Here is a 72,089-nt window from a genome sequence, read left to right on the forward strand (position 1 = left end):
TGCTTTTGGATTTGGTATTCAAAGGACAGAAAAGCAACAGCAAAACAACTCAGAGAGTAACACAGACTACTCCAGGAAAATGATTTAAGGGAAAAAATAATTCACATGTAAATGTTCTGGATAAAACATCTGTCTGGGGAGTCTGGGATCTGACTCATCCTGCTGTCACATTCCTGGATGTCCCTTGCATCTCTAGGAAGAAGGAAGGGAAATAAATAAAGTTAATCTCTTGCCTAGCTAGTAGCTGTATCTCTTTACCAGCTTAGCACTTCTGGGCTGCATATCCATGTAGGAACGCCAGTTGTACTTCTTTTTATGTGTATTGACTTAGTGAAGTGCAAACATGTTAAAAAGTTCACTTTCTCCTTTATACGAGTCTATAAAAAAGCTCTTAAAAACGGACTCATAGTGTTTCAATGAGACAAATGAGTGATCAGCTGAGACCCAGCAGTGCTTTCCAATGGATTAGGTGCTTGTGTGAGAAATTCTAGGATGCTAATCAGCCTGGAGAATTTTCATGCCTCCAGCACTATGTAATGACACAAAATATTGCAGTGCCTCCAAGTTATAATGGGACAGGCAAGGGGGATGCAGTCATAGGTATCATTCCTGATATTTGATTCCAGCTAGAAGGAGGCTTTCAGAAGTCTCTAGGCAGCAGAGATTTCTTATGCATTTATGGACACTGGGGTAAAACTAAACATATCCACACTAGCCTGGAATTTTTTCTAGCAGCTATTTGGACACAGTAATGTACAAAAATAATTATAAACACATGCACAAGTAGATCAGTGTGTATATTCTGTGCCTGCCTTTTGGAGGAATCACACATTAACATATTTTCTGCATTTTGCAAATGCACTGCAAAATTGCAGCTCAATAAATGGAACTTTATATGTTTGTCTAAACTGATGACACCAGTATAAAATAAAGATATTTTCCAGTTGGGATTTAGGAAGCTGTAAGACATGACAGAAGTGTTCATAATTAGACATTTCAGCACAAATTTGAATTCTCATGGAGTTGATCCAAAACCAGTTCTCCAGCAAAGCATGTCTCTGTTTAAACACTTACTGTGGAAGGGATCGATCCCGCTGCCAGAGCAGTAAAACACAGATTTGCTGTGATAGCACAGAAGTGGGTCACAGTTTACCAGAAGGAATCACTTACTGTACAGAGCTGTTAGACTTTATTTCTGTACATTTGGAATTTCTGAGTTATGTCCTGTCACAGCTGCAGGCGTGCAAGTGCTGTGTTTATATTCTGTGTTAGTCACTGAGAAAATAAAGAAGAAAAAAAGAGGGTATTTCTTCAGCATGAGGGTGCTGAGGCCCTGGCACAGGGTCCCCAGAGAAGCTGTGGCTGCCCCATCCCGGGCAGTGTTCAAGGCCAGGCTGGGCAGGGATTGGAGCAGCCTGGTCTGGTGGAAGGGGTCCCTGCCCATGGCAGGCTGTGGAATGGGATATCTTTAAGGTCCTTTCCAACCCAAGCCATTCTATGATTTATTCCTTTCTAGGTGTGGTATTGTTATTTTGGGAGATAAAGAGTAAAACTGAGGCTTTTCCAAACAGCCCTCAGGATGGTTGGCTCTTTACAGGCTTCACTGCATTAAAGGATGCACCTGAGTTGGTGCTGAAATGGTTAATTAATAGCACAGGGCTGGGAAATCAGCTTTCTGCCTGGCACAACTGCTTCAGGAATCCTGCCAGGAGCCAGTAGCTGAAAGCCTCACTAAAACCAACAGGACAACACTATTAAATGCCTGGAGTCTTAAATGATTTGTGGTTTGTCAGGGTGACACGCTTGTGGTCTTCATGAAGTGCAACCTGAGAGACATCCCTGCTATGGAGAGAAATGTGTAAATAATGCAGCTTGTGAGTGTTCATGTTGTCATTACAAGAACAAAATTTTATCTGCATAATTACAAAATTATATTCTGGTAGGGATTCTTATTTAAGCCTGTTACATGCTCCAGTAAAGCAGAAAATCCCTTCCTGAGCACCGTTAATAATGGAGCATTAAGAATACACTGTTTTCTTTTCTTGCTTTATATACATCTATTTATTTTTAAAACAACTGTTTTCTGGTGCTTTCTAGGATTTCTTTCCTGGGTGCTGGAGGGAGCATTTCCCTGGAGCTGGCTGCAAGAAGGAATGTCTGTGCAGCCATATCTGGTAATGTTCCTGTGCTTACTGGGACCAGCCCTTTCATCCACAGTCTGCAGCAGGGCCTGGCACAGGGAATTTAGATGAGCAGTGCAGTGGGCAAGGTTTGTCAGCTCTGAGGAAAGTGCATGGCCCAGGAGAGGTTGATCATATTCATGGATTTCTTTCTGTAAAGATTAAACTGAACTTATTATGGAAAAATTAATGATATTTAGTGGTGGGCCTGGCAGTGTTAGGTTAATGGTTGGACTTGATCATCTTACTTTTTTTTCAAACTTATAATATTCTGTGGTTCTGTAAGATGCCAGAGGACTAAAATATCTCTCATTTTCCACCCTAACAATCTTATTAGCAGAATTCAGCAAAGTGAACATGTCCTGAGGGATGCCCCAAGCATTAACTCACACCTGGGCAGTTCCACCTTCAGGATGGAGGGCACTGGGAATCCTTCCTGGGGGCTGTGGGGGCTTTTCAGGACGTGCTGTTATGCAGGGTCCTTGCAGCTGCTGGGGAGTGGCTCCTCAGGAGGCCCCACCAGCCATTTCTGATGCTCAGAGAGCCAGCCCTGCCCTCTCCACACCTGGGCAATAAAGGTGCTTCATCATCCTGCACAGTCCTGTGATTGGGAAATATTAAATAATGGGTTTGGGAAATATTAAATAATGTTCTTTGAAAAGAAAAGGGAAGGAAAGGAGTGGGAACCCCTCAAAGGGAAGCAGGTGAGGAGGGAGGGAGGAGCAGAGAGGGTAACTCCTGGCAGTGAAGCCTTCCTGGGGGCAGCCCCACACTCTGGGCAGAACCTGCCTGGCCTGCTCCTTCCACTGGTCCTGCTTGTGCACAACAGGACAAACAGCCAATGATGATAAGAAAAGGTCACTATCAATCAGGTTTTGCTTGTTGAGTCACTGGGAATTTGTGTCTGGAAGGGCTGAGGAGCCTCCTCTGTTCAGTGCTGCCTGCAGCTGAGAGGGGCTGGCTGGACAGGGAACAGGGAGCGTGCTGCCATGGCTCAGCAGGATAACCCAGACCTGCTCCATGGATGTATCACCCAGGAAATGCAGAAATGAGCTGGGATTGCCAGCTGTGTTAAGGCACAGCAGTAAATTAAACAGTGGTAAAAGGAACCAGGGTTGACCCCTTCCTGGGTGCTTGCAGGACTGGAAGTGTAACACCAGTGTTAGTGACTTTGTTATGGACGTGTGCATGCTTGGATTCCAGGCCAGTGGCTGCACCGAGCAAACATTGGTGTGGGTGGGAGCAGGGAAAACATCTATTTTCTTGTGACAGTACAAAGGATGACTAATTACACCAGGAACAGCTGCAGTGCACTTGAAACTACAGAAGATCAGCTGATCCCTACCATGCTTCCCCAGCCAACTGGCAACACCTGATCCCTGCCAGGTAAAAACCAGGCTCTGTGCTTTGTCCAACTCATTAGAGCTCCACTTGGAGAGAAGTGAGCAAGAAACAAGCTTTGCTTCACTGCTTAATGTTGCTCAAAAAGAAAAAAAAATACCTGGAATAAATATTTCAGTCCAAAGCAATATTTACTTGGGTGCTTAAAACTTTGTAAAATGCCCCGAAGGTCACAAGACATTCATCCTGCTGTGTATTTCTCTTTAAGAAGGTGCTTGTAAGTACTACTGGAGCACATGTGTGATGAGGGGTTGCCATGGCAAACAGGTTTTGGCACTATTTAAGAGAGAGTTTTATTGCACAGCAGAATAAATAAGCATGTTAAAGCCACATACAGTAACTTGTTGGCACATACATTAATGCTCCCAAGGGCTGCAATAACTTAAGCACCCTCCCTTTAAACATTTTTCAGTGTTTTTTCTTTTTTATTGACTACATGCATTTAGTATTAGGGCTAGGAATGTCCCATTTCCACCCTCTTTTGAAGTGAGTAATTGAGGCAAAAAAAGAGGACTGTCTAATAAATCATAAAGGGGCATTGTGCACAGACAAGAGGGGCAATTTTCCCATTCCTAGCATACATGAGGATAAGCCAGTGTGAGACCTGTCTGTGAGCTAAATCCTGACTTTCTCCCTCTAGACACAGGAGTAGATTGGCGTGTTTATATTTCTGATGGAGCCTGAATAATCAGGAATAGTTTCACACTGTTTTCTGAGTTTCTGTCGTGCCAACCCAGTCTGCTCCCACATCACAGCAGCAAACTCATTACTTTGGCTTTACTCTTTTAGGAACCACCTGCTCTGCTCCCAGTTTGGCTCCCAGTTCCCACCAGTGAGGAAGGCTCATTGCTCCCAGTGCTGAGGAAGTGCTGCAGGGAGGCAAGAGGCAAATCTGTGCCTGTGAGAGGGCTCAGGTTTGCGGTGCTCTTAAAGGTGAGCATAAATTACATTTATAATGAAAGCTCTGGTTTAAGAAGAGTTATTAGTGCATTAGTCCGGGCTTTATTAGCTCGGAGGGCTGGCAGCCATGCCGGAGGTGTGACACTGGCTCCCTCTTCTGTGGGAACCAGAAACTTTTCTGGGTTGGAGAACTTCGGAGCCGCCAAAGGCAGATGAAGCCCCCAAACCTCCCCCATCCCTCCCACCTCGGGACGTTGCTATAAATCACATTATTGCAGATGTGATCAGCTGTGAGGCTGGGCACGGCTGCCTCCTCCCCTGGGGAGGGAAGGATGGCCAGGGAGCTGCTGGGAGCTGTGCCTTGTTCAAAACTGGGAGCTTGGTGACTGTGATGGACCCAATTCCCCCTCGCTTATTGGGGAAGAGGGGCAGAAATTACATCTCGCCCTAAAAGGAGAGTGCAGGCAGTGCTGACTCCCATTATACTCAGAGGAAAAATCTGGATTACATATTCCCTATGGTTTTAGGATGACAGCTGTAACATATTTTACTCTTTTTGCCTCCTGCCTCATCACCAAGATTACTAGAGACCCTTCAGTAAGTCTTGGACTGATCATCAGAGCCACTTGTTTCTCAGGGCCAGGCTGGATGGGGCTCTGAACAACCCGGTCTAGAGAAAGGTGTCCCTGCCCATGGCAGGGGGTTGGAACCAGGTGATCTTCCAAGTCCCTTCCAACAGAAACCATTCTGTGATTCTCCTCTATGATTCTAAACTTTCCTGTGCACTCAGCAATTGCTGAAGCATGCTCAAGCCTCGGGAAACAGGGGAGGAAAAAAGAGAGTTCATTATTGTATGAAAGGTACATGTTTGTAATATTGCATACTGATGGGTGCATTATGAATTGCAATTTGCTGAATAGGAGGATTCCTGCGGGAGGGACAGTGCACAACGAAAAAAGAAAGGCAAAGGGAGGGAGGTGATTTTTATGCCTGTAAAGGTGTCTCCTGGGCGTACCCAGAGTGGAAGATATAGCATTTCCTTCTAGCTGTTTGGATTTGTTTGCAATTAAAGTCTAGTGGAGCTGTCAGGGGCTGTTGACAAATATATTATAACCAACTTAGGTTAAGCGAGTTACTTAAAATTAATCCATCCCTGCACAACACTCCTGTTTCCCTTCACAAGAATGTGCCAGGAGGAAGGAGTGCAATCCTGACCACATTGGGAGAACCTCCTCAAGGTGGAAATTTGCAAATAGGGCTACTGTAGTATGTAATGAGAAGCTGCAGGGCTTTCAATTATCCCACATAGTCTGTCTCTTTGCAACTTGACTGACAGCTAATTATGCTGGTGCCATTTTTTTGGCAGTGGAATTTAATCTCCCAGATGGAAAGCAAATCAATCTGCCCATTGCTGCAGCTGAGGCATACTTTGACTCAACTTTAATTTATTCTCCTAAGCCTAAGAAGGTTAGTCATTTCAAGGTACAAAAATATCAAATTTCTTCCGTTAACCAGGCTGGTGAAAAAGTGGGGAAGAGTTGGGATTTTATGGGCTGTGCTGTGAAATGTCGTCGCTCCTTCCTTTGTATTAGGAAACAGCAGCATCATCTCCCCTTGATTCCTGCTTGTGGAATCTAACAAGGAAGAAGCATTTATGAGCAGGTTGCTAGTGATAATGGTTAAACATGAATTGTGGAGGCATTAAGTGGGATTCTATGGAGGAGCAAACTAAATCTCTGAAGAACTTGACACAAAAAAGGATCGGTGGCAATTTTCAAGCGCTTTAGCCAGTGTGCAATAGCCTGGCTCCCTTTGGGTTTCATGCCAGGGATATAAATACAATCCTCCTACTTACCTGCACTCTTCAGGCCTATCAATTATGCTGCTCCTTCTGAGTTGCAGTTACAACTTGAGGTATTACTGTCCTCTGTAAAACCAGCACAGAGCAGAGTGTGTGACTGGTTAGCACAGGCTGCAGACCTCATCTTTGAGAACCAGCACCTGCAGCTCCTGCCAGTGCTGTTTCTCAGGCTAGAAACCCCGATTTTAGCTAGGATCAAGGGGAAGGGAGCTCACAAAAACTTGGTGCTAATGAATGTTGGAAACCTAGAGCCTTATTTTTCTGTAAACTTTTGCCTCTCTGGTTGTTTCAGTCTGAGTATGGTTCTGATGTCTTATCTGTGTGTAATTGTTTTCCCTTTTGGACTGCTTTCACTGAATTCTCTGGAGATGTTTAAGGCCAGATTGGGCTCGGCAACCTGGTCTAGTGCAAAGTGTCCCTCCCCAGCACAGAGAGTTGGAAAGAGATGATCTTTAAGGTCCCTCTTAGGACCTTAGTCCCATCCTAGGACTCTGATTCTACTCTGGTTTTTGGATTTTATACAAACAGGAAGGTTTCTGATTCCTCTTCTTACTGAAAAAAGCATTTCTAAAAGTGCTTTGCTTACACCTAATGACTTCAGTTCCGGTCTTCCTCACATTTTTACAGAACTACAGTCACTTCAGTGACTTCCTTAGTACGCTTGGTGGCTGAAGGATTGCACAATCCTACCTAGCTATTAACACCTATCTTTTTGTATTTCCATATTATCCTTATGATTATGTTGTATGAGTATGATACTGCTCCCAATGGACTCTTAAATTGCATTTCCCAGTTGTGATAAAATCTTGTACATGGAAGCATTTTTGGTGACAAATCTCTGGGATTGTTGTCCCATTGGTGCATTTGTTTACCCTGCTGCACACCACTTCTCCAATATTATGGTTATGAGGGCTTCAGTTATTAATCTAAAACTATTTTTTTAATCCATGATTCATTAAACAATTAGAACAATTATTTGTTCTCAGCTATGCTGTAAGTTTAAGTGCTGATGATAAAGTGTAGTGTCAGACCTGAAATCTCTGAGTCAAGCACATGGAAGCAATGCAGTCCCACCTATTCTTTGCCTGATTGCCTGAAAATAGGGAGCAGTGGGATCTCCAGGATGCAACAGGGATCAGGACAGGCAAAGTCTCTGCCATGTGTCCGTACCTCCTGTCAGGGCATCCTTGCTCAGCCACCTGACTTCTACTGACATGAATTGAAAATGCTATTGGCCACAAAATGCTTTAAACTCTTTTACCTTTTTACTTTGAAAGTATTGGAAAGTTAGAGAATGTCTATTTTAACTGATGTGCTCAGGTAAAACACAGAATGAACTTACAAGTAAGAGAAGAAGCTGTAAAGGCACCTCACTGACACTTTTTCCATGTGTTGTCTTCCCAAAGTGTGATTTTTATTTTGGATTGTTTTTTTTTTTGGCAAGTGAAGCTTGCGTGTTTAGCTCCAACAAGCAAAATGCCACAGAGATTCCCAAAGTAAAGTCCTGGCCCCAGTGCACATGTTAGCAGGAATTTCTCCTCTTGTTTTCCTTGTTATGAATGTAACCTGATATGTTACTTTTTAGGTTCTTGAATAGGTGCCATAATCTACTCAGGCTGCCTGAGGTCAAGACTGTTCTGGGATCTCTGGCTCTCCTGATAGAGCCTGCTGGATTTTGGGACCTTGGAGCAGCACTCCTTGGGCTGTGGGAGAGGTGGGTGAACACAGATGGCTCTGGGCTCTTGGAGGAGGAAGAAGAAGAGGATGCTCTGGTGTTTGTATGGAGAGAGAATATGGCAATGCCCCACATGAGACCAGCTCCAACACTGCAAATGATTCTGGTTTTGCTTTTTCCTTACAAAGGCACCAAAATCCCAGCAAATAAAGATGGCACATCACAGGTGAGCCCAATGAAGTCAGCCAAGCTTCTTATGGAGCCCACACCTAAATAAGGAGCTGAGATGTGGGAACAGAAGAAGCAAGTCCATGTGATTTTAATTACAATTTGGTTTCCTTTAGGATTTTCTAGTTGAAAGGCAAAAGTTGGCCCTCATGGCCTGGTGCAGTGTGAGTGAGATCTGTTAAATGCCACTGGAGGTTGTACTTTCAACCACCTAGAAAATAAATTGGATAAACACTTTAGTTGACATTAAAACCTTCAGAGTTTAAAATAGTGAGATCTTATACAGTATAGTAAATTCTACACTGCTACCAGCTCAGGATTTTTGTTATCTGAATGGTCAGTGTGATGTGTGCTCTCCTGTGTTAAAAATCCCCTCCTGTACTGAAAAAAATCAAGGCCCATTTCACTCCCAAGTTAGCTGCTCATGAGAGTTTTTTGATATTTTTCAATTCTTTTAGTGACATCTAGTGAATCTTGGGGAAAGTGCAAGTTCAGCTGAACTCCGGGGATCGATCCAACTGCAGTAGCAGATGCTTCACAATTAAATGCCCACAGTATTGCACCTTATTTCATTTACTGTCCCTTAAGCTGCTGTCTAAGAAATGCACAAAGTGCATTTTGGCCATTAAAAATTTTAAAGTTTGAGCTCATATTCTGATCAAACACTTTATGCATTTGAAGCACAAAAATAATTTACTCTGTTCCTTTTAACTTTGGGTATGTATTTAATATAACTTTTATTTTATATTTTTAATTTTCCCTTCTGTTATTGGTGCCATTGCTCCTCTACACTTGAAGGCTTCTACAAAAAACACCCCAAGCTTTTGCAGGAGTTCAAGCTACACATTTTCAATATTTGGTATTTCTGAACTTATTGAAAAGTCAGATTTGGTCTGCTTGTTGTTCTGGGCCAATCCAGACTGGATGTGAAATACTCTTTCATCAGCAAATGAAGTTTTCAACAGAGATGGAAAACGTATGCCTCCTACCTAGAAATCAGCTAAAAACTTCAAAGGAAGAGCTGCCTCCCTCAGAGCAGCATCCACATGCAATAGCTTTTAACAGTGTAACTTCTTTTTCTCAAAGTACAAACCCAAGTGGCTTCCATAAAGTGTATGTTGGTATGGATTTCAGCTGTGCAAAGGACAGGGCCACCACTACAAACAGGGCTCATAAATATTTGGAAAAAATACAAAGTAGCTTCAAACAGGCCAGCATTAGATGACTGGAAAGAGTTCAAAAAATCTTGTGCCTTGCTTGATCTAAAAGGCTTCAGCCTCCCAAACTAAAAAGGCAATTAGAGCAGATTCTGAACGGGATCTGAAGTAGCAACTGGGAAGGGTGAACACTGTCTGGAAAAATCCCAGGTGTGAGTGTCACTGAGCACACTGGGAAGATGCCCAACATATCCAAACAAGCTTCCAGGTCACTGATTCTGGTTTGCTCTCATCCCTCTCACAGCTAACTTTTCAGAACTTAAAAAATAAAGATTTAAAGGAAAAATCAATCCAAGTACACCAAAAGCAACAGTTCAAACATTTTACTAAATCAATTCACACAGTTTCAAAATTGTAAATATAATTAAGGACAACAGGGTTTCTGTATTTTTTTCTTCCAGAATCATTAAGACAATAAACAAACACAAATTAGGTTTATAGCATCTGTTCTTTTAAAAAATGAAAGGAACGCCACTTGATGTATTGATAAAGCACCACAACACAGTTACAAAATAGGGTTGGCCTGTTTCTTTCACAAGTAAAAGACTACATACTCCTAACAGCTTCCTGCTTCAATTCATACTTCATTAAAATAAAACTATAAAATCTTCTAGATTACACTAACTTCAGACAATGCCTGGTATAACAGTGCATTAACAGCAGTAATGCCAACTATCAGTGCCAACATAAAACAGTTTAGAGAGGAAAAACAAAACAAACAAAAAAATCCAAAATAAAACAACAAAACCCCCACCTTTATTTTTCCTAGATGAGCAAAATTTAAAATAAGGGATGCTCTGCCTCACAATGATTTAAGGATTTGGGGATGCTGATGGGTGGAAGAGGGGGCTGGTACTGTAGCTTTCTAGGCTTAGTTGGCATCTAGCTTGGCCATTTCCTGCACGTATATCCCTATACTCTCGCTGTCGAAGAGCACGAAGTACACCGTCTTGATTGAAGAGGACATTGTAGACACAAAATAGCTGGAGATGGCTTTCAGGATCAGCTGAGCAGCTGTTTGCTTTGGGAAGCCATTTCTAGAAGGAGAGAGAGAGAAAAAAAAAAAAAGAAAATCAAGACTTGCTGAACCAACTTTTGATGGTTTAACCTCCCAGGGAAGGCTCCAGCTTTTCTCCAACACCTCACAGCAAATAAAGCTGCAAAGCCAGTGTTTACAGTGTGAATTAGAAGTTGTTGATTTAGGCAAGACTTAAAATGCTTAAACAGAAGAGAAGCATTCCTAAAATATGAATACAGAGTCTACTACACACACTGTTGGGTTGAACCTCATGATACCTGATGGGTCAATTATTCTTATTTAACAGGTAAGTAAACCAAGAGCCTGCTGTGTTCCAGAAAGCAGTGTATGTGTTGGAGCTGCAAAATTAAACATGTCCTGAAAGTAAAGCAACTGTTAAAGAAAAGTAAAAAGGGACAGAGAACTTGATATAGAATATGAAACATAAAAAACACCCAAAGTACAATATGGTCTTACCACTACTAAAGGTAACTAAGCACAGGATTTTACAGGACCTAACCTGACAACCTTTCTTAAAACTTCTTCACATTTTTATGTAGGAATCTTTGTCTGAAAGATTCATCTATTCTTAAAACAAGTCAAGCACAAGTAGAATGGTATGAACAAAACTATCACCTGAACTTTATGATCTGAATTTTATACATCAAGGCAAACTCCTGGAATTACAGCTGGTAACTGCTTGGAACCTGACCTGAACTTTGTTGCTGTGTTACTCCTGAAGTACTGCTACTCACCCAGACCATGGCTTTACCCTGCCAAATCCTGAGCCCTCCCCCAGCCTCGTGATGTGCACTCCATAGTCAGTCTGAAGGTGATGGGACATGACCACTCTCTTAGGGGTAGCACCCAAAAGGAACCTGAAAGAGCCTGTTGAACATCACCTGGTTCCTTGATGTGCACTTACAGATACCTGGTAGTTAATACTCCCCATTATGAAGTGTGCACTATTAATACTACAAATAATTTACAGATTACACAGATGGATGAGTTTCTCAGCATTTCCTGAGCAGTTCAAGGAAGCTGGGCTAAATCCACCTCTGGCACTAACAGGTGAACATTTCTCAGCACTCGCTCACTGAAGCACCACACTGGTAGTAAAATGCTGCTGTAATCTCTCTCTTATTTCGTGCTGCAACACACCAAATGTGAAGGGCAACTGCCTGTGTCCTGGCCCACTTGCTGCACATTGCCTTATCAAAAAAACGTTCTCAGAGAGCGATTCTATGCCAGTCCTGCCTGTAATGTGATATTATATGTGCTGTCTTGAAGATAATGTTTGTGGTATCTCAAAAACGGTAGCATGAAATAGCTCACACTGTTTTTTCTTTTTTGAAAATGCCTGATTTTTTCTTCTATTGAAAAGGAGAAAAAAAAAAAGGAAAAAGCATTGCGAGGAAAGCCAGTACTATTCCAAAGCCAAATGAGCTGGTCAGGGATAATCAGCTGTGTGGGAAGCTAATCATCTGAGAGCAGTTTTGACACAGGAGCTGCTTAGGAGTGAGCAGCTTCCACACCTGGGTACTTGCAGGTTACTTTTGAGAGCTGCATCCTGGCATACAGTGCAGAAATCTCCCAGGAACTTTGCTCCTGAACTGTCATGCAGGGCAGCATCAAACCAGGGACACACACAGCTTCTGAACTGTTCTCAGGGGCCTCTGAAGTCACACAAATTCCAAGTGTTCTGGCAGGGTGGTCACACCAGGGCACATGAAAGAAGAGTGGCCTGGTGAAAGGAAGGCACAGTGCCAGGCAAGCTGATAACAATCTATTGCTCAGGACACCTCTCCCAAAAGAAACAAGAGAGAGCAGAAAAATCAGCAGGAAGGTGCTGGCCTGATGGCCATGTGTGGGCTGCAAGAAACAGAAGCCTGATGCATTGATCTATGAGTCTGAGTTAAATTCTTGTGAAAAGGCAGTTTGGGACTTTAGCCAAACCAGTGTCAATTCAGATCAAAGTCAGAGCATCAGAATGAAATCCCTTCTCAGAGGATGAGTTCATGTTCAATCCCTAACTCTCCTTTCCCTTTTCTCCTGCTGGCCCTACCAGACTGAACTCCAGGCTACCTCTGAACAGAACCCAAGTTGTGCTTTCCATAAGTTGGCTGTAGCTGAGCATCTGGCCCAATGAATGCTACAAGTATGCTATTTTATTTCCCCTCGTGATTTATTTGAACTGCCCTCATGTAATCCCATTCCTCAACTATAAAAGAGAATGAAACTGTTTATGTGGGTTTATTGGGTGATGTCTGCTTGACAGATGCCTGTACTAGAACAGCTGCATACATGTGGTGTCTTTGGCATTTGTTATCTTTTAAAGCTTTACTTTTTTCTTTTTTAATGCTTTTGACTTCATAAAAACAAGTAGAGAGTATTGTCAGAATATATTATGTTCTCTCCAAAATTAACTTACACTTGGAGTATCTCTAATTAAGGGAAAAAAAAAGGAAAAATACATAACCTCATATATTACTCAAGGCCTTTTGATTCCTCTCCATGTTTTAAAAGCACCACTTTAACTGGCTCAAGTAAGAATGACATGTATATGCCAAGGGGAGGACTTGCCCCAGATCCTGCCTGTCAGTAACAGTAACCAAATTTCAGAACAGAATATGAATCCTGAGGATTGTTTAAGACTTCATCATCTTCCAGTACCAATCATCTACTTCACAACAAGGGCTGGGAATGGTTCTTTGCTGGGAGCTATCCAGAAAAGACAGGGCTGTGTGAAAGATACTTTACAAGGTCCCACTTTTACATAACCAATTCCACAGACACTCTGCACTCTCCACATTATTCCATGGAGGAACAGAGTTTCTCTCAGAGAGTGATTCAGAGCTTCTCTTTGTACTGACCAGCCTGTGACCCTGACAGCTAATCTAGTAAGTTAATATGAACCCCCTGCTGTATTTCTCTACTGTTCTGCAAAGTTTGCTCAAGTTATCTCCTTAAAATGATACCTATGCAAATTAACCTTAGCTAGAGAGTTCTATGATGCAAGTTGCTTAAATTTAGCATCCTCATGAAACTTTTATTTCTTGTCATTCACCCAAAACCTCAAACACTGTTTTCTGCCTTAGCCCACAGAATATGCAAGAATTAATTTAGTGTTGCAACACAGCACAATGGGAAGAATATTCTTGTTGTACACCAGCCAACTTCTTTTGTGGCAAACTCAAGAGGGTCAGTTGCTCAGGGTTAAGAGACACAACTGTGTAATTCAGCCTAGATTTGGCCCTTGGCCTTCCTACTGAGCCATCAATGAGGGCCAGGTGTTCCCAACCTCCCTCTGCACCCCAAACCCAGGAGCCTCAGACTAAAGGTGCAGTCAGTCTGGACTGAGACTCTGAGACTCTTAAGAACATGATCTGACTTTCAAAGGCACTGAGCACACAGAGCCAGAGGACCTGAACTTTAGACTGAGGCTTTCAAAGACCTTGGCAAGGGTTTTTAAGGTCCTTTTTTTTAATGAAATAGTCCCATGATGTAAACTCTATGGAATTCAGCTTATGGATTTTGGATAAAAGCTTGAAGTGACTTTGCAAATCCTGAGAATCAAGGCACTTTAGGTTTGCTGCTTAAACAAACACTAAGCCATGTCTTCAGGCCATTGTAAGACAGGTAAGTTTCATTATGCACTAAAATCAGGCAAAAGAGACCCCTTGTCTTCATGTTCTTTTCCACATCTCCAATTTATATGAATGAATTGATTGTCTGAAAGAAGTCTTTTAACATTCTCTTGAAAGTTCATTTTATGCTCTTTATCCCATTTGCATGCTTTAAGATTTGCAGGGATCACTATGAGATCTGCCAACACTCAACTGGTACTCAGGAAAACACTGCAGGCTCCAAGCACTGCCTGAACAAACCTAGAAGAAACTCTTCTTTTAGGGAACTGATTCAAACAAGGAAGAAAAAAGCCAGCATTGTAGCAATGTGTTTTGTACATGGGAAGGGACTGGAATACCAGATGGCACTTAGAGAATGGGACCTATTTGGCATCAGGTTTGCCTGACAATCTTACCTGCCACTGCCAATGGAAGGAAATGCAATTGATTTCAGCTTCTTTTCATCAGCCAGAGCCAGGCAGTTCTTCACTGTCTTCTCCAGCAGCTCCTCACATTTGTCTGAGCCCCAGCCTGGGCTATTACAGTGGATCACAAATTTTGCAGGCAGTCCATGGCCAGCACTGACAACAGCTAGGAAGAATTGAAAATGAAACATAATTACCTTCCTCTCTTTAGGATTAAAGAAAGGAGTGTACATGTGATTACAACAGCAAACAATCAACAGACATTCCCTTAGCCCTTGAGAATGTTTTAGATTATAAATCACAAATCACACAGCCTTAAAATATAACATGATTACAGAGATTTTGTGTTTTTCATTTCCAGCTGCATTTTGCTGTGATAATTTATAAATCATAGCTAGGATCAAGCTTATTTGAGAGAGAGCAAGAATTCGTGGCTGACATCAAAGGAAGCACATTTATACTTAGGATTGGGTAAGGAGAAGGGCAGTATCTGATGGAACCCAAACCCAGACAAGGGATGGTCTTGCTTTGGTTGGGTTTACTGCAGAGATAGAGTAAATACCAGGATGCTGGACAGGCACAAGGAGTTACACTCTGGTGACCTTCAGCTACTCCTGCTAAATGTACAGAGTGTTCAGCTGGCTTCTGATCATACCCCAGCCCAAAGTGGAGCAGTTCAGAGCTCCTAGTGCTCTGCAAACCCCAAAGGAAGGAGGGAAAAGAGGTGAATTAAGATTCTGGCATTATTTCCAGCTTTGTCTCTGAATAACTATAATGAAGACATTTTGTGTGATTTCAAGACTTCGGGCCTGGCCTTATTTTAGCTTTTCTGTGTATGGGTCATACAAGATCACTTGAACAATGCTGGGCTTAGTTTCCCTCTTTCATCACATTCTTGACAGAGAGGGGTGTAGAGGATGCATTTACAGATTTGCCATGTTTGATTCACATTGTTTGTGTAACAACAGGCCAAGCCTTGTATGTACAAAGAAATGAAAAAGAATTTTACTATGCTAATCATATCTTATCACCACAATATTACCATGAACATGTGGGGACTAAGAAGATGCAGCAGACCCTGCCTACAAACTGCTGACAGGCAGGGATTCTCCAGATGAGAGGCCTCAGTCTCTGCAGGAGAACACACTCTGGGTTCACCACTCCCCATCACAGAGCAACAACAGACTGTGCTCTGCCTGCCAGAAGCCAGGGGAGGAGGATCTCTGTCACTTCCGAACTCACTGGGCTGTGGTTGCAAATAAAAAGTTGTAACTTTGGTTTGTATAAAAAAAAAAAAAGGTGGGGGGAAGCAAGCCACTCTAATCACAAGCTGAGGGAAGAAAAACATCTATCTGAAATCTCACAAGAACATACAGTGAGCCTTCACAGAGAGTCAGCCCCTAAAATACCCCACAAAAGTGTTGGTATAAAATGGTAACTTATGGCTTCACAAAACCATAATAAAAATACCAGCAAGTTTAAAAAAAAAAATTGAGAAATCAGGTTTACAGAGACGCTTATAGAAAACCTCTATTCGATTCTGGAATGTTTATGAGGCATTTTGCTATTTAAGTATAGTAGAGGTAACTCTTGGCACATGATCATCACATGTGGATACTATCTCATGGCTCCTGCAGGAAAGAGAAAATCGACTTTGTCATATGGATCCTGACCAGGGGGTGACCAGAACATTTTGAAGGACAATGGTAGCACAAGCATTTATGTTCTTATGACTTTGCAGAGTCCCAACATGTTGAATAGCCTCAGTGTTAGGCAATGTTAATTTGTCATAATGTGCAACTAAAATGTTGGCAGATTCAGAATGCATCATAAATCCAAGAAAAATCTATTAAAAGCAGCTGACATATCTCTAGTCAGATGTGAAATGTGGATATCATCCTCACCCTGAGAGAATAAAATACTGTATTGATACACATGACCAACTTCAATATTTCTCAGGGAGTGTTTTCCAGGGTAGTCATTAATTAACTCATTAGGATTCTGATGAGGACAACTGTTCATTACCAAGAGCAGCTGTCCTTTACTTCAAATGCAAATGCACTGAAATGGGAAGTAAGAACGATAAAGCCAACTACGGACTTAGCCTGTGTCATGTTCCAGGTAAGCATTCTGGTTATGGGGAGATTAAAGGGATGCCAATAGAATGGAGAAATCTGAACCCTGGCTACATTTAGGATTGAAAAATTGATGTATTAGCTCTGTTCTAGAGTCCTTCAACAAGTCCCTAACAGCGAGTTTTTCCCAGTGCAGTGCAGAGCTGCCCTGGAGTAAGACTGGAGCAACCCCCAGATCTGAGGATGCACTAACAGCTGAGAAAAAGAAACTTTTCTTTTCAACTTCCCACCTATTTGGAGCAGTTTGGTCTGGGCTGGTAAGCAATCTTGTACAGAAGTTAGTAAAAAGAAAAAAGTGAGTAATTGATTCTGCATATTTTCGCAGAGCAAAAATTCCAAGAAAAACTTATTAAAATTTTTAAAAAGCAAGGGAGAAACCCCCAAAGTATTAAGCTCCAGAAGTAAACAGTTGTAATTTTTCCTGTCAGAGCTGAATTCTTACATCTCCCCTTCGGCTGTAGTTAGGATTCGTTTACAAAACTGTGCACACTGTATTTATTTTTATAGCATAAACACAGATGGCAGAATCAGCCTTCTATATGAACAACATGGATCAGCAATTTCACAGATGGTGTAAAATTATATATTGCCATTATCAAACTTTATTACTCACATAGTAGATTTTTCTCTGAGATTACATAAATTTTGATAACTAGGCATCAAAAAGTCATAAGCTTTTATAGTGATGATTTTGGCACTGATTGAACTAAGTACCCAAGCAGATGCTGAACTTTAGGCACATGCTTAAGTTCAGTGAAAGTCAGCGGCATTTCAGCAAAGCAGATGTTTAACAGAGTTGGACTCAAAAATAAGCATCTCATTAATTGCTTTTCTGAACTGTGCCCTTAATGATCAACGCTGAGTGTGCATGCACATACCTGTGAACAGCCTGGCTCTACTGTAACACTACAGCACTGCCCATTTCCCAGGTGCTTAGGTAAGGGTTACTTAAGATGCAGTGTGTGCAGTTTAACTGTGGAGAATACAAACACACAGCCCTTGGGAGCTGCCTGCAGACAGCAGAGCCCAGCAGTGCTGCAGGGGGAGCTGGGCTGGCTGAGCTCCCACAGGGCTCTGGGTGGGGGTCCCGAAGCGCAGCCTCACCTCCGGCTATGTCCAGCGGCCCGTTCTTTTTGCGGAGCTCAATGACGGCTTCCACAAACTCCTTGCCACCTTTCTTTTCCAAAGTGCTCCCTGAACAGAGAATTGTTAGTTTACTCCTCTGATTTCAGCAGACACGTGACTCATCGTTCGCTTTTGTTACATCACTCTAGAGTTTTCTGCCCAAACATTTTTTGGGGACTGCAAAGTAAGATCTAAACCTTTTGGGACTTGAGAATTAGCTAGTCATTAACAACAACAACAACAACAACAGAAAGAACAAAAAGACAACCCTAACAACCCAAAAACCTCACACTGGTATCCCTTGCTAACATTCTCAAACTTGAATTTACTGTCAAGAAACATCTGACATGACATCCCTACCTCCTTCCTTTTCATGAGCATCTCTTAGTGTGAAATGTTCCAGAAGAATGTGCTAGCTCAACAGTGGTTGAAGGTTTGTAATTCCTTCCCCTAGGATTCATTTCCCCTCTTCTCTTACAAATTGTTTTAAAGAGCCATTTGCCACAATAAGAATTTGAAACTCACCTGATCTTGGTCCCTGACCCCAACAGGTGGCCCCAGGAATGAAACAGTCTCGTGAGTGCAGCGGGCTGCTTTACTTGGTAACTGCCCAGCTTGTTGAGCCACCTTTAACCAAGAGGAAGAGCCTCAGAAATAAGGAGAATCTCTAAGGAACACATTCCTCCAATGAACTTCTCTAACTACAACTAAGGAGCTGGACAAAGTTATTCTGGGAGGAGAAGAGCTGTGCAGTGTGTCAGGGCAACCAAAAGGTATGCTGTTTACAAAGGCAGTCCATCACTAAATGGTTTAGATCTTATTTTGCAGCTCTAGTTTTAAATATTAATGAAAGAAAAAACAGCCCAAGAAAGCATTTTCCTAACTACATAAGCATCCCACATAATTTTGCACTGTGCATATTAATTATAAAGGTAGATAAATAAAAAGCAGTGATATCATAAAGGCTCTGATTTGAGATATTGCTTTGAAAACTGATTTCCAAAAGTTCAGAACTAGGATCTCTAAAGATCTAGACATTTATTTGGTGACACCCCTTACTTCCACTGATGAAGAAAGAAAAAAATGCAATTTCTGATGGAAGTGCACATACTATATGCTCTAGGAAGCAGAGTCCCTCCTCCAAGATTCCAGTTACTAAATCAGGTTATATAGCTCTAGGAACCAAGAAGACTGCAAGTTGCTTTTGTTTGGTTTTGCTAAATTTCTTCCAAACTGAAAAGTTGAAAACAATGCATTTGTTTTCCATTCAAAAACTGACTCTGTGACCCTGAGTCTATTTTGTTTGTGGGAGTTTATTGCTTTTGGGGTACAAAAGCTGAGGACAATTAAAAAAGCTATGCCTTTTCTTTGGCTTTTTCATAACCAGTTCACAACAGGGTTTGCCAAAAACTGGATTGCAAGGTCAGACTGTGCAGGTCAGAGTGTAATTTGCTGTTGGTGCTCATTTAAGCTTTTAAATATAAATACTTCAGCCAAACTCCTAAAGATTTCCTGAACTTCAGGTTGCCTATCCCAGTGCAACTGAGTGGGAGGATCACCTTACAAATCTCTTACAAAAGACAGTAATGGCTTTATTGGTAGCAGCAAGGTGTCTTAGGAGAGTGCTGGGAAAGGAGATCCAGAGCAGCACTCAGGTGCATGGAAGCACTCTGCCCTTCAAAGGCAGTGAGTAAAGCACAACAGCCTGTGCCCTTTGCTGAGCCCATCCAGCAGATGTGGCTGACTCCAGGGTCTTATAAAATCACTCTGACTGAGAGGGGATGGGGAGGGAATGAACAGCCTTCCATTCTAGTTATGCTTTTGTTGCATATATTTCCATATCATTCCTATTTATATTTATATATATGCCAGTTATATTCCTCATGAGTCCATGGACTCTGATCAGTCCTAAAACCATAACATTCATAATCCTTAATTTCTCTTGTTTCAAGGGGAAACATAATTAAGCCTTGTGCAGAACCTAGGAACAGCAAACTTCTATTAAGTAGGTCATTTCTTTGCCATTGCAAAGCTGTTGTACATTTAATGGAATTTAGCCTAGTTTGGTTTAATTCAATCCAGAAGATCAGCTTTTCCCCTTCTAGTGGGAATTAATTTATAATTAAAAGCAATGAACAACCATGTCAGTTTATTCCACTGAGCTCTCTTCTTGCAGATCTGGTACAAAGAAGAGAAAAAGTAATATTTGGTATGAATGAGTGAAATATTCTGCATTTACTCCTCAATTATGCTCTTTTTCTGATTAATAGTGAGGGTTTATATTGAAAGCATACTTGACATCTATATTGTAAATTAGCTTAATCTGGCAAAGGACAGACTGTATTTAACTATTTTCCACTACACTAGCAAGTTTCTTGAGGGAAGTCTTGCTTCACAGCTTCAAGGTTAGTAGCTTATTTGCTCACAAGCATAAATATGTGTCACTCCCATGAGAATAAGATCATTATCTCATGCTTTCCAAGCAGGCATTGGTATCAGTGTTGAAAACAGCGTTAGCAGAAATTTAGGCTCTAAAATTCTCAGGATAAGCCCCCAATACACTTAAATTGTTAGGGAAAAAAACCAACAAAAAATTAACAAAAAAATTTAGATGGGTAAAAGTTAATCATTGGAAGCTAAGCATTTGTGCACTTCTATTCTTTCTTACAGCAGTCAGAGGCAACAGGAACCTACACTAAGGAATGAGCAGTCCAACTTCAAGAGATAATTTTCTTTGCAGAGTAGCAAAGCATTTCTTTGTCATGGGGTAGGAGACAGGCACATTGGCTAAATGGGTCTGACAGACTTTGGAAGCATATTCTTCAGGTACAGGCTACTATGACACTCTGCATATTATTTAGCCAGCAAAGTCACAGTGCTTCTGCCCCAGCAGGTCAACCAGAGCTATATTTCTCTGCTTGTTACTCAGAATACAGCCCTTTCAGAAAAAACAGGTGGTGCAGGACATGTGTTCCTCCAAGTCAGTACTGAAAACAAGGCCTCAGGCATGGGGGGGAGCACATTCTCACAGCGATGGTGAGGTCAAGATGAGATGCAGAACAGAGGCTGGGATCAGCTGACTTGTTCTTAAGCACTGCCAGCCAGCAACTTCTACATTTGGCCCAAGTTCTGATTTGCCTTCTCAAATTACCAAGGCAGTTCAATCAAAGTACTCCTATCCTTTTATAAAATCCTTCAAGATTCTGTATATGAGAGGGTTAAGAGAAGGGCTAGGAGAAGAGTTACTCAAGGGACAGTTAAGATGGCTGAATTAAGAGGTCTGTCCTGTTTCCTGTCATGCCTTCTCTCATCCTTGTAGCTCAGGTGACCGATGTGTGTGCGGCCCGAGCCCGGGCTTGTGGGTGTGAGGACCGTGGAGCAGGGCTAGGAAGGTCATCGGTCCGTAAGGATAAACTTGAGAGTTTGGAAAATACAAATAGGTTAGGTCCAGCCTGTGAATCCAGATATGAACATCTGAAACTTGGCATAGAGAGGGTGCACTGGAACTGGTTAAAATCTAAAGATCAAGACTCAAACCACATTCAAACCAGGCACTTGTCAGACCAACAATGTCGTAATTCATTTTCCTTGGTCACGTGCCTGCATTTAACGCACTGTTCCTGCACTTCAATTTTGGTGGTGCACTCCATGATTACTTCTGAAAGGCTGATTTGGCAACAAAAACCAAAAATGCCCACTAGGTTTGTAAAAGTTCATTTCTTGTTAGGATCAGTGGGGACTGCTGGAAGTGAGAAATGAATGCAGATCTGCATAGCTACAACAAGCTGGTGGCTGCTGACCATGCACACACATACGAACTGCAGCACTGAACTTGCCATTACCTACTTCACCACCGGTGTAGAAGTCAGAGTTTGTCGGGTGAACGACAGCATCACTGTCGATCGTGGCAATGTCAGCCTGTACAACTTGCAACTACAACAGGTAAACAGATGTATATCAACCACGTTGGACAGAGACCCAGCACAGGCTCTACATTTACACATGTACCAACGTCCATATTTTCCTACCTTTACATCTCCAAACCTTGCGCCAAAGGAGTATGCTGAGTTGTGTGTGCAGGTGTGTGTAGAGAAAGGGGTGTAGGGAGCAGGAGGAGGAATATTGAGTATGACATGATCAAATAAATGTTAAAATGACAGGTCAGAGCAATCACATGAGATCATTTCCAAAGTTTTAAAATCAGCTAATGCCCCATTTCACTTTGCAGAAACCTAGAACAACCAGTTCCCCACAGAGCATGACATTAAAATATGGAATCTGTTTCAAAAAGAGAAATTCAGGATCATCAAGACAAAATAATTAGTTTCTCCATTTTGTCAGCACTAATAAGCTGACAGCCATTGATTTTCATATGTAAAGCCATTCATCATTTTGTTTCTAAAACTGCCAGTTTCCTTCACATGTAGGAAACTATGCATTTGCAGCCAGGGTTGTACAGAATTTGCTTTAAGAATACAAATAATTGTTTGTTAAAGTTTAAAAGTAAGGCATATTTTTAATTATGTGCTGGAATGGCTAAGATAGTTGCAGAAATATATGTATTTCCAAGAAAGACTGATATAAAAATTAGCCTTCTTAGACCTTTTTTCTTGTGAAGTTACTTCTCTACATTCCCATAGGAAATGCAGCAGTATTAGAATTACGGGTTGTATTCCATTAAGAAAGTTTCAAAAAAAGACAGCAACAGGTCTACTCAAATAAGAAGGGAATGCAGACATAATGCATGAAAGGCAATTTTTGTTTTGTTGAAGAATAAACTTCTATTAAAGAAGGATTTTTTGATTTCTTATCAATCTGAAACAAGAGAAAAGCTTCAAAAGTGATTCTCCACCCACGATAGTTCACTCTTGGTAGAATATCAGTATTTGTTTCCAGCTGAATGTAAAAGTGACAGGGAAGAATTGAAACATAATGGAAACAAATTCTTGACTAAATTAAACATCAAATCAAGGTATGGAAGATTTGGGGACAACTAATAAAGTAATAAGCCCTTTCCAAAATTTTTAAGCCTACTCTAAGTATTGAAATAAAACCCCCTCAGATTGCAGGTAGAATGGAGAAACTGCTTATTTTGAGAAAAACCTGACAAAAAAGTATTTTAGGCCTCAAAGTATCCAAATAAGAAACCCCCCAAAATAGCTAACAGTCACATATGATAATTATGGAAAAGAATTTAAAATTTTTGAACTGAAATCAGCTTGAAGACTAGCAATAGCTGCAAGTGTTCAGAATTGGTCAAAAAGTGTTTTGAATATAGTTCTTCAACAAAGCAGGACCTGCAAGATTTGAATTTCTGCTCTGATTAAAGGTATGAAGCCCTAGAGAGTAAATTCTGGGTTCCATAATTTCCATGTGACCATTAGTTGTGTCAACCCATGCCCCATTTACCTAGGTCATCTTTAAGGTCAATGTCAGCATTGGTAGGATTGATAATGGCCTCCACCTCGAAGCCGGCTAAATTACTGATTTCACTGTGAATAAGGTTCAGCTGAAAAGAAAAGCATGAGGTGGGAAATAACAGGACAGCTGGGAAATCACAGAGAAGCTGCAGAAAAGTGAGCTTTGCAACACAGATGGAGATAGCATCACTGCAAACAAATATGCAAAATAAAAGGCAGGTCATCAAGGGGTATTAGCCCAAACACATTCAAACACAAGACTCAAACATTGTTCATACTGGGAGAATATGAATATACCAACTAGTAAGCTCTATTTTGGTTTTACACTGATCACTATTTGGGATTCTTATTATTATCCAGTATCTAAAGAGGGCTTACAAGAAGTCTGAATAGGGACTTTTCATGAGGGCATTGAGTGACAGGACAAAGGGAATGGCCTTAAACTGAAGGAGGGGAGGTTAAGATTAGATATTAGGAAGAAATTGTTCCCTGTGAGGGTGCTGAGGCCCTGGCACAGATTGCCCAGAGAAGCTGTGGGTGCCCCATCCCTGGAAGTGTTCAAGACCAGGTTGGATGGGGCTTGGAGCAACCTGGTCTGGTGGAAGGTGTCCCTGCCCATGGCAGGGGGGTGGATTGAGATGAGCTTTTAGGTCCCTTCCAAACTATTCTGTGATTCTAATTTTGCCATCAAATGAGGGTATTTGTTTCTTCCCCAAGTATAGAGATGAAGCCCTAAGCATCCCTTAAGCATCAATTACAGGGATGTGCTGGGACTATTCTGCACTGAAACAGGATCAAAGCTGCTGCTGCTCCTTCTTTAAGCCAGCAAACACGAGCCTATCTCTGAGAAAGCAGACACTTGTCTCCAGCAATTCCTCCATCCCAACAAGGGGATGTGGTTTTTTTTTCTTTCCTTATCAGTGGTCACCATGTTCTGTATTACAGCACTTCAGTCCTCATTACAGTTCTGCAGTCCTTTGGCAATGTCTGGTGAGGTACCAGAAGCAGGCACATGGTATTACGTGCTTATTGCTTCTAGTTTTTATTTTGTTTGCTTTACTTCCTTTTGTCCCTTATGAAAGCAGAGATTTTTAAACCCAGCCATTAATGCTCATTTACTCCTCTAAGTATCCCCATATATTTCAAGCATGTCTTTCAATTTCTTTCTTGTTCTAAATCAGAGGAAGTCACAGGAAGATTGCTCCTCTCTCCTGAGGCACACAGGGAACTGCAGAAGGCAGCACAGAGCTCTAGAGACTGACCTCACATCTGCACTATGTGTTCTTAAGAGAGTTTGGGGGTCTCCTCATAGGATGTTACCCACAACACAAAACCAACTCTACAATTTGATGCAACCTAATGGGAATGCTAAACTTGGCAAAGGTCAAAACTGCAGGTATGGGAAGTTTTAACCAGGGTTTGAGCAGGTTTGACACTGCTTCATAGCTTCTGTTGGAAGTCTGATTTCACAGGAACCAGTTTACTACTGACAAACTTTAAATACTTTAAAAGTACAAAAGATTTTCCGGACTTTTTCATTTGGGGAAATACATTAGCTACAGCATAATCAATGCCTGAGTTTACAATATGTATTTTAAGTTATTTTTCCAGTAGCTGTTTGGGTGATACAGAGAGCAACCATGAAGGAGAAAGCTCTCATTTATTTATGCAATTCCTGCAACCAGCTGCAGTTAGGCCAGGCTTGCCTTTTAATCCAAAGCCCTCAGCCTACAAAGCATAATATTCATCTTCAGGCATGGCACTTTAGATCATCCATATCAGAATTTTATCTCTTGTTTGTTGTAGCCCACATTCTTAAAGTTAACTCTTCAAATAATTTCTTTGTGTATGTTAATTTATTAACAGGGAATATGAGCCAGTCCATGAAATCCATACAAGTGAATGGGACATTTAAGGAGGCCACCATCCCTATATTTAAATTTTCTGAAAAAAATATTTCCATTTCATTCATTTGATTCTATGAATTGACCTTCTTTCTCTTTTTAAAAGCCTGCAATTTCATATAATTTGCATATGTTGCTTGAGTAAACTATGTTACCTCAAACTAGGGTGACTGACTAAAAATGAGTGTAATTCAGCCCTGTTTAAAGTATGTGTCTGTTCAGGAATTTGTAATAAAATCTAAGAAAGCTTCCTTTCCAAATAGCTTGGAATCCTTTAATACTTCACACGTGGTGAGTTATTCATACTGGAGTTTGAGTCTTGAGTTTGACTACAAGCAACTGCTGTTTAAAAAAACAGTCAAATCAAATCAAACCAAAATGTTAAAAAAACTTAATGAATTTTTAAATTAAAAAAAAACAACAGCAAAACACATGCACACACCACGACTGTTTTGTGGAGATTAATGTATGTTCCTAAACATATTTTGCTCATTCTGTAAGTGATTTTTTTGATTCCTAATTCTGTGCTTTACAAGTTTTTACCCCAGATCTATCAGCTGCAGACTGTTTTTGTTTTGGACCTTAAATCTATCCCTGAGCCTACTCATATATGGGATTTACATAACAGCCAGCTGGTAATTAAAGTTTCAATTTAGCAACAACAAGAAAATGCTTAAAAAGCTGCCCATGACTGATAGCATGTGTTGGCAGCTAAGTATTATTTTACTAAATTCTGCATTTACTGCTCAATGCACTGTTAGCTATTCAATTGCCAAAAACAAATAAAAAATTAATCAGAATTTTTCCTGTGGAATTAAATCCACCAATGAGTAATTGCTCAATTTCACTACCCAACAGTATGAAGATTGTATTAGGGAGAAGTGATCCCCTAAAGGGCCACTTTGAAAAAAATAAATAGACACAACTTGCATATACATATGCAACAAAGAATGGACATAACTTGAGATAACATTTCAATTAAATATTAATTAGATAAAATGCAGATGGCACTTAGCACATCCACGAATATTTTCTAAGCTAAGCCTGGCATTTCTAATTGCAGACAAAACTACCTTAAAAGCCTTGAAGCTTTTTCTGGTATGAGTCTCATACTGAAAACTGAAGATGCCTAGTGCAGACCAAAAGCTGAGGTCTTTTGGAAAGTCCAAACCTTAAAGCTTAGGTTTGAGTTCCTACAACTCTGCCTCTACTTTGTAATACTCTCAGGAAAAACAAACTACTCAATGTGCACAATGCCACATTTCCACTGGGATGTCACTTGTGGATGTGCAATCATTTACATATTTATTAACTAGATTTTAATAATTAATGTGGCACTAATAAACTTTTACAGGTATAACTGAAGGATTCTTTGCCATTTCATGACCTCTAAGAATTTCCAGCTGAATGTCAGCAGTTACCTAAACATTTAATGCAATAACTGTAATTTTAAAAACTGAACAATACCCAGATTTGCAACACTCTCATTGTGGTTTTTGCATCAAATTAAATTTAGGGTTATTAGAAGGATGAAGAGCTGCTCTTGCAAATAAGTTCCTTACCTTCCATAAACATGGAGCTAAGAACAACATTTTTTCCATTAAACACTTATGAATGGTGTGATATCAAAACCAAGATTGTTTTCTTCCTTCTCTGCACTTAGCAAAGGATTTTCTGATCTGGCAGATAATGGTTTTGCAAACCAAAGAGATGTACTGGAAAGGTGTTCAAGAATGACACAGAAGGTTTGAAAGATCCTGATTGATTTATCTCAGCAGCAATTCTTCAAATGCCTTCTCTAACCCTCAGAACATTATCTGTTTGATTTGGAGTGTTCCCTCACAGGAGACAAACAGGTTTGCATTTTCTTTTAATTTCTCTTTTCATTATGTGTTACAACAAAATGCTGACACCTGGTCCCTCTCATGTGCAGGGCTAACTGACAAGGACCCAGTGCAGGGATGGAAGTGTCACACCAGCAATTTTCTCAGGAGGCTGGACTCAAGTGAATGAGAAAGGCAGAAAGTCCATTCCCCAGTATTGGGACTCACTGGGAAGCTGTACAACAGACACTGGCTTTGCCCACCACAGCTTAAGGCAGTCCTGGAGTTCATGATTTTCTTCCACTGAGCCCAACAGCAAAGCCCCACTGATTTGCTGGGTCAATCTTGCTGGAACACAACACTAGGTCTTATTACAGGTTTGGTAACTAAAATGAGCTCAAAATCAGCTCCAGAGGTCTGACATTACATGCTTTCTTGAAACAGTAATGCAGACTATAAATTTTGGGTTCTAATTTAGTCATCAAAATGTCTTTGAAAAACCACCCCCTTAATAGGAGTAAAATAAAAACCAACCCTACCAAACCAGCCACCTAGCTGTAGCTGTAAAATTAAATGTGGAAAATCAGAGGTATTGAAAAAAATGTTACTCTCATGCATGTTACTTGGCAAACAAACAGGAGGATAAATGGAGAACAACCTCATTATGAAATAAAAATGAGTCAGAGGAGTTACATTCCACAATGGACAATGGCTCATCTTTTATGGCTTACAACACAATGATTGGATTATTGAATGACAGCAGAAAGATGCAGTTTTACTTAAGAAATTTTGCATCACATATTAAAGGCAGGTATCAGGATAAAAGACCAAATTAATTTAATGACTCATCTCTTTAAATGGATCCTCTTTAAGCAGATATGTATTTGTATTAAACCAACCCACATCCCAAATCATATTCACAGGGAAAAAAAGAATTGTTGATCTCTAGCTTTTCATGAAAGCATCATTCATTATTACACGACATTAACTTCTGTAAATCACAAAGCAGAACACAGCATAAGAACATTATTATGAACAAATGTCTAAAATAGGTTTTGATAAAAACCTGTAAATCATTTACATCAGCAATGAAGTGGGTTGACTGTTGGAAAAAATACATTTTATGCTTAGAATAATCTCTTTGGCAGATCCTTATCTGTAACAATTACGTTGTTTATGAAAGAGATAGATTACAAGCACACAGGCTTTCCTTCTAATTAAGTATTTAATTATGCAGCCACATGAAGACTTATTTATGTACTGTTTAAAATGCTCTAGAAGTTGTTTCAGAGAATTTCTTTGATGAGAAAAACTGATATCACACATCTCCTTGATTGCTCAGTGGGGAAATGTCCATTGTACCTAGATGTTTTGTGGAAAAGGGGGGAGGAGGAGGGGGCTGTTCCCTAAGCAGCACAGAAAAATAGGTATTAATTTATAAAAATGCAGGATCATACCTTCTGGCCAAGAAACAGGCTTTTGGTGGACAGGACTGTGAAACCATCTGCAGGAGTTCCCTCTGTTGTACTGTCAGCACTGGCTGATTTGCTCACTTCTCCCTGCTTCTTCTTCCAGAAATATAGTTAATTAGTTAACTCAAGGCTCTGAGAAAAACAGTTAATTGACACTAAGATATATGACATGCACTAAATGCTTAGCAGGCAATAAAATGCCTGTACAAACAGTGGTGTTGGATTTTATCCTGTAGTCCAACCAAAGTGCCTGATAAGAGCTGAAGGGATCAATAGGAAAAACGACCTCAACGTCTGCAGATCTCCAGGCGTCTCCTCTTGCCCACAACAGCACACACTTGAGATGACAGTTGTCTTAAATGTTGCAGGAAAACATATAAACAGGCCCAAACTTTTAACAGCTTTCTAATGGCTTGTGTGGACAAAGCTTACAGATCTCTACATGTGGGCAGACACTCATTGTAAGCAAGAAACTGACTTGTCAGAGAATAAATTTTATCTGTGAAGGGAGGTGCTCCCAGATTTCACAGACTTATTTTTAGAAATTCTCCTTTGTAATGTGGCTGTCCTTAGAAGCAGTGTCAAGAGAATACAGCTAGTTTCTATCTGCCTGCTTGTAGGAAATGGGCTGAACATTTTTCCATCATCACCTACTTTCATTCCCAGTGAAACTGCTGGAGGAGAGAGGAGTTCCCCTCAACCACCATTTCTTTTTTCCACTTTATTACTGCAGTGAAATAACAGGTTTCAGGAATTAATTGGCTTACCTGAACAAAAAGAAGGATTCAAACATTTTGAAAAGGAAATAAATTCACAAAGGCTGTGGTTATAAACTCAATTGGTACCAATTGCATTTTCAATAAAATTATTGCTTACAATTTCATATAAATATTTGGTGCCTCAGCAATATCTATGTTGAAGCAGAAAAAGGACACCTGGAACACTGAACAAGCCACTGTTCTCCTAGTGTCCCTTTCCAAAGTATATAAACTAAGTCTGAGGCTGAACAACTAAAAAAGACTTTGATGCAAGGATACATTGTGCTTTTAGAAGCTGTAACCATGCTTTACTTTACACAAGTGTTTTGAAAATTAGATTTTCATGGGTCTTATTTCAATTCCCTAGGAGTTTACTGTTAGCCAAATACCAATATAGTAAGCAGACAATACAGTTTATTGTGTGGAAGAAAAACAGAACCCCACAACAGACTTCCTGCTTTTGTAATCAAGCAGGGCAAAAAAATTCCAGATTTAGGGGAATTATTAGTGCATGGTTATTGGAAGCACTGCATTTGAAATGTCCACTAATAGGTGTTCTGAGGGAGAAAACTAAATTCAACAGCTCAAAAAAACCAAAAGAGTAAAATAATCGGAAGAGAGACCAAGTAAACGGTAACAGGATAAATAAAGAAGCTTTGCTTGACCTAGAGGGAACTTTCACATTCCTTGTCCATTTCATGTGAAATTCCTGTACTTTTCTTCCTACTTGCCAAATTTATTGCTTAACTGTAGTTGCTTTGCAAAAGAAAAAACATCCTTGGCTACACATGTACACATTAGAAAGATCTCCTACTCCTACAAACTGAAACCTGTAAGGCATGACCAGCACAGCTCCCAGACGCTTTCCTCTTGTCTCCTGGAACACCCTCTGCCCACCTCAGAATGTTTCTTACAAAGAACAGAGTATTTATGTCTGTTCTGCACACCTGGGCCATTCCTGAGGGTGTTCAGGCTCCAGGTGCACCAGGGTGAGGGCAGAGCTCATCCTCCCCTGCTCACACTGTGACTGAAATCACCATTGGTAACAACACATGCAATGGAGAGATGACCCAGGGTGAAGCTCCCTGCAGCTACTGCTGACAAGCTTTGGGTTTAAAATAAACACATTACCTTGGATTTCCTTGGTCCTTTCTTGCCACCTGTTTTCTTTGATACAGTTTTTTTCTGTGATGGAGACTTTGCCTTCTTTGCTGGGGGTGGAGTGATGATGGCTTCCAGTTTTCCTTTTGATCCCCGCTTCTTTGCCAACAGCTCTGGGTGAATATTGGGTAACACTCCACCACTGGCTATGGTGACCCCTTTCAATAGCTAATCAAAAATAAATAAAAAAAATGTACATGACAAATTCCAGTATTTACTCACTGATAAATAGAAAATAGGATTTACTGTAAATTTTGTATACTGCCATCAATTTCTCCACCATTATCCTTGAGGAAGAGATGAGAAATTCATGAAATGGAGCTGACCACATACTTGATTTTAACTATAAATGGAGCATATGTTCTTCTTGCACACATGCTTGTCACTTTCAGCATCCCTAGGGCTCATCTGAGATCTGTTTCTCTGAATCCATGCCATGAAGGCTATTACCCAATGAGGAAAGAAAAGACATTCCCAGGCACACACCTGAGGGCCCAGCAGGGCAGTCTGTCAGAGAAAAATGGGACCCCAAAGTCCAGGGTGTGAGACTACATCAGTGCCACACTGTGAAGAACCCAGTAGATGTCCCAAGTGCTGCATTTTCCTGCAACTGTATCATGAAAAAGATTTTTTTTCCTTAGAAAAAGAAACTTCAAAATGGAGGTCAACATTTATACAAATCTCTATACCTGTCTTTCTTCAAAAAATATGCAGTTGAAGGTCAATATTCAAAAGTGTGCAGTTTATTCCAGCCTTTAAAAGCAGAAGTGAAATACATCATATTCTGTATTTAAAACCACTTTAACTCATTTTTATACATCTAACTGGGACTAATTCACAATTCAGGAGGATACAGACAGTGACATCAAAGTCCCACCTTCTGATTCGTGTTTACTGCTCCCCAATCTCAACTCAGTGAGACTCCAAGCTTACAAAGGGATAATGAATGGAAAGTATTACCAAATTTCAGACAGAACCAGAAGGAGGGTGGTAGGGGGAATATTATTTTTTCCTGCTCCGTCATGATACACAGATTTGGAAAAAGTATCTTTTCAGAGGGGTTTTTACAGCACCTCACACAAAGGTACATTAATCCCAGCCACTGCCTCTGGCTGACACCACAGCACTGTAATAATAATGCCAAATATTTTATGGCCAGGTTAAAGGCATCTTTAAGTCTGCAAAGGACACAGACTTGCAAGAGTTTAGAGCTCTTCTGTGGTCACAATAACAGACTTCAGTGAGAACAGGATAGGTCCCACTGAGTCCTCAGCTGTCTAAGGGGGAAACTAAAAACAAACAAAAAATCAGCATCTGCAGGATTTTCTCTGCATCCTTGAAGAATTTATGACAACACCCCAGTCCAACAGAAGTGGTTGTAATAGTGTTAGCAAACACCATTTTACATCTCCATTGCATTTTTACACATTTTAGGAGTGCTGAAATACATAATTAAGCTTAGTGCTGTAGTTAGTTACACAGCCAGCATGCTAGTGAGTGTTTCCTAGTGTGCTGCTCAATAAGCAGAGGTCTTGAGTTACAAGTCAGCTATATGAAAAGACAATTTAAGAAGCCTGAAAAGGAAATCCTGGCCTTCACATGGCAGAGGTTTTTCTTACCTGATTTAATTCTTCATCATTTGCTACAGCCAACAGGATGTGTCTAGGAGTGACTCGACCCTTCTTGTTGTCCCTTGCAGCATTTCCAGCCAATTCCAGAATTTCCGCTGGGGAAAAAGTAAACTCCTTTTAATTACAGTGTGGTCATTAAGAAAAGTCAATGTGTTATTCAGCATCCATGCAAAAAGGCATGGGAATTACATCATGTTACTCCTAACTGCTGTAGATACCTGCAATAGATTAACTCTAAAATGATCATTTTGTTTTTATATGTCCAATCACTGAAGAACAAATGCACACTTAAGTCCTGTGCTTTAAACTAGAATTATTTTCTTTATTCTTTTGAAGCAGTTTCCCTAGATTCCTCACTTTTCAGTGTTCTTCTCAAGGCTTCTGTGTGCTCATCTCTTAGGACCCCTCTCCTATCAGAGGACAGAATAGAGCATAAACACAAATTCTACAGGTCTTTTTCTCAAATCTGTCAAATGTGAGTTCTGGCTTGTATCACTTCTACTTTTTTATTACTGGAAAAAACACTATTCTCAATGACTCATTTTTAGCATTAGGGAACCATGTAAGCACACATCCAAGTTAGGACACTAAAAATACAAATTCTGCTGCTACACTCATTTAAAGATTTTTTCTCTATCTGAGAAGAAGTTTTGAACCAGAAAAAGTAATTGATGAATCATGTTTGTTTGCTTCTCATAAATTATTCCTTAGAAGATATTTCCAGCGCTGACAAAATAATGTTTAACAGCCAGGCATTTAATGGCTTTTATTGAATTCAGAAAGATGAACTTGCTCACCATGCAAGGATCTTTGAAGAGAAAGACTAGAGCATTACCCGCTAACTGATTTATCTGCAGCTCAACAAACCTTGGGCAAGGATGCAATTAATTACAAGAAAGTCTAGGGAACAATTAAAAAAAATGACATAACATGTTTATCAGACTCAGCAATTATGTGCTACTGCTGTCTCCATTACACCTAACCTTTCATCTCCCTCTCTACAATCTGCATCTCACTGTTGCACTTGGTAGATTTCCTTTTGCATATCTGGTAACGTGTGGAGAAAAAGAGGAAAAAAAAAAGGGAAATGTCTTTTTTTAACATCTATTACACACTAATATTAAAATGTAACATTAGAGTAATAGATGAGCTTGATTTTACATTTAAGAACTGACTACACCATGAGAGCTCTCCTGTAAGCTTGATTTAGAGGCAAAGAGAGCCGAATTAAGGCATTAACCTGGAAACAAAAAAGACTAAAATCAAAGTTCATGTGACCACATGCCTTTACCATAGGATACAGTAAATCTTCAGTAATAATATACAGCTTAGACTATGGCCTCTCATTTGACTGAATTTAACATGATTCACCAATTATTTTTCATCCTAAGTCCCATAACAAGTAAGCTATGATGCTTACTGGAAAACTTTCAGCTGCTTCTGGATATTCTACAGTTCAACTTCATTGAGGATTTTGGTATGTTTTCACCATTTTTGTGTTCTTCAAAGCACACAATTAACTTTATTATAGCATGAGGCAGAATATTAAATCTAAATCCTAAAGTAACTCAAGATTTCATGCTGACAACAAATGCTTTAATTTATTTTTAAAGCCGGATTAGCAGGGTAAGGTCAACCTGCCCATGCTTTCCACACCTCCAAAGAAGTGAATTAGGTTGGCATAATCCCTTTCACATACTTCTGGCAAGCCCAGCTCAGACATGTGAGGTTTTGCTGCCTGCAGCCTGTGGTGGCAAAGCCCTGCATCACCTCACAGTGGACACAGTGAAACCCTGGGTGCACCCCAGGCATCCCCACTGACCTCAGCAAGGCTCTGTCACTGAGTAACACCACCACCTCCACCTCTTCACACCAGGAATGCAACTGTACCTCAGACCTAATCCCAGCTGAAAAGCAAGGGAAGGCTTTGCTGTTTTTTGGTTTGTCTCTGCTCCCCCACCTCTGCTGCTTTCCAGCCCTGCAGAACAGTCAGGCCGTGTTACTCTCTGTGACTGATCAGCACAGCTATGCAGACAGGGCATTCTGGAACTAAAGACTCTAAGAAAGTGTTATGCCTGTAAAGCACACAGGAATGTTTTATTTGTTCCTCATAAAACTAAAATGTCTGCCTCGTACAGTGGAGAACTGTTCTTGTAAGTGCTAAGCCCTCTTCCTTGGACAGGAAACTCGTTTTGAAATTACAGTTTTCTAATGGTCCTTTAGGGAAGTTGAGGTACCCCACTTCCTCTTCAGGAAGAGGATGCTTTGCACTGGTGTTGAGGACCACAAAAGAGGAGCCTGGGGAGAGGGAGAGAGGAGGAGGCCATGGAGGGTGGAATTTCTCTTCTGGCCTTCTCCTCAGCGCTCCAACAACAATCAAGTATTGCTTGTACATGCAGAGGGACCCACAGCACTGAGAACTGCCAAACTCAGCTATGTACACAAGTCTGGTCAGAGGGGGACTCTCCCATCTACAAACAGGATTAGGAGGTATTCAAACTGAAGCCAACATAGGCAACAGCTTTTTGATTTAGAACTGACAAGAGACAAACCTAATCCAAATCCAACAGATCAGAGCGCTTAGAAAAGCTGGAAATGAAGACTTTCTGGATGCAGACAGGATTCAGACTACTTGCCTGGATTTTTCTTGCAGACAGCACTACTTTCACATCTGTTTAATGCTGGTTTAATTCTGGAGATTAAAATGGTGTATTGCCCATTTTTAAAATCAATTTTAAATTAGAGGAAAATCTATATCTCTCCAATTTTCAGAAGAGTAACTGCGGATTTACCTGGAAAAATGAGTAGGTGGGAAAAAGTATTTAAAACTGATGCTGGACTTGAACTCTTAGGTCAACCCATCACTTTGGAAGTGTCATTCTACCAGGTTCAAAGGTCTGAGTCATTGAGGAGTTCTGTTTCATTAAAAGCCATCTTCCCACAGTAGGAGAAAACAGATATTTAAAAATCAACTCCAGCAACCAAGCAGGGTCAAGAGAGAAAGCTTTGCTTAGAATTGTTGAGGTAAATGAAAGTGTTAAGAGCTTCCATGACATCAGGTTTCACTCAGCTTGTATTTATCCAGCCAGAAGACCAAAACAAAACTGTTTTACAAAAATGAGGCCTCACAAAAAGGATGGAAGTTGCATAATGTCTATTCCATTCGTTTCATATATTTACTCAAGGCATTTGCCCCCCTAGAGAACAATTACATCACTACCACTCAGGCAGCAGGCAACTGCAAGACTCACTTTACTGAACTACAGAACATGAAGAGCTCTAGTTTTTAAAAAATGAAGAAAAATCCCAAGTTTTTCAATATAGGGTTTGGAAGATATCCTTCAACTACTACATACTGAAATCAGCTTAATATGAAGAGAAACTCCATCTGCACAAATGACTTTTACTGTGCTTTTGAATAATTTCAAACAAAAACGCAAACCAACATTTACTGCTTTAAGTATGGATATTAAAAAAAAAAAACAGAAAAAGGTATGAGAGCTGTGTAATTAGGAGAAGAAAATTAATTAGGAATGCAATGCCAGCATGTGATACATTCATGTATGGACAGCTGTTTGATAGCAAAAAAAGCTGCCTCAGAAATCTGACTATACTGTGAGCACATCAATTTGATTTCAAAGACATAGTTATGATTAATATTTTTCTTCTTTTCAGTCATTATTAAAGTAGAAGTGTTGAGTGGGAAACCCTAAAAGTTATGAAATTTTCTTTAAAATTTATCACCAAGGCAGTTTTTATTTAGATCACTTGAAAAACTTCTTGGTAATAGTTAGAACTGGGATATGGGTAGTGAAAACTGGTCTAAGCTTGTTCTCAGCACTTGGACAAAACTGTGTTTCTTCAGCTGAGGTTTTTAAGTTCAGTTAAATATTTTTAAAGGAGAAAAGCAAACCGGTTGTGTATCTTCATATTTAAGCTTGAGATAAGACCACAGGAAAAGCTGTTCTCAAGACATTTCCTACTCAAACACAACCAAAAAGTGTCAGAAGTCTCCACAGAAACCTCATCCTGGATGAAGTTTTCAGGATTCAGGACTCAGATTTCAGTTTTCTTCATCCTTTGCTTTCAGAGACCCTGGTCATCTCTTGGATGCCCTACTAACTTCCCAATTTCACTACTTGCATTTCCCTGTTTCACAGGGGGCTGCTCTCTGCCCTGAGTATTGTTACATTGGTATTTCACAACACTTGCAAATTCTATTCTCTATTCTGGAATAGAACACAACACATGGTTAAAATGAAACTAATTACTATTAGGCCAGAACAGAGGCACAGTAGAAACTGCAGACCTGGAAGCTACAAAAGCAAATACATTCTCCTCCCACTCCTGGAGAGTGCTCTAGTTCATTTATCACTAGTTTTCAAACAAAATATTACTGGTCATTATTGACTAAAACTCCTCTCAAGCCTAAATAGCAAAGCCTTTAGTTTATCATGCATTCCATGCTGTAATCTTTCTCAATGTAAACAGTAAATTTAATTGGTCTGACTTCATCCCCAACATGTTTTTTTTCTCTTTTTTCTTTTTTTTGATTTACATCATAAGCTAAATCATTGCTGTTGCACCGAATCTCTTTGTCCACCTTGTCTTCAGGGAGATGAAATCATATCTTTGAAAATTAAACTCTTAACAACTAACAGGTGATGTGCTGATACAAGGCCAATTTCTGAACATGCAAATTCCAACAGGAACAAGGCAGGGATTTCTTAAAAAATTGTGAAGCCACTCCTCAAAAGAAAATTTAAAACAATATCCAGAAATCAAAGAAAAATGAATGCTGATATAATTCCACTGAGAAAAATACATATTTGCTACAGATTCAACCAAATGACAAAGAGTCTGCTTATTGTACTTCAAACTAATCATCTTTCCCATCAGCATTTTATTGACTTGAGATTAATTTTACATGATTCCATAAGGTTTTAACCCAATCAACCCCAATCAACCAAGGCTGTTAAGAGTTTCCTGCATTCTTCTCTCTGTGTATTCCACCCAATCCCCCTGGAATCTGCAGTTGCAAGATTGAAGGTAGAATCATTTAACAACACTTTCCCTCTTATGCATTCCAATAAAACAGTTCTCAGCCTTGGTTCAAAGTCGTGGAAATCTGATGCAGTGAAAATCAGTTCAAGAAACTTTACTGCTTTGAACAAGCCTTGATGAAACCTTAACTCCCAGCAGGGCAATCGCTCTCTTAGGATGTGATAAAAACCCCAATCCTTTCAGTCTTGAGTGTCTGTGCTGTATCAAAACTAGGCCTCTTAAAGGAAAAACTGTTAACTTTGCCAAGTTATTATAAGTTTTGCATTTCTGTGAGGCAGATGACAGACTGCTGTTTACATAAAACACAAATTCAGGCCACAAAAGCCACTTCCACTTAGAGCCTTCTGATCTGACTTACATGTCTCCTCAGTTTTTTCCTACACTTTAATACCATCCATTATTTTTTTTGTAAGAGATCCAATGTTATTTAACTTCCTTTTTTATTTTTTTAGATTTTAAGTTCTTGTTTATTATTGATCTGTAAAAGATATGAGAGCTCAATTTTCAGGGAAACCTGAATTTCAACTCAGCTGTTATTTATAACAATGGCCACACCCTGAGTACTAATTTAAAGAGATAGCCTAGCTCTTCTCCACAAGAATCACAAGAACCTTGATCTAACTCAAATCAGCCTTTATTCTTTTTCAGTGGAGCTTCCTCTACCTGGCAGTACACTTTGCTGTTCCTCATAACAGCTTACATATGTTTTAGAAATGCACTCAAACATGATTAAAGTAACTGCTGCCAGACATTACCTGATCAAGTGCAGCATGTGGCACTTGGGGACATGGTTTAGTGCTGGACTTGGCAGCACCAGGTTAACAGTTGGACTTGATGATCTTGGAGGGCTTTTCCAATCTAAATGATTCCATGTATGCTTTGGTCTGGCTGTTAAAGAATACAAGAGACTACTCACATCCTGAGACCAGGTCCTGGCTTAGTCTTTAATGCTGCATTTCTAAACATTAAAGAAATCAAGAGGACTTGCTGTAACTCCCTTGGAGCAAAGCCCACATCCAGCCTGATCTCCAGTCCTCAGCCAAGTGCCCAAGCGCAAGTGGGCTGGAGCACTAAAGGAGAAAGCAAATTTTCCAGAACATTCCCTCTGATTTCAGCCATGTGCAGCTGAGTGGTTGCCCAAGTTAGAAATGCTGTCTTTTTGTTTAGTTCCCCAACAGATTTTACTTCTGTGGATGTGTCTAATTGTTTTCTGAGCCCATTCAGAAAGGTTTAGCACCATTTTTAGTAACCATAACATCATGCACTAACAAAGCCTACTATATCACAGACATTTTTGCAATTTGGGAGAAAAGTATCTCCTGTATGGTTTAGAAATATTGTATTTCTCTGTATATCCCCTAAATTTATATTTCTCCAGTGAAGTTTATACTGAGAATTGAGCATTTCATCTGACGGCACCAAAGAATCCACATGGAATTTCATTTCTAAAGGTAATTCAGGGAAAAATATACTTTGGAAAAATACTGAAGACCAAAGACAGAACATTATCTGAACTCAGGCATTCTAAATAATACTAATGGAAAAAAGGTGAAAAAAAATTACGCTTACAATACTTGATGCAAGAACTTCTAGAATTTGAGAATATCTGAGGAAAGAAACTACTTGGCAAATACACTTAGAGTCAGTCACAGACAGTCCTACAACTGTCATTCCAAGAATAAAGGGCCAAAGAATAAAAGACTTCAGCTTTATAGATTCTTTTATTCTTCTCAACAAGGATTTCCATGTAAGACAAAGGTATGGGTAGGAAAAAACTGTGTAACAAAATCAGCCACAGTTTTGTTTTACACTACTCTTACACTCCATTCCTCCAAACAAGGCTGATAGCAGTATTAAATTGAGCAGCAATATATAGACAGAGTCATTACTCTGTTGTAACTTAGCCACATAAACAGATGAAATTACTTACTAGAATAAGAAGTATTTCATGCTAGTTAAAATATAACTGAAATATTGCAAAAATTTTAACATTTTCAAAGGAGAAAATATTCACTGACCATGCCATAAAAACTAAACCAGCCCCATTCAGCATTTTGTACATTCTTGCAATAAAAATAAAATAAAAAAAATTTGTGACACATGTCACAATGTTGCATATTTACCCCTTTGAACTATGCTGACATAGCAGTATGCACTGTTAGAGCTTTTATTACAAGAAAACACACTTGGTGGTTCTTTCAGTTTTTCATCAAACCTGACCTGTGCAGCTTGGAGAATACATCAGGACTGTAATCAGGTGAGGAATTTTGTACTGAGTGAGCTTTTGTAACTCAGAGATCCATGGAAGTTTATGGGACTACACAATAAGACAGACACACATACCTAAATGCTTATAGGGCTGGCTTATCAGTGAAAGAAAACTCTTAATTTATATACATTCAAAAGACACTGATTCATGCATTTATATTTCAGAAAGTTGGTCATTCAGTAGATAACAGTGCAAAGTTTTATATCTGAAGTTGCACTTCTTACAGGTAGAGCAATTTTAGATTGTGATAATGACACTTGAGAGCATGACACAAGTCTTATGTAGAAATAATGTCACAAAGGAGTTTTCCTATGCTGATACAGTCAAAAGGTCTCTGCTTGTGAGGTTATTGCCATAAACAACCCTGCTGTATTTTAGGTGCAGTATTAATCCATACTGAAAGCACCCTACATACAAAGAGGTATTTTCATGCTTGCTCAGGGAAGGCACAGGTCCTATGAGCCCCTAACTTATCTCTGGTGTCTTTGGGACAGAGTTTGTGGTGTGCCACCATAAAATGAAGTAGTGTTTCTAAAGCTGCCTGTTTAAATAGGAGAAATGTATCTTGGTAGTGAATGCACATTTCAATGGTATCAAAAAGACATGGTCAATTAATTATCCTCTTAAATTTCATTACTCTCCAAGGATGGTTATTTACAGGAGTCTCAGACTGCCTGGAACTTGAATCTGCTTTTAACCTAATGCTTTTTTACTGTGGACCCCTGAGCTCCCCTCTGCTTCCAAGCAGGAGTTCAGTGGAACATCTGCTTTGATAGAAAGGGCAAATCATTGTTTTCCTCTGTGACCCTGTGAAGATTTTGGTCAGTGAGCAGAACACAAGAGGTGAAAAGCAGTTCAATCTGCTCAGCTTGGACATTGCAAGGCGAGCATCTGAAGTGAGCAGTTAAACCTACTGTTCTCAGGAAGGACTTTTCTTTTGCAGCCAATCAGCAACTGGATCAAAAATGTCTCCCACATTGAAATTTCATCAAGATAAAAATGCAATGAATTGAGCTCCAGCACATGAACTCCCATTATTTGATTCTGGTGACATCAGAAAGCCTGCAAACTAAAACTCGGGTAAACATGGGAATGCCTCAGATGCAATTCTAACCACGGGGTTCAAGAAGTGCTTATTTTACATTTCAAGAAAATATATGATCAACAGTACCCCTGTGCAAAAAAAAACCCAAAAACACAGCTGAGAAAAAGATCTAATGGAGAAAACAGGTATTTAACATTTTCTCCTACCTTCATATATACGTAACAAGTATAAATCAGTCTCATTTCTTCTGTATTCCTGTGCTCCTGCTGTTTTATAAACTTCTCCTTCTCCTCATTTGCTATGACATTTTGGCAATTGAAAATTATTTACAGTGTAGAACAGATGATGGGGGAGGGGGGAGCAGAAATCACTTGCAGGCCTGGCTCTTTCTGCCTTTAAATATGCTCAAGAGATTTCTGTTTTTCAAGGGCAAAGGAGTATCTTTTTCCATTAGTAAGAAAGGTTGAATAATGTATTGTAACTTGTGCAAGCTCTGCACCTGCAAAGACCACACTTGATGAGATGTATGGCAGGACCAGTTCTGACAAACACAAACCACTGAAATTCATGTGAGTGGCTGCAATGCCCCAGATGAAGTCTGTGGCCATTCTCTTGACTGACCTAGAGCTCTTTTTTGACATAAACTGATACTGATGCACTACTTTGCAGAGAAATTATGGGGGGGATTGCAGTTTTCTGAAGTCCACATTTGGAAAGACAAATAGGCAAGGAACCACTAGAAAATAAGTGCAATAAGGAAAGAAGACAATAGGAATCACCAACACAGAATGTGCCAGTTGAAAACTGTTGATAATGGTTAAAATTAACTTCTGCTTATGCTGCAGAACTGGTCCACTATTCTGACTATTCCCTGCAAGGCAAGAAGCACTGCCTGAACTGCTGCTTCAAAGAAGGAAAAGAAAGAACTGTGCATTTATAGTTCTTTGGCATCCATACACTCTATTCCTCCAGTGTAAAGAAAGGAAGCACAGCAACCTACTTCAATATTGGTAACACTCAAAGGTACTTTCTGCACTTTTACTCATGAAAGACACACTTACATTCTATTTGCAATGGACATAACACATTATTTCCATAGATAAAAACAGGAAACAATAAGCAACTGGGCTTAAGAAACCAAACTGAATACACTGCTTGCGCTAATGAGAGAATTAGTTTCTGATGTTACTTCTAGGTAACAAGAACCTTTAGTGAGTAAGTAAGAAAAGGAGGATACTCACTGTGCAACTTGTTTAAATGTGAAGTATATTGAAATGTAAGGACATACAAAATCACAGAATGTTCACTCTTACTTTCTGATGAGGAGTTGTAGATAAATGATAAAAATAAGCTACTTTCAAAGTGCAAAATGGTAAGTCGTAACTCCAGATGAATCCGGAACAGACCTTCAAGTTTGAACAGCTGGAAGCATTTCAGAATTTCAAATCAAACAAAAAATCCCAGATCTGACCACATTATGGGCTAATTTCAGATTTACATTGAAGTTAAACCTCAGAAAAGACCAGCAAAATTTAGCACCTCACCTTCTAAACAAATACAGTTGGTTCCATATTCTGCACACTGATGAACCAGTTTTTAAACCTTCGTAGGTTCCTTTCTATTAGGTCATGTCTCTGTCATTTCCACTCCTGTTTTTGTTTCTGAAGTTTCTCTTTCCTATGAGTCCTTTTGATATTTTATACTTCTCTTCCTGGATACACAGGATTGCTTTTTGATTTAGCCAATTTATTAGCATGCCAGTTCACATGGTCTCCTTCCTATTATGTCACGTTCCTGGTTTTACTTTGAAATGGTTGAAATGCTTTGGTCTCAGACCATGTGCTAACATAAGGATCTTTAAAAACTCTCCTGGAGAGAAGTCAGGATTTCTCTGGTTTTGTGAAGTAATAACTGCCAAGAGGTAAAAAGAACACAAACCAAAAATCTCCAAGCATTCCATTTCAAGGGGCTGTTTCTGAATTACACTGAAAAAGATGAATGACCTGAAGTTCAGAAAACATACTGAGCACTAAAGGCTTAAAAATTATACTATACATTGTATGAAAAACTTAGAGAAAGGAAAAAAAAAATACCCACCAGACTGAAACAGTAAGGGGTCTACAAGAAAGCTGGAGAGGGAAGGACTTGTAGTGATGGGACTACAAGGGGGAATCACTTCAAACTGAAACAGGATAGACTTAGATTAGATATTAGGAAGAAATTCTTCCCTGTGAGTGTGCTGAGGCTCTGGCACATTTGCCTAGAGCAGCTGTGGCTGCCCCATCCCTGGAAATGGCCAAGATGGTTCAAAGCCTGGATGTGGTTTGGAGCAACCTGGTGTAGTGGGAGGTATCTCTGTCCATGGAAAAGGGATTAGAAAAAGATGAACTTCAAGGTCCCTTCCAACCCAAATAATTCTATGATAAAACCAGTACCAACTGTGGAAAGAAAGGTGAATCTGTGCTTTTGAGACACATCTGTGTACAGGAATGAAAGAAAGCTATGAGATACCTGACAGGTTACTAGGATTATCTACCTAGCCTTCCAAAGGAGACAGAAAAACCACAGCAAAACTGCCTAAAATAGTAAAGGGATAAAGAAGGAAAGTACTTTTTCCTTTAGCTAATCTTTCCTCCTGCCTTTTGTTTTTCCTAAAGTGATATATGTTATTTTTCTTGGGTTTTTTTTTTCTTATTGTTGGTAATGTCCTCAGACAAGTTCCCAAGATGCACAGCAGTTAACAAAACAACTTTATTTCCCCAGCCAATTCTTAACTGCCTAAACTATCACTGCCTCAGTCAACACTTTAAATCATTTAACCCATAACATGTGCTGCTCATTAGCAGAGCCTTAAGCTCACCTGTATTGCTCTGTTTCTTTAAAAGGACAGCATTCAAAGCACCCTTCACCCTAAGAAGCCTTTTATTTGAATTGTTATTGCTGTAAGCAGCAACCTAGCTAAAGGAAACATTAATTTTGAAGGCCATCTATGAAGTTTAAAAGCATTCTTTTAAAGAAAAGGCCCAAATAAATAATACTGAATGTTGACAAGTGAAGGTGAAAAAAAAAATATATTTGATGGTATGAATACCCTACAGAAAACAAGCACTCTATTAATTATTTGGTAATATTACCAATCTTCTTCATCTTTAAGGGAAGAAGAAACTTTATAGGAAGAAATCTTCTGTCCTTCAACATCAAGAGCCATTATAAAACATATCTAATGTTGTGGTAAGGTCAGGCTGCTTCAGTTTTAAATACTCCCAGAAAAGTCAATGCTTTATAAGTTTGTGCTTGAGTCAAAGAAAAACCTGTACCTTTTAGAGGCTCAGCACAGCAATACAGCTTAAAGTCTCCTGTCCATTGAAACACTTGAACCTATGGCAAGAACACCGACACAAGCAGATGCACTGGAAAAAGAAACACTGCTTTGAGAAATAAGATCCAATTTAAACTTTTCCTTAGTCATGCTAATAGAATCTGGCTCCAAACACTCATCTATCTGGCACTTGTGCTTTTTGCTAGATCCCTACACTACAGGTATAAACTTAGACATCAGTCTGGCCACATGAAGGAGACTGAACCTTCTTATCCAATTTTATTTTAAGCAAACCATTACTGCAAAAAGCCCATATATTGATGCTATTACAGGTGGGGTTTTCTGTCAAAAGACTGCTTTTGCAATGTTGTTTGGAGTGGGTGAACTTGCAATGTCTTAAGTTTTGTTTGAGACAAAACAGCTATGTAAAGATCTTTACTTGCACGTGTGGTTGTTTATGTCATTGGGCAAAACATTTTATTCCTTTGAAGCTTATTTCTAAATGGAGGAAAAATAATACTTTTGTCCTGTGAGAAATGAAATAGTTATTTAAGGTATTCTTATTCTGATATGATGAAGGGAACAGAACAAGAACTACAACTGTATGCAAACAAGCTACACAGATCCAGGGCAGATGAAGAGTTTGCATGTATACACAGACTCAATCAAACAAATTGCAATTGCAAACAGTCTGAAAAGAAATCTGCAAATTGAACAAAAATGTTTAAACAAGGCTGTAAGCAGTCTCAGCCCTGTGTAAACATGGAGAAACTCTCTATTTAAAATTAATGTATATGCTTAACAGACAATTATAACCCAAACAAACTCATCAGGCACAAAATCAAAGCAAGGAGAAGTGCAACAATGTAGTCCACACACACTGATGGCAGTGGGAACTCTGACTATGTGGAAAGGGTATGTTTACAAGTGGTGAAAGCAAATTCTATGCTAGAATGAACAAGTCATCAAGGCTCTGAGGCAGGGGTGAGGGTACCTTGATTTTGGCTTAGATGTGTGATGCAAAACACACACTTCAGCTGTAACTTTTTTTGCTTGTTTGTTTTTTTTTCTGTTTAAATTCAGTTTGTCTTTAACTTTTACTGCTACTATTTCACATAATTCAGCAAAACCTACCAGTTAGATATTCCAGTACAGCAGCCATGTACACAGGAGCACCAACACCAATTCTGTACTTCGGGTGGCCTTTCTTAATGTAGCGGAGCATTCTTCCAACAGGGAATATGACCCCAGCCTTTGCGGAGCGGGAAGTCTTGGTTGACTTCTTCTTTCCACCCCTGCTGGACATCTTGTCTGTATCAGGTCTGAAACAGCACTCTATATTTAGAAAGAAATAAAAAAAGGAACAAAAGATAAAAGGTTATTAGTAAGGACTGATACTATAAGACTACACACTGAATTCCAAGGCAAATCAGCATTTTGGGGTAGGCAATGCATTACAGTGTCTAAAACATACAGACAGGCCTTTTTAGAGTATACACAACGAGAACCTAAAATAATTTCCCCCAGAATGTTTACTTCCCATTGTAATTTGGTGTAACTTTATACAGAAAATATATAAAATAAGTTATTTCCTAAGAATCTACTTTTGTGAAACTCCTAACAGATTAAACCCAGTACCACTAATGGAGCAGAGAGTGATAGGTACTGGATTTAAAATAGAACTCCTGCATTGAAGCAGAGGATGCTTTCTGCAAGGAGACTGACACAGCCCCCTTATCTCCATGAAAACCTTTTGGTAGGGCATTTGAACAGCTGTGGTAGGGCAGTTAGGTTCATGCATAATTACATTCCAAACTAGGAGAAACCACATCCACTAAAGCTTTCATAAAGTATATTCACTTCCTTTAAAAAACTCGATTTTCCATATGTGTGAGAATTAACAGAACAAAGGCCTATGGATGGCAAAATACATCTCCTGTACAGTAGATGCTCTATTTTTAGAAAGATCTAAAATAACCCCCTTGAGATTTGAACCTAGAAACTCAGCCATCTTTACATTGAAGACCATATTGCTTCAACATTCCCTCCAGGAACCTGACAATCTTCTATCTGCCACCTTTCCCTGACAGCATAGTGCTCTGAACACCCAGCACGTATCTGACAACTGTATCTCAGTTTATCTCGCTGAGGGAACCTACTGCTGATACAGCTGTCAAACATATTCTGTCCTCTCTTTGATTTCTGCTCTGGCTGTAAATAGAAACTGACAAATCCAAAGAGGTGGAGGGTTCACAGGCTCTCAAGGTGTCTTTGAAGGTTTAGGCAACTCACTGGGTTTTGAAATTACCTCAGAGGAAAGGAGACAGAGCCCATCTCCCCATCTCTCCCTCCCTCAGATCTGAACTCCAGGGAAACCAACACAATGCATCAGTGATACAGACACACCTCTGTGCACCCCACTTCTTCCTTCACTGCACAATTCCTACCTAACACACATGGCAAATTCACTGATGTGTTTATACACTCCACAATGAAACTCCCTTGAGTCCTTTCACACCATTTCCCATCACACCATTTCTCTACTTCCTCTATTTTTCACTTCTTTATCCTGAATTCTCTTCTTGCCCTCGTGAACCTAACTGTATTTCTCACACGACTGAATCCACAATGAAGTGATCTCAGAATTAGGCAAAACAGGTTCATCAACCCCACTTCTAGGTTTTGCAATTTCTGTTCTGTGCTGATACATCCTGCAGGCCTTCAATTCTCAATGAGCCAATAAGATTCAGGCTACATAACTGCCAAACAAATACCAGTCAGAATAGCTAAAGGAACGTGAGTATCAGAGGTTTCTTCTCCTTTCCACTCCCACATTCCATTCACCAGAATCTACACCTGCACGGCACATTAAGTCAATTAAATGCAATGAGTTTACTGGTTTTTAAAGCTAAACAAAACAATCCCATCTTCATAGATCAGATGAAAGTCACACTATGTTAGGAAACTCATGTCCAGAAACAGATAGGAATCTTTGGAAAGGGGAAGCCATCAAAAGGGCTCCTTCTCCTTTCATCTGCTGTGGACTCAGCTCTGTAACAGCCATTATTCTGTGAAGAAGAGGACAAAAGCCAATTTTCTTGCCTTGAGAAATGACCCAAATGCAGCTCACCAATGATTTAAAAAAGCCATCCATTTAACTGCATTTTCTCATCTAGCTAGCTCTGTCTTTGTTAGCAGGAAGGCTGGGTGGGGCTTTGACTTGTCTATAAACCTTCTGCCAGCAATTATTTTCAAATTTCATAATCCATTGTCATCAACAGTACTAGAGATGTTTAACCTCAAATGTTAAGAGGTTCATTGAATCAAACACCATGGAAAGTGGCATAAGAAATATCTGTGCTGCCCTGCAAGATATTTGGTTTGTAACTGAGAGGTCAGTGATGAAAACCGTAATTTTTCTAGAGAAAGCCTGCAAGCCTTAAGCAGTAAATTTCTATTAATCATTTAGTGAGTTTATGGGATATCAGAACAGCTGGAAGAGAATATGGAAATCCTTACTTCCTAATGTTTTCTCTCTTTGGGAGAATATAATTTTAGCTATCAGCTGCTGCAACTATTGCACCAAAGCATTAGTAAAGTAGGCAGCAATACAGAATAACACCAACACATATATGAAATGATATCTTTTTTTTTCTTTCATAAACTTACGTTATCACCTCTGCAAATTCTACAGCTAATTTCTCTCTTAATTTTATGCACTTAGGTCCAGGGTATCCTAAATACTAATGTGAGTAATGTGACCATCCTGACAATTCACCTGATGCCCTTATATTGAATATTAAAGATCTTTCTAGCTGTAAGTTTATTTCTGAGGAGAAACTTTACCTGAATCTGAAAGGTGCTGGTGCACAGGGCTGCATAATGAAAAAAACTAAGAACTTCTGAAACTTTCAGTATTAAAGGTGAAATGTGATACAGATGAGTTTCAGACCTTCCCATCTCAAGGATCCCATTGCTACATGTATGTTCAGATTGCTTAGATGTTGGGGGGTGGAGGGAGGAAAACTGCAATTAGGTTTCAAGTACCACTTTTACTGTTACCAACCATGTAACCATTTGGAAGGTGAAAGTGAGAGCCTGGCATGGAAACCTTTTCCAGAGCTTAATTGGGTATTCAGGATCATTACTTTGCAGAACCTGTTTGTCCTGCCTTTGAGCTGCAGGATGGCCCAACCAACTCTCAAATGCCTCTTCCCTATTTCCAGCTCTCCACCAAAAAAGAGAACAGAAAGAGATTTCATTTGCAAAAGCCACAAGAAAATGTATTGAGGTGAAATGCAAAGAGCATGGCAACAGATCAAAACCAAAGCAAGCTATATGCCTTACATGTTCTGAAATGGTTTATCTTTGTAACACCAGAAATTCTGGAATGCTGCCAGCACTAATGAACTAGAGCTGTTTGCTGAGTCACTGGGAGCCCACAGATCAGAGAGGCAACCGAAGGCAACCTTATCACATGCATCATAGTTCAGACAAGATTTGAGCAGTATAATAAAAGTAAGTAAATATATTTTTAAATAAATCACAGTCAATGGACCAGTACTTTCCTTTCTTTCTTCTGTCCTGCCTTTGTAATGGAATTTTTGAGAATTTTACCAAATAGGTTGCAAAGTCTCTCCAAATATTTGATGATAAAATGATTTTGTTTCAATGTGAGAGTTCACAAAATTATCACTGTGATAATTAGGGGATATCATTGAGGCGTCAAGTATCTGAGTTCACCTTTGACTTCAAATCAAATTTAATAATACATTCTTCAGTGCTCTGCCATGCTTGGATGCAGATCACCCTACATCCAGAATTTAGCACTTGATTCACAGCCTTTTGAAACTCCTTAAAGACTGTGGCAAGATTCACACTGCTTTCTAAGATCTCCAAATGCAAAAATAAGATTTGATGATGTATTAATTTGGTCACAGCAAGGATTCAAGCTACAAGGCTCCTCTGCTGTCACATCTTTGCGAGCCAGAAATTCATTTCCTAAGAAACAACCTTAAGGTGCAGTGGTGAAATCATCATTAACATTTTTGCCTTTGAAATTGGCTGGAGTGACTCTGGTTGGCCATATTTTTCTGTGTGAAGACAGATACTCTGCAGAACCACACTTTCAAGTACCATCTTCTTCAAAAGCACAAAGGCATCTGCTTTTCTGAAAGGTTTAACATCACATAATTTTTAAAGTACAGCCTGAAGATCCTGGTAAAGCGATACCCAAATTCCAAATACCAGCACTTCATTAGTTCAGTTGGTTTGACACCTTGATTAAACAGCAGTAATAAACCCAGTCTGTTATTAACAGTTTTCAGGTACTGGTTCTTAATGACTAAACAAATTACTATGACTCTTACTGCTGTCAGATAGAGACTGTTCTGATTGTGGGCTTACACTGGTGTATTAACTGCACTTAGCAAAGAGATGATTCAATTTAGGTCTACATCATCATATCAGTAAGTAGTGGAATCCAGAAGATCATTACTACAATAGGAATAATACTAAGATGTAATAATTATTTTTATTTCAGTACAAAGACTAGACTGGAAAGTTCATTTTTGTATCACAAGAGATTAACTGCAATACTATTTTCTTTCCATTGTTTCAAAAGATTAACAATGTAAGTGCTGCCATTCTCTCGTAAATCTATTTGTGTCCCATAATAATTGCCACTCACTGAACTCTTGCTGAAAACGTGCATTTGACTTTGCTCTGACAAAGAACTTGCTCTGTTCTTAGCTAATCAGAAGCTACTCTGGCATGGTTATAAATGGTATAGAATGGTCTCTAATAGTACTTGCCTGGCACAACAGTGTCTCTGCCTGGGACTGTGGTTTCTAGGACTAAAAAGAGCCAATCATTCAGTTATTACTTGATCTGATGTGATTTCAAACTTTAGCTCAAGCTCTTTATCAAAGCAGTAACTCTTTGAGGTCTGAAACAGACAGGAGAGTGAAAAACACCTGTAAAACAGTTGTTCCAAAACTCCATTAACTTCTCACCTGAGAAGGTAGCACCATACATTTATTTTCATTTGGAAAACCCAGAGAACACTCCCAATCTAGGGATGCACAATAGGTGTTACTTTCTGTTGAAGATTAAGACAATTAAAATTCCTATAGCAGTAACATAAAGGATGGAACAAAGAGGAATAACGTTTTCACAAAATGTGTCTGCTAAACAAAATACTGCTGCACAATTGTATTCAACTGGCAGAAGTCCCTCCCTCCCACAGTGGGTCTGAAACACCAAAACAAATACCCCTTAATGTGCAAACTTCCACTAAGAACAGGGCTGGGAGTGTGACAAGAGTTTCTGCTGGGCATCCTGCCACCAATAGCCAGGAAAATGTAAATACAATTGTCTTCACTGACCACTGCTGGGAGAACTGGCCTGAAATAAGCATTATACACTACAGGTTTTTGTATGCTAGATAGAAAGCATACAAATTTACAGAGGGCCTTAAGTCATTGGACCATTTGTGAAATCAATGTAGAAAAACTGCTTTAAATAACACTTTGAAAACAACTTTGTCCCTTAACATTTTTGTAGGAAAATAAAAACATAATAAAGAATTAATGTGGATGCTTTCAAGGCAAAATTCAGATGCAGAACACAATTTAAAATAGATAATATACTGCTGAGAGAAGGGATTGCAAGAACTTGATCCATCAAGGAGGTCATGAATGGTGTGATTCTTGCATCGCTCCTGGAACAAGGACCATGAGCTGAATCCTGACCATCCTGTCTTTAGAATGGGCCTGGGTAAGGAACTATGGCTTCTTTGTGTGTTCTCAGCATCCTTCCCAAGCAAGCAAACAAGCCAGCCCTGCAGTCTTTCTACAAGAGCTGCATTTTTCTTTTCCAGTTTTACCTCTTGAGATGACAAAACCTAATGCTCAGCACTACCCATGGGGCCAACATTTCCTCTCCCAATGGAGGATCTATCTGCAGGCTCTTTTCTCCACTTGTGGCATCAGTTACAGATTTCTGCTCCTTTATTCCTACTTTATAACCTTGCTGGGGTAGGAGTACCTTTTCTGTGCAACAGACAGCAGGCTTTGATCCTAGCTGGCAGAGTTGCACAAAAATATGTCTGTACTTCTCTGAGAGCAAAGGTACATGATTATTCTTCCAGACTGTGATTATATCACCTACCTTATCAAGAGAGTATCTTTTATCAAAGCTCATTGCTATGTATTGGCAGAACTAGGCAACTCCTAAGAACAAATTTAAACACACTGGTTTCTTTTAAGAGTAAGCCTGCAGTGGTGGACTTCTCTTTTTGTTCATGCTGATCTACAAAATAAGCAGTGCTTAAGCACTTTACTGTCATTAAGCCAAGTTCTAGTCCTGCCACTAGTTTTTATATCAGTTATGGCTTAATCTACACTGTCAACATTTGGCTTTACTGGCAATCAGAAGGGTAACACAGCAAAACAAAGTTCCTCTTCAGAAACCCAGAAGGCCTAGATTTCAGTGTGAAAGGTTACAAAACATAATGTAGCAAAATAACCTGCAACCATTACTAAGTAAACAATGTAATGCCTTTCTTTCACAACACTTAAAAAAAAAAAGCCCCAAACTCCCAAATACACTGGGTAGTTTTCTAATGATACAAAATCTTTCATACCCAACTGCATTGAAACATAATTTTCAAAGCAACTGTAATTGTCTTGTTCCAACATAAGTCTTTCAACTCTAGGCTGTCCCTGAGAACCCAGGTACTGTTTTTATTAATGGCACTCTTGATCCTTCGCTAATTTATTTCTTTTACTCTTCAGAATGGGGGAGGCAGTGGATCTGCCAAGTTCTCTACAGACCTGTTGCTAAGTGACAGCCACACACAGTCCTGGGGAAAAAATGGTTGTTCACTTGCATGGTCAAGAGATAAATAACAAGTCTCATCCAAGTATATTTCAAAAACGAGTCTCTTTCCATGTCTACAAATGAAGCAACCTCAGCTTTACACCATCCTGCTTGCATAGGAGCTAGATCCAACTGCTGGCTTCAGACACAATTTCATGGGCCTCCTACAACTTACTTTTAAAGATTACAGAAGAAACAAAAGGATTAGAGGGAGATGCGAGTCACAGAATGGGTCCGTTGCCCTCACCGTCTCCTGCACGCACAAACACGTCAGCCTCGAGTCTGAGTCCCAGCGCTGCTGTGCTGGAGCCGGTGCGGAGCCCCAGGAACCTGCATTCACCTGCAGCACTCGCAGTCCCCTTGGAGAACACCCACACCCAGCCAGTCCGTATGGGCTGCTCAAATCCCGCAGGCAGACATATTGCAGCCTCTACAAGAAGTGACAGTCCTAAAAGAATAAGGAGCCCTGTTTCCAGACAAACATTTATTTTTACTACTCTCAGCAGCCTCTACTTACGGTTTAAAATACATCATTAGGCTTTTTTAAATCAAGTCATTCACACGAGGCAGGTAACTTTTACACCGCGGGTTCCTCATCCCGAAGTGAAACACACGGAAAACGAGTCCTGCTGTTTTTTGCCTTGTGCTTTTCGCAGTCTCCCTCGATTATCCTCCCCTGCTCGGCGACCCGCGGTGGGAACGACAAGGACGGAGCCCGTCCGTGCGTGTAACAGCGGGGACACGGGGGACCGCGGCTCCACACCCCCGGCCGCTCCTGCACCCCCGCCGGGCTCCTTCCAGCCCCTCACCGTCATTCCATAGCGGATTCCAGGGAAATACAGCCCCGCTGCCACCATTTCGCGGGGCGCGGGTGGATCCCCCGGCTTCACCCGAGGCACAGCAAGGAGCAGCTGAACCGACTCCCGGTTTCTCTCAGGGGAGGGGACCGGCACCCCTCCGTCCCACGGCGCGCGCGGCCGGCTCGCGGCCCCCCCGCCGCCGCCGCCGCCGCCGGGTGTCACCGCGCCGCGACAGAGCCCCCCGCGCCCCCTCCTTCCCGCACGGCGGGCGCACCACGGCGGTGACTTACGGTGCGGGCAAGATGTCTCCGGTCGGCCGGCGGCGGCCCCGCTCCCGTTCCCGCTGCCGTCCCCGCTGCCGCTCCCGCTGCTCCGCTCCGCCCGCGGGGCCACCGGGATCGGCTGGACGGGCTGGCGGAGCTCCCACAATGCCCCGCGCGCCCGCGCGTCACATCCACCGCCCGCCCCTCGCGGCGGGGCCGCCTCACGATGCCGCACGATCCAGCGCGCTCCCTCCCCGGCCCCTCGCCGTCTCCCCACGCTCCACTCACAATCCTTCACGATCCCCTCATGGATCCCCTCACGATCCTTCACGGCTGGGTCACGGGTGCCGCGATCCCGGAGGTTGCCGGGGCTCTCCTGGCTGTCCTCCCGCCCGCACGGCCCCAGGCGCCGCTGGCCCGGCCCGGCTGTTGTAAAGCCCGGTCCCTGCGTGGGGCTGGGCTTTGGCACCGCGGCCTCCGCAGCTGCTGCCGGCCGAGCCATTGTGTACAAACCTGTTCGCTCCCAAATTTTCAGGACGAGAAAGTCAGAACGAGGGACTCGCGTTGTGTTCTCCGAAGAATGAAGTTTATGGAGGGAAGCGGATGAGCAGCTGGGTTGTTCTGTAAGGGGCACACATCTTCTTTCTCATGCTATACAAAAATGGCTCAGTGCCATTTTAGCAAGGCCCCAGATGGAGCCTTTGGAGGCCTTTGTGCATGGGCCCCATGGTTGTCCTTGAGCTCACCTTGTCAGATTGCTGTCACTGGGTGGCTGCTGCCCCTTGCCCCCACGTCCTGTGCCAGACCGAGGGTTCATTCCCTTTTCCACCTCTCCGCTCCTGCCTCCCCCAGTTGCCTCGCCCAGCGGCTGCCAGTGGAAAAGAGGAGCTGCCACAGCGGATCTTGGCTGCAGGACAGACAAGTCACAACAGACTGCCTCTGTGTTTACAATGGTGGGACTAGAGGCAGCTGGAGTTTTGAATGTCCTGGAAGATTCCTGGCTTGCTAATGCTCCCAGACTCTTGTGCCACTGCCATTTGAATGGAGCATCCTATTTCTTCAGTACCCAAAGGAGAATGCCAGCCCCTAGCCTCCTCCCCAGTGTCCCTTGCTGTTCTTTCATGGGTAGAGCTGTACTAGGTGACAAGTGGCATAATGCCATTACTACTAAATTACAAGGAGTTTCTCCCCTGCTCTTCTCATCAACCAGTCTGAGCTCCAGCTCTCCTTATTTTGCTGAATATCAGCATATCATCACAGGGCCTTTGTCATACAAAATAGAAAGCAGAAAGGAAGAAGGGAGTTAAAAGAAAAAACAGGAAAGTGGGAACAGCCTATGTAAAATGTGTGGTTGGTCTGAGAAAATCCTTTCAAAAAATCAAAAAAATTATAATTGCGGCACTCTCATCCATCCAAATGGCCAGGCCTGGTCTGGTTTTTAACATAGCTAAACTCAGTGTCTCCTGAGCCATCTCTCATTGCCTCTCAGTGCACCACACGGTCAAATGCAGCCTAGTCCTGCCTGCACTCCCTGAGTGCTGATTGTCCCCTGCCTGTCCTGCAGTGGGGCAGTTTTGCCTAACAAAGGCTCCCTGCTGGGTGAGGAGCCTGATTGCCCTTAACCCAAGGATATGGATACAGTCCTTACTAGGCCATCTGCCATGGCTCTTCTTAGGAAGCTGAGGACACACTCTGCTTTCCCTGTGTTCTATCCACACACATCATCTCCTTCCCACCTCCCCCTCCTCCTCCTCTTCCTCCCCCATGCTGCCCTGCTCCCTTTTCTCTTGCTGGTAGTGCTGCCCACACAGTAACCTTTCCCTATGCTGTGCAGAGCACCCAACAGAGCTGGTCCTCCAGTGCTTGGCTCTTCACATTTTGTTTTCCTGGCACCCACACAAGCTTTATTTAAATAAAGAAAAAATCCAACAAAACAAAAAACAAGCCCAAACCACAAAACCAACCCTCCCCCAATTACCTCTGTTGATATGAGCTGCAAAGGCCTGTGTAAAATTAAAGAACACACAACATTGTCTAATAGGATTGATGGAAGGCTGCAAGGGGCAGGGACTTGTGGGTTATAGCTAGATGATCTTTAAGGTCCCTTACAACCCAAAGGCTGCTTTCTATGCTCTTCTACTATCATTGTTCATCTAGTCTGGTTTGAAAGGGAGCCTATGGATTTTACGCTTTTGAAGAAAGCCTTCAGAACTTTCAATTTTATCTTTCAAAACCTTCTCATTGGGGAGAATTTCGGGAGTGGGAGCTGCCTGAGTTTGCAGAGGGCCTGAACAATTGGTCCGTGGAATAGGATGCTAGCATGAAGACTGCTGTTGATAATGTGTAATGTTAGCATTGACTGGCTCACCTCCCACCAAAACACAGATTTATTATATGGAACATCTGCTGGATTTACAAAGAGTGTCTATTTTGAAGGCACACAATGTATCATGACTGTCTAGAAGTTTCTACAAAAGCCTGTGAAACTACTCTACATGAACTATATCACTAAAATAAACCTTGGCTTAGATTTTGTTCTCTTTGCCAGTTGTGATCTATTTATTTATCTATAGAATGATAAAAAGCACCTTTCTAGAGTTCCACTGCCTTTATTTCTAATATAAACAGTTCATATTCTTACATTTATTTACTCTTATTTTATTTTGACACTCTGATTTGATAATCAATTCTAAGAACCTCAAGGGACTATTTGCAGTTCTGAGTGATTGAGAATACAAACACTTAACTTGTTTATGCAGCAGAGGTGTGGAGAAGGAAATATCACCTGGGAGGGGGCAGACCAGCGTAGGAATGGCTGTGGTTGGGGGTAATCCTCTTAAATTTAGGTAAGCATTTTCACTTTGGGATAGCTATCCTAATTCTAAATGTGTCACCTCTTTTGGCACTGCTATTTGTTGTATATTTATTGGCTAGTGAGAATGCATGTCCTAGGTTACTGCAGGTTGCTGAAATATCCCTTCAGGGTGTTGTGTGCCTAACCAGCGGATCCCTGCTGTTTTCCTTCAACCTTCACGTGGTGAAAAGAAAGTACAGATTCCTCAGCCATGACCTGCTTCTCAGAAAGGGTTATCTGAACCTCCTTCAACTGCTCAGCCTCCTCTCTCTTGCAGACCATGTGACTAATCCATGCATCTTAACTTCAGGTTACAGTGACACAGATAAATATACCTGTACTGTGCATCATGCTAGTGCCATTCTTGCCTTCACTATCAGAGGGGCACAGTCACTTTGTACTGAATCCACTCAGTGCTCACGCTCCTGATGTGACCCACAGACCTACTCCCTGGGGAGTGTTAGCTGTGACTGCCAGAGGGCTGACCCTGGCCTTCCAGCAGATTGCTGTAATCCACTGGTGTTGTTACCATCCCGAGGAGTGACGCATCACAGGGCTTGAATGTGTGTGGGCCAGGCCTTTGCTTTCACTTCCCTCTATTTTCCAGCCACTCTGAGGAAACTCAGCTTCCCTGTTATTCAAAATTAGCCCATCAAGATCAGGAAGTTCTGCAAACTAAGGTTGCCCACAAATTGGTGCTGGAAGCATGGTATGTTTGCTGCCTGTTTGGTTCAGGGTCAGAGCCATTGATCTTTGTGATCCCTTTTTATCTCCTCTATCTAGACCACCAGAGAATTGCAGTTTGGTTTCAGCACAGTTCAAAACCTGAGATCTGACTGTTGAACTAAGCTGCTGTTTTACACTCAGCCTTTCTTTATCTGCCACAGGTGAACAGGATTAATTCCATTTTCAAACAGTCAATCTTTATTTTGACATCCAAGTCATGACAATTGGGATATCCTCCCTCTTCAGAACATTTCTTCCTGCCTTGACATTGTCAAGGCACTGGTGACTCTATTAATTTGCCAGGCATGTTGTTCTGTAGCAGAAGTGCTGACTGGTGCTGATATGTTATGGTGAGATTAATACTTCCAGGGCACAAAAAGTGGATGTCTAGGATTTCTTTCCTAGGCTGGTAGACAGAGATAAGTTAGTACCAATAATTTACTTTGTTCCAAATCTTTTTAGGCAGGTGATCTATTACTGTTTTCCCCAAGATGATATTTGTGCAAATTTTCAAACATGTATGCCATTTGTCATTGCTTTCTTCTAGAAAAATGTCAGTTACAGAAATTTTTTATCAATGTTTATACTCACTGTCAGAAAATGTTTAATTGCTTTCAAAATACTTTAAATAAAATGTCACTTTTTTAAAAAAGAAGGCAAATGTCTTACATTTTTAAGATGAAAATGAGAGCTACTATGATAACTTTGCACCTTTTTAAGATTGGGAAGTCATTCATACAGTTATTGAATGCTGGGACAAAAGAAAAAGCCAAAGTTTGTAAAATCATTATTAATCTGTAGATTAGGTGTAATATTAACCTGCAATATGACACACCTCAAAACCTGCTTCTTCTAAATAGAATCTAAGTGCTTTTTGATTTATAAAGCAAATAGCCCAGCAGCAGTATGACACAGGGGCATCAGGAAACTTAAATGCCTCTTTCTGAGCAATATGGAAGAAGTGTGTTTTGAAACAAGGCTGATGCACCCTGGAGTACCCAGGGAACAGCCACACTTGTCCATTGCTCCTGTGGCCACAGCTGCTGCCAACATAACCTGACTCCCACATTGTCCTTTGAGCAAATCAATTTATGCCTTTCCGATTTTGAAAACAGCCTCTTGCATTGCTACATTTTTAATGGCAAGTGGCAGGGGAAAGTTCTGCATTACTGTGCAAAGAAAATATTAAATCCAGGAGCTATGATTTATATTATTAAGTCAAAGAATTCAAAATTACTTCACATAATGATCAGCTCAATGGTTCCTGGTAGCTGGTGTAAAGCTTGGCAGATAGTAATGTAGTAATAACTCACATTTCTTATATTTAGTTATTAGGTCTCATTGCTCCACTACATTAATTTTCCATGTAAGCAATAGCTGTATTTGCCAGAGGGATTTTATATAATTGCAGATGGTAGGAGACATAGTTGGTAATTGCAGAAATGCAGAGGGAGATGTCCAGGAGATGATCTTCTATTAAGATGTGGCCGTTGCTATGGAATAATTTCCTAGCTGCTGTTCTGCATGGGATTGCTATGATGCATCATTTCATATAAGAGGTTATTTTTAAAGCAGACCCATTTCTCTGCTTGCAAAAGCAAAATCAGATCACCTCTCTGAGGAATATTAATTAAAAAAGGTCCTGTGCTGGACAGCAGACATTGTATAGAATATGGTTCATGAAGGAGGCAAGAGAACTAGAGTCCACTATAATACCAGACAGCAGTGAAACCAGGTGCTTTCACATCCATCTCATCAGACAAACCCTACTCCTTAAATGAAACAAAACTTCTCTTGCAGATGCAAAGATCATTGGCTGTCATAGCAAACCATAGGTTACCAGAGGGTGATGTCCTCAGTTTAACCTGAGTTTCATAAATTTATTATATCAGAGACATTCTGTTTATTTTGAAGTTCTCTGTGTGGAGGTACAGAATGAGGAAGTGATGGTGCCAGCTATTTTTGATGGACACAAAAGTATGTTCATGTCAAAAGTGCCAAGTGACGTGGTCAGCCCGGCTATTGCTGAAGGATCCAAAGAGTCCTGGGAATGCAGTAGCTGCTTCATTGCTTTGTAAGAACAATTTCCATTTCCATCCCTCTTTAGGAATCACAGAATCCCAGAATGGTTTGGGTTGGAAGGAACTTGAAAACTCATCTCGTTCCAAATCACCTGCCACTAGGACCAGGTTGCTCAAAATCCCATCCAGCCCAGATGAACACTTCCATGGATGGGGCAATCCCAGTTTCTCTGGGCAACCTGAGCCATGGCCTCACCACCCTAACATCCAATCTAAGTCTCAAAAAATTTTCCTCCTAGCATCTAATCTAAGTCTCCCCTCCTTTAGTTTAAAATCATTCTCCCTTGTCCTATCACTAAGGATAGGACATCTGCCCTTGGAATAAGTGTCTATCCATTTTTTATAAGCTCCCTTTAAGTCCTGAGAGTCCACAATGGGTCTCCCTGGAGCCTTCTCCTCCAGGTTAAACACCCCCAGCTCTCTCAGCCTGTGTCTGTAGCAGAGATGCTCCAGCCTTCTGAGCATCCTCATGGGCTTCTTTGGACAGGTTAAGAAAACAGTCAGGAATTGTGAATTTAGTAATGCTGGCTCAAAAAAGCCACATGGCAGGAGAATGGAAAAATTTAATTCAGTAATAGACATAACTGACACATTCTGGTGAATGCTTTGCTCATCTTAAAAATCTACATATTGGAAGTGTCTGTGCAGTGACTGGAGCACATGGAGTTTTTCCCATGACATGGACTGAAAAACCTTGAAGTGAGGAAGAAACAAAGCAACATCTCCCTCTCTGGGAATCACCTGTACTGCAGCCCCAGGCTCTGGGCAGCTGAAATCCCCTGCAGTGCCTTACCTGTCTGGCCAACCTCTGCTGCTCCTGCTAATTCCAGACAGGCTGGGTGGGCTGATGGGGTGCAGATGCTGAGGGTATGAACCATAACTAATTATTTCTAACTAAAGTCTTGGTTTCTTGACAGCAACTCAGAACCTGAGCTTTTAAAAAATACACATGTTAATGAGAAACCCTATCATTATTGCTGGGTTTTGCTTTTCTTTTCTTTATTTTCTTCCCTAACAAACTTTGCACTATGGTTGTCCTCCCATGCTACTTTTGAAGAGGTAAGCAGCATCAAGCTAAAAGGGTGTTACCAACTGAGCAGGTCCATCTTTCTGTCATGTTCAGATTCTGTCACTCAGCACAGTAGGAATCAGCAGGTGCCTGTGACATATATATTCTTGTTATGTATGTGTGTTTACATAAAGCCCTACAAATCATGTCAGGATATGTTATTCTTGTCTACTTGCTTCTTGCTAATTCATCTGATGACATTTCTATCCATAAAAATGGCTTATGGAAAGCACTGGGGTGAATATCAGAGAGAAATGGGCCAGGGTATTTGTTTGGAAGTGCTTAGAGGGTCATTCTGAAGCTTGTGGATTAACCAGGCAAGCTGAATTAGTCTCAAGTGTCAGTTGACCTGCCCCATAAATTGAGCTATGGAAAGTAAAATGTTCTCTGGGTGATATTTGTGGTGAATACTTTCCAAACAATTCATGTAATATAAATACAGTCACATAAACTGTTTATTGGATAATAAATTATTGTGAAATATGAACATGAAACAAAATGAATATCTTTTTATGCACTGTTTTGAAAAGAGTCTAGTCAGTGTTTGATGACTTCCTGGTTGTACTGATTATTGTCAATAACCCTCATAGCTTAGAAATATGCCTCTTAAATTAATTTTTGATTTCCCTGTATGCCATACACTGAATTCTCAGAGATTTCTGTCTCATTAGTACCATAACATTTTTCTAAAGTCTGGCTAGCTTTAAGAAAATAGAAGATGCATAGTTTTATGCTAAATTACCCCTATCGCACATGGAAAAATTTACTAACACCCAACATTTTTCCTGAATGCACCTCATATTCTTAAACTGCCCTACAGATTATTTTTCCACTGAAGTTGATTTTAAGATAATGAAATAAAAAAATGAAAACAAAATCCTAATTTTCTTTCAATGTATAGTTTTGTGAAAACACAGGCATATAGGAGTCCTAATGGAATTAAAAGTGAACTCTGCACAAATCCCTTATTGTCACATGTATGCATTGTATTCTCTGTGTGTATGTATGGACAGTTAGTGTTCTACAGTTACTCGAAATGTATCTCTGGAAACTGGATATGAGAAACAAAACATCTGGTCATCAAACCCCTATTTCAAACCTTCTTCGTGAAATACATTCCATTTTTTTAACTGAGAGGACATTTGTTGCTTCTCCTTAGACCTATTTGTGTTTCATGGTATTTCAGGGTTGGTTTTGCCAAATGTGATTAGTGATTTTGCAAATCAGATCTTTAGACATGTTTCTATTAAACAGAGCTATAGAGACCATTAATCACTTTAGAAAGTCTTGCCTGGTATTTTTCTTAATGGGATGTATCATAGATCTTCCTTAAGCCCCTTAGCACTGGAAGGGGAGCATCCTTAAGCCCCTTTACCATCTGTATGGGCAGACATGATGCCATTAAGGAGCTCAGCCAGCAGGTGGAGTTTAAATTGCATTTAAACAGCAGTTTTAGACTTTGGTTAAGGTTTATCTGAAACTGTGCTACTGGAAATGCCTCTTAGGGGCACTTCTGGAAGAGAGTTGGGTCGGGAATGTTTTGTCGCCTGCCGGACTGTTTAAGTGTAGACCACATTGCTGCTGTGAAGGTGGCATGGGCAGTTTATTGACTTGCTTGCCTCAAATTTGGAGTAATGTGGAGGAGTGCTAAATAATTGTCATTATGTGTAAATAAAAAAAAAATCATCTGTCATTTTTATGTATATGTGAACAGACATGAGGGGAGAAGGAGCACTCAGATGAACTGAATTCCCAATTTAAACTGTTTTATTTTTTGCCTTAATGGCAAAAAATAGGATTAGAATAGGTTCAGTGTAGGATTTGATGGCAGTGCTTCACTAGAAGCTGCATTAAGCACTGAAAGAGATGGAAGAGTCAAGAAGTATCTGACAAAAATCATAACACTGCACTGGTAGCAATGGGAGGTAGATGAGAGCGAGGTTTGTTGCATCTGTCACTGAGCTTTATTATGAACCTAATGCTGAACAACAGCCAAAGCAAGAGAGACTGGAGCTGGCCAACCCTTCTGAGCAGGATATGGCTATGGCTGGCATCTGCCTGGGAATGGAGCCAGGCTCCAAGGCTTATACCTCAATCTTAGAAATGAACTGTGCAGTCTGGCATCACTTTATCTGCACTGTGAGTTCTGGTTTGAGGTTAAAGATAGGAACTCCAGAGTAAAGGCTGCTATGATAAGCTACTCTGTTCTGGAGGCAGCTTTTGCTGTTATTCAGGAAGAGGTGTGTAAGACTGTGAAGAAAAACAATGTGGGCATTTGCTTTGGTGTATAGAGTTGTGAGTGGTCCTGGCATCCAGGGAAGACCTTATGTCACAATTTTTAGGGGAAAAAAATGGTTACAGTGTGCTGTGGTGATTTAAAGGTTGCATCCTTTTGGCCAGAAGTAGTTTGCAGAACCTCATTTAAATGGAGTCTATAAAATCTAGAGTACTACTGGACACAAATCAGGCAGGAGCATGCAAAGAGGAAAGGGAAAGCAAACCAGATGGGCAGATCAGGGACTGCCAGGTTACCTTGACTTCCTCTTAGCTATGCAGGAGAAGAAAGGGAGTTGGCAGCCATTGAAAGCACATGATGACACAGCTCCATTGCTGCAGAGACAATGTGAATTACAGGCAAAACACTGAAGCAAATTATACAGACTGAAATTTCAGTTGTAGAGGATACAGAAAAACTACTGCTTTCATCTAAACCAGGTCTGTCCTGAACTAGTGACACTAAACCTGTGACAAAGGACTCAAAGCAGAGGTGCAAAGCACCACAAAATCATGTTCAAAGCAGATGACACAGGCTGGAAAAACCTTCTAGAAAATGTCCAGACAATGGAAGCATTGAAATGATTTTCAGATCCTTGCATCTGAAAACATGCTTGTATTCTGAAATTAGTCAGCAGAATGCCTCAGGAGAGAGAAGAGAGTAACAGGAGCTGCAAAACGAGCATCTCAGCACCCATAATGGATGCAGCACTCAGGAGCAGATGGACAAACTGCACTAGACCAAAGTAGCATTAAACAAAGCCAGAGCCAGAATTTACTACCAAATACCCTGAGTTCAGTGAATACATTTCACCTGGCAAAAAAAAAAAAAAGAATTTTCTCCTTACTAAGTGCCAAGAAGAGGAAAGTTGGCAGCTGATGCTGGAGAAGGAGGCGGCCGTGGCCACGGGGGCTGTCGTAAATAACGGCGGGAAGCGTTCCAGGGGCAGGTCAGCCCTGCCTGGGTGGGCTCAGACAGCCTGCCCTGCCTTATTCCTGCTGTCTCGCCAACTGCGAAAATTAACAGCGTTCTGCTTGCCACCTTAGAAAACCTCAGCAATCCAAAGGCCTGCGTGATGTGCTTTCTGCCATAGCAGAAGGCTGACTCTGCTGATCTAAGGATCTGTTCCAGCGCTGGATCTCGGGTTTCAGTTTCACATCATCACCCTCTCATGGCTCACCAGGAGGCAGTGCTGAATCAGCAGCTCACTCCATGAGGACTTTTTGAAGAAAGCTACAAAAAGCAAAGAAAATATATGGCATTCCACTCTTGAAATGATACACTATAAACAGGCTTTTCAGCCTCCTGGTGCAATGCTTCATGCCTGATGTCAGCATACTTGTGTACCTCAGTGCTTACAGTCCCAACATCATTTTACCTGCCAGGATCGAAGGGAGTTACAGACATAAGGGAAGAAAAATGTGCAAAGGATGAAGACTGAGCTACTGGCAAGCTATAAGCCTCCCTGAACTAGAAGTGGAAAATTCTGGCAAGATCAGTCTATTTCTTTTTTAATTAAATAAACTCTTCTCATATTTCTGTTGGACGCAATGATCTTAGTGGTCTTTTCCAACCTAAACCATTCTATGATTCTGTATTATTTTTCTTTCTTAAGTTTCTAAACAAAATCTAACTGCCAGTGTATGGGGTATGAGGTCAGTGGGATGTACCTGAATCAGATGGGATTCCACAAGTAATATGCTGCTTGGATTCCCACATATTTACTGCAGTATTTCCAGCAGAATGATTTTATTTCAGACATCAAAAGAAATGAACAAGCATTAAAAAAAAAAAGAAAAGAAAAAAGGAGAGAAGAAGGAAAGGATTCAAAGTCAAGGACAGTGAATTGCTGTACAAGATAAAAGAGGTGATGGTGAGGTAACACATAGTTTCACCTTTTGAGTTGCATCTGAACCTCAGTCAATCAATTCTGCAATGAACTCCAGTTTTACTTGGATTTGCTGTGTATTCTGTGTGATCTTGTCCTTTACTGCCAACACACAGCCTCTGGGAGAAAAATTGCTGTTAGAGTATTGCAAAACTAACTCTATTGTAATGTCTTTCAGTGAGGGTCAAACAAAGTTTGGTGATTTTACATTTGCCAGGGTTGAGGAATATTTGGACAGTCACCTCGAGACTGTCACAGAGACTGCTAGAGGAGGCAAGTGTTGTTTTATATATGTGCCAAAAAATGGCAAATTGCAGTGAGGCTGGGGAGAGCAAGCCTTCACTTCATTAGCCAGTAAATTACGACAGATGGTTTTAAAATGACTTCATCAGCAGCAAGGCTTTGTTTTTTGCAGGGATCTTTGCCATCACCTCAGTCCGAAGACAAAGCAGACAGTGGGGGTTTTCTTATTATCAGGTCTTTGCTGACTTCTAGCAGTCAGAGGGAATAAGGAAGGAGGAATCTAAGGTGGAGAAATGGTAGTGGAAGAGGATTATAGGAGGTCATCACTTTGGTTTGTAGGAAACTCACTATTTCTTGTTAAAGGACCATTGTTTCTGTGCAGTCTGCTCTCGTATCATGTAGCTTTAAGCATTCAGGATACCTATGGTAGCTCACCAAGATCTATTGCTTTTTTTAGGGCATTTTCCTCAGGCTGAAATGTCCCCCTCCTGCTGCAAATGGTGTGGTCCCTGTGGCTGTGCCATGCCCCAGTGCAGCTCCCCTGCAGATGGCTGTGCTGGAGGCTGCTGTGAAACACACACAGCTCTGCTTTGCACACTCCTTTCTTTAATTCAGCTCCACGGCTGTGAAAGCAGTTTTTGAGAATGCAAAGGGCACCCTGGTTTTGCTCTCTGACTGAGGTAATTACTGAATTAAAATGAGGAGGTTATGGTCAGTTTGCAGTGTGTAGGAATTGCTATTGACTGTTTCGAGGAGGGGATTATAGCATGGGAAGCAAAGGAATTGAACACTGCAGCTGGAATAGCAGATTTGAGCTGTTGAGGCTGCAAGAGGGTTCATCAGAAAAGAGTTTGGTGATTTTGTCAAATAAAGGCCTCTATCAGATGTACATCCTAAAGATGTGTATCTCTCTTTAGGCAGTACTTGCAGTGCATCACATGAGGTATTTATTATTTTGCCTTATAATGCTATTTGTCCGTGCTCTGGATTGTGTAAAACATGCTGAAGGAGCTCATTTCCCCTGGCTTCTGGACTCCATTATCCAGACAGTATTAGCTGGTCTAAATCTATTTCTCCAGAAGGCATACAGGAGACATGGAACTATATTAAAACATTTGAATGTACAACCCAAATATCTCTATTTTGGTTATCAGAGAAGCTTTCAGCTATAAAAGAAGAATTAATGTAATTAAATAAAAATTCAGTATTAAGATAATAGAGAAAATTGCAGGGAATGTAGCAGAATGTGAAGACAACCTCTGCACAGGGCAATGATGTAGTGTGATTGTGTCTAGGACTTAGTCTGTACTTTCAAGAAATAAATCCTGAATGTAGCTACAGAGCTGCCAGGGAAATGGAAATGAAGGGATGCTGGAACAGTTTCCTCAGGGTCTGGCAATAAATAGTAAGAGGGTTAGAGAAATTATGAATATATCCAATATTTTACTGCAAATTTAAGGGTGGATGAGGGGGAGAGTGGCACGACAGAAGGTCATGTGCCATGCACAGCCAGCATGCCAGGAGCTCCCTGGTTTGATCAAGAGCTTAAATACTTGAGACCCACTCAGCTCTTTTTCTTTTTCAATCCAGAGAGGCTTCACTGCAGGAGGTTTCAAGTTTCAACCATTTCATGGTTTGGTTGATGCCCATATATGAAATTATTAGGAATATGAGCAAATTCTATCCACATCCAGCTGGTGACTAACAGAGCTGGGATTTTTATTTCTGGGAAGTATCAGCCTTTCCTCATGAGCCAACTCAATTCCAGCCTGTGCATCTAAAGTTTTCATCAAAGAGTTTTGGGTAGGAGACAGAGCTCGTGCCAGAGACACTTGTTAGGGTTTCAGGCAGCTGATAGCAGGATAATGAATGTGCAGCAAAGATTTTCAGATAGGTGTCAGGAAAATACAGGGACATACTGGTTTGTTAAAGAAGCAGAATTAATCCAAGTCTTCTTCTCATACTTTTGTGAGCACTGGCTTTCAGAATCAGCCTTTCTCTGATGGCAGGAGGGAAACCAGACTGCATTTTCCTAATGAGAGAGTGAATCTGAGGGGACACATTGCAGTTCCACCTTTCAGGAAGCAATGGTTTCAAGACACATCCTTTTTAATCACTGTGGCTTGACAGCCTTGCCACATCATTGTGTTTTTCCAGTTTGGGCTCAGGAAGACTAAAGTAAACCAAAGTAAGTCAGACCAAATTTGTCCCTCCAAAAAGACAATTAAAAAACTTGAACTCAAAACATGCCAAGGTTTACATTAAATATTGGAAACAAGTGAGAAACAAACCAGAACAACATGAAGGGTTTGCATGTGTCTAAATGGATGCTAACAAATCTTAGTGACTGGCCAGATGTGCTGACTGAGAGGTGGATCTCAGCTGGACTCAAAGTTCTGAACCCATCCAAGTCTAAAGCTCTAGGACAAATGGCAATGAAAACAAGTTACTTTGGTGGGGTTGCATTTTCAGGCTGACAGCAAAGAGAATGTACAGTGAAGAGTAAAGAAGTTTTAAACTGTCTTTGATTAAACTGGCTTCAAAAATATAAATAAGCAATTATACTAATTGGAAATATTTGGCACTGAGTTGTCTGTTTGGGGTAAACTGGCACAGCTGCACACAAATGATAGTTCTGCCCCCTTTGACACCAGGAGACAACGTGCCCATGGTATTTACCCCAGTGGCACTCTGAAGGTGGCAATGCAGCCCTGTTAAGCAGTCTGTGTGTCCAAATCCTCCCCCATCATCCTTTCCCAGGTGTGACTCCTTACACTGTGTTTGGTCCCTGCTGGCCCTGCAGCTCCTGCAGTGCTGGGAAGGCACCCACAGGGCTGTACATTCCCTAGCAGCCATTGCTCCTGTGAAAGAAAATTACAGCTCTGACTTTTATTAGCGCCCTACCACCATCTCTTTTTCTATGATTCATATTGCTTTAAGAGATTAGTTTTCTTTACCATTTAACCTTTCTCAATATTGCTGCCTGAACCAAATTTATGTCTTGGATAAAGCTATGTCCTCCTTTTATTGAATCCAGGTACTTTTCATAATGAAACTAAGGTCATGTGATCTTTGATTGTGGTACTTTAAATTCTTTATTGAAAATGTATAGTATATATTTTTATGGCATTAATTAAATGTTGCAAAATAAATGACAGCATAAAAAATAATTAATGTCTCTGTTTGGCTCGTTATCTCTTTGGATTTGATTTGTGTTCAGAGCTGGAAATTCATCTGATCCATATAGATTTAGATGTTTCAGAGCACTGCCTCGTGGCAGAATTTAGGACTGAAGAGAGAGGGCTCATTTCATGAGTATGGTACTGTATTTTTTTATTTGCTTGCAAGTTCCTTGGGTAAATTTCTTTCTCATCTATACAGGATGCTATTCCACCTTCATCACCAGAGAGTATCTGAGTGCCTTCCAGCCAAGCATTATGTGATCCAACTAACATCTGCCATGCTCATTCTCTCTTTCATCCTTACCCCAATGTGTGCATGTTTGGTTGTTGGGTTTAGATCTACGTGCTGCCATGTGTCAGTGTTACAGAAAATCATATGTGCATCAAACAGTCCTCTAAATAACTTGCATATTGATCCTGCAAGACCCCTCTGGTTTATGGCCTGAGAGTCCAAAAACTGAACTGGAGGTATGAAGCTATTATAGTCTTGAAAGACAGAAATAATTATAAAATACATCAGGATTTTATTATCCTTATGTATATTTTTATGTTATTCCAGCATCCTGGAGATCTTTAACCATGAATTAGAGCATTTGTACAAGAAGCTGTACAGTCTGTGTTTTGAAATAATTCAATCTAATTATAAAATAACAGATCTTGTCCTTTGATATATTAAACCACCTTAATATAGAATAAGGATGCAGTTGCCTATTAGATCCCATAGAGAATTTTTAAATGTCAGCAGATTAGATTTTAAATAGATTTCTGTTAAGTCTTACAAGCAACTCCTATATGGATATTAATATTAATGACAGATATTGTTTTTATTATTTTTCAAAATAATAATGTACAAACACAGAGCTATGCCCAAAAGGTGTTTAAAAACTCTTTCTGGTGCACAGCAGGGAGTTCAGGTGCTGCTCAGATTCTGGTTCAAACCCTGCTTAGGGCTTCATGAAAGAAACCATCTGATGAGGTATTTCAGAAGAATATGGAAGCACTTGAAAGACAAGTCCAGTGTTAGCGGACGATTGACATTTATTGACTTCCTGCACCATCTAGTGGGGATTAAAATTAATTGCTCTCATTTTATGAAGACTCTAAACTGTTCAGGATGCCTGTGGCTTCCTCTCCCAGGCACTGAGAACAGCCCTGGAGGAGCTAGCTCTGTTCATCCTTTGCACAATGGGACCAGGCTTCATTGGGACCATCAGTGCCATCCAGGCAGTGAATAATTGTCTCACCCAGTCACATGTAGGGATCAATCCACCTGAATTAAGGCCAAGAGGACCACGTGGAAGGGCAGACCTCAAGGAACATTACTGGTGTGCCATTGACCTGGACTGTGGAGTCAGGCAGATCTCCTGGTCATGGGAAGCAGAGAAATATCTGCACACAGTTCTGAGGGGCTCACATTGTGGTTGGCATGTTGAGATGAATTTCATGAGTTCTGAGTATGGTTCCTCCCTCTCTCTCATGACCTGGTTGGAATTAAGCTCTGAGACTGTGCTGAGTGAATAGGACTTAGGAGAAAACCTTTTCATTACACAGTAAGTTTAAAGTTCCCCCACAAATCACAAAAGAGAAGCCACGATCTGATCCTACACGTGGAAGTAAAATTAATTCCTGTAACTTTAATATAAGGCATTTCCTTGAACATATTTTGCCTAATTATCAGTGAACAGGATGACATTAGGTGATTAAACTCCTATTTTCTGTACAGGAAACAGGAGCAGCTTTTTCTGTTGCTGGGCAACAGATATGCTTTCAAATTTGGTTGAAGTAGTGAGTGATAAACATTTTTAAATAGATATAATATCCTGACAGAGGCAATCCTGATTACTATAAACAGGCAAGAGGCTGGAAAATCCCACCTACACAATATAGTTTATGGATTAAAAAATTGCTCAGGCTAGCTGCAAGGGAAGAATATAAAGAAAAGCTTGAAGGAGCAGAGAGAGATCTCCTCCCTTGAGAAACAGCTCTAATTGCTTCCATATAAGTGTGTTTGTTATTCCTGGTGCAGTCCTTGCTCAGTCCACCCATCACCCTTCCCTTCTCAGAGACTCTTTGCTGGACGTGGTTGTCCATGTGTGTCTGTGTCATTACAGCAGGAAAGGAATCACTCTCTGCTGGGAAATTGCTGCATCAGAGGCTGGAGTTTGTCTGTGGGATTTGTTCTTTACTGCAGAATTTCTCCCCTTCCAGGGCTTATCTGACCTTATTTCTTGAGAAATGTGGACCAAGTAGATTTGAAAGGCTGCCCAGGTAGCTTGAAAAGTGTCCCCTTCAAAAGGGTCCCAAGGAGTTCATTGACCCATAAGGAGCTGGGATCTACAGAGATATCTGCTCATCTTCCTCCTCCTTGAGAAGGTCCCAGCAGTTTCTGTGAGATGTCGTGATGACAGGGACTCTGGGAGCCTTTGCAGGCTGTGGTCAGCTTCACAGCATGACAGAAACCAGAAAGGATAAAGACCTAAACATAGTGTCTGCTTTGTTTTCCCCTTGTGAGTGCAGGATTCCTGTTTTTCCACGTGAATTTTACACTGGCAAAACATATTATGGTTGTTGCTGTACCCTATTTTGCAATGAGAATTTCGTACAGCTTTGTTGCAAGGATTTGTGTTTTTTTAATTTTTTTTTCTTTTTGGCTTTGACACTGACTGTCATTGGCACCTATTTCGCTGCTTTGTCTGAGAGTTTGGAAAGATCTGTTGCCTTGCATTGATCTTGATGTGAGAGCCAGCTAGTGTGTAAATCTCTTACTGAGCCCCTAAAAATTCCCATTCCAGCTGCCACACTGTTGCTGTTCAGGCACAAATGACACGACTGTTTTAAAACAGTGTTTCCTTTAAAAGCCCACATTGCAACATATCAGAGCAAATACCTTCCTAAAGATGCTACTGCATTCACATTGATCACCACAGCATTTTTCAGCTCTAAAGAATTGTAAAGCTGATGGAGAAAGTCTTATTTCTCACCTCCCCCAGAAGGTAAGGGGCCTTCCTACCACAGAAGTGCAGTGTGACATTTCCCAATGCTTGGGGTGCTGGAGCAGCAGGAGATGTTGAAACTCCTGTCCCATCAATAAAACCTAACAACACCTTCTCCTTTGGTTTTGGCAGCTGTCTCTTAACACAGCCCCTGCCTGGTGAGCACAGCAAGCTCCCTGGTCTTAATAGTCTTTGAGTGTCAGAAGCTGCCTTGCAAAGCATCTTCCTAGGATACAGAATCCCGTTTTCACAGGCATTTGTGACTATTCATATTTAAATTCCCTGAGAAGGAAAAAGGAATGTCAGCAATTTTGGATGACTCTTATACTGAATTCACTTTTTTTTTCCCTTTTAAGCTATTTTTTTTGCAGTAAATTTTGCCAAAAACATACTTTAATTGTGTGCATTACTTTGACAGATCTGGCAGAATTGCAAACAGAAATGACTGCAGATGCTGTGCTGAGTCTGTAAAAATGGAAATTCCACAAATATTCCTCTTAAAATCTGGCTTTCAGGACCTGGTTTACTTTTACTTTTTTTTTATGAATTAATCCAGGTGATGAGAGACTGAAAGTGCTGGTTTGAAATGGCCCCTCTTGCCTTTCTCTACCCAGCTGTGCCCACATGCCTTAGCCCTGATCACCTTTTCTAATTAATGTCTGGCCTTCTTTGGGGAATCATAGAATCACAGGGTGATTTGAGTTGAAGGGACCTTAAAGACCATCTCTTTTCAACCCCTCTGCCATGGGCAGGGACGCCTTCCACTATGCCAGGTGGCTCAAAGCCACACCCAGCCTGGCCCTGAACATCTCCAGGGATGGAGGAGCCACAGCTTCTCTGTATGTTTGTGCCAAATTCTCAGAAATCTTTCTGCTAAACTGTTGACCACAGGGAGAGGTGACCTTTGTCACTTACCCCGTAAGCACCATAAGCTCTTTCTAACCCCAAAATTAATAAAAATTAAAGATCCTAAACCTGTCCTTGTTTATACTTAGGCTTGAATTTGGGAGTTTTCTTGGCTTTGCTGTTCATTGCTTTCCACAGTAAGATTGTCTGTGTACCTTAATGAATCTGTCCAGCAAATTCCTGCAGACATTGCTATCTTTGCTTCTGATTTTGATTCTGATCACAATCACAGAAAAATAAAAAAGGAGTTCTGGAACTTAGGTGGGTGTTAATAACTAATGGGACCCCAACAAATTGCCTGAAATACAAAGGTGGGTCAGCTGAATGGTTTGTGTATAAGTAACTCCTGGTGAACCATCAGGTGGGAATTAAAATTTAATTTAGAATGTACTATCACTGCTGCAGTGGTGGTGGTGGTGATTTACTTGATTGACTGCTGGTTTCTTTCACCTCTGTGAGCCTTAGGTTTTTACTATCTGAGGAAATTAAGGCTGAATTGCAGCAGGAAATTCCTTGTACCCAGGTGTTTCTGGTTATCCCATGAATAATTCGGCTGGTGGGGAGGAGAGGATTAGGATGGGATGGTTTGGAATCTAAATGCTTCTCATTGCCTAGTACCACACATTGACATTCTGTCAGCTCTGTATTTGTTCTCAGCAAAGGATGGGAAATCCTACTGAGCTGGGCAGCAGGTCCAGCAAGCAGTGATAATTCCATTGTTCTTTTTCAATACTTAGGGTGGAAAACTGGTTTTATTAGGTTGTCCTGGTTTAATGCACTGAATTTAAAAATCACTATTGAATTCTCTTGGATCATGATTTGAGTTGCCTTAATAATGAAGTGGCCTACTCTACTGCTCCTGCTCTCCAGCCTGCCTTTGTGTTATTTTCTTCCAGATGAAAGCAGAAGGGCCCAACCTCAGTTCCACTGACTTTCTGGGAGATGGGTCAGGCTGGCAGGTCTCCAAATGGCTAAGCTGCTCTTTTGTGAGTGAACACAATCAAAACAAGTCCTAATTGAGGAACTGATGACCCTTTGCTGAACTGTGGTGGTGGTGATAGGCTCCATAATTCAACTAAGTTGGTGAATAAAGAAAAAAAATACAGCTTGATGAAAGTAGTGCTTTCTGACCTTAAAATTCGTGATGCAATGGACATACCATGCAGTGGCAGGCCAGGCTGATTGGTACAGAAAAAACACAGTGACTTCCTTTCCTTGCCCAGCTTTGGGAATGCCCTGCCCTGGTGCTGTGGGGATGTGATGGAGCTGTT

At 40.8% G+C, this 72,089-nt stretch overlaps 1 protein-coding gene across 4 annotated transcripts; it reads right to left on the reverse strand.

Moving 5' to 3' along the window:
* Window positions 1–9,770: 9,770 nt before the first annotated feature.
* On the reverse strand, window positions 9,771–52,761 carry LOC118691937 (core histone macro-H2A.1). 4 transcript variants are annotated; one of them, XM_036391460.1, is made up of 9 exons: window positions 52,629–52,761; window positions 44,792–44,992; window positions 31,949–32,055; window positions 30,300–30,497; window positions 28,396–28,503; window positions 21,634–21,724; window positions 17,771–17,860; window positions 14,523–14,697; window positions 9,771–10,499 (listed from the first exon to the last, which is right to left on the reverse strand). In XM_036391460.1, exons 2-9 carry the CDS (start codon window positions 44,961–44,963, stop codon window positions 10,334–10,336), a joined length of 1,107 nt encoding a protein of 368 aa, XP_036247353.1. In that variant the 5' UTR covers window positions 44,964–44,992; window positions 52,629–52,761; the 3' UTR covers window positions 9,771–10,333. The 4 variants fall into 4 exon arrangements, with proteins under 4 accessions (XP_036247353.1, XP_036247350.1, XP_036247352.1 ...); XM_036391457.1 differs by lacking the exon at window positions 21,634–21,724 and adding an exon at window positions 23,201–23,300; XM_036391459.1 differs by having other exon boundaries at window positions 28,396–28,506.
* Between the last annotated feature and the right edge of the window lie 19,328 nt (window positions 52,762–72,089).

This window comes from Molothrus ater, chromosome 15, assembly GCF_012460135.2.
Source record: "Molothrus ater isolate BHLD 08-10-18 breed brown headed cowbird chromosome 15, BPBGC_Mater_1.1, whole genome shotgun sequence".
NCBI lineage: Eukaryota > Metazoa > Chordata > Aves > Passeriformes > Icteridae > Molothrus > Molothrus ater.

Excerpts from the sequence above, each read along its gene's own strand:
- LOC118691937 (XM_036391456.1), bottom strand. The coding sequence starts at position 44,963 with ATGTCCAGCAGGGGTGGAAAGAAGAAGTCAACCAAGACTTCCCGCTCC. Across the intron at positions 17,861-23,200 it reads TGACCTTAAAGATGACCTAG|GGAGCACTTTGGAAAAGAAA; the intron begins GTAAATGGGGCA and ends TTCTCTGTTCAG. Across the intron at positions 10,500-14,522 it reads CCTTCCATTGGCAGTGGCAG|AAATGGCTTCCCAAAGCAAA; the intron begins GTAAGATTGTCA and ends CTCTCCTTCTAG.